The sequence below is a fragment of the Mangifera indica genome, chromosome 12, assembly GCF_011075055.1.
Source record: "Mangifera indica cultivar Alphonso chromosome 12, CATAS_Mindica_2.1, whole genome shotgun sequence".
NCBI lineage: Eukaryota > Viridiplantae > Streptophyta > Magnoliopsida > Sapindales > Anacardiaceae > Mangifera > Mangifera indica.
The window spans coordinates 1869377-1941465 of NC_058148.1; the positions used below are offsets into that span (position 1 = coordinate 1869377).

Sequence of the window (72089 nt, forward strand, 5' to 3'; positions counted from 1 at the left end):
AGTTATATATACATACACACACACACACACATATATATATTGATTCTGTATTAATTGGTCCATAATATAGATTGTGTGATTATTGGATGACGTTGTGATGAGTGAGTGTTGTATAATGATTAAGAAGTAGTCGGATAGTATCATAATAGAATTTGAATATGTGAACATACAAAATTATGTGGTAAATTACTATTGGTAAGCTAAGTGCTATGATCTTTGTATGTTGATATTATGATATGAGGATTTTAAAAGTACTTTTAAGAATAGTTTATTAGTAATGCATTGTTAGTCTGATAAGTGATTGAAAAATACTATTTCAAGGACTTAGGGGTGGATATGGTAGCCAAAAAATGTATATGGAGATTAATTAGAATTCTAGAAAAATATGCCATAAGTATGTGTTTCACTTGAAATACAAACATGTGCAATTAGGGAAAAAACTCCCCGTGTGTGCTTAGTGCATAGGAGTGTGTCAGGGGTAACCACATCCCTGTGAATGAAAGACATACCTTCGTATATAATTGGGGAAAATGGAATTTAATGGGTAGGAATAAGGGAGTAGTTCTATAAGATTATTGTAATGATTATTTTATGCTTAAGAGGGATGAATGCATAGAAAACAAATGAGAAAGTTGTAATGAAGGTTGTTTGTGATGAGAACTATTATGGGCGTGCCTGACTATGTGAACGATAACATGAACCTAGATCGAAGAGATTTCGAGTCAAAAATACCAATAATGTATCATGAGAATCTTACCACCAAGTTGTGTGTGGTATGTATTCCACCAAATTTAGTGTAACATGGATTCACTACTAAGCTACATATAGTGTGATTTGTCACCTAGCTGTGTGTAGTATGACGTATCACCAAGTTGTGTATAATGTGATTGTGCCATTGAGTTGTATATGGTATGATGGTTAAAACAATAGAGTTAGTTTGTGTGACCATCTATATGGCCTTAACCCTAAGCCCAATCAGCACGTGTACAAGGTACATCGTATAGATGATAGTAGAGATGTTATGTGTTTTCACTAGACATTTGGGATGTCATAATATATCATTGGATATGTGTCATCGGGGATAATATTGATTAGGAAACTAGGCACAAGTGCTAAATTACATGGATGAGCATATGAGATTATATAATATTGTGTTATATCTTACCTACTTACTAAGTGTATTTCACTCACCATGTTTCCTTGTGATTTTATGGGTAGATTCATTAAGCAACAGGGTGATGACAAAATCAGCGGGTTAATTTGGGATATTGTATGAGGTAAGGGACAGTTTTGTTATTTGTAATTATGAGACTCCATTTATGTTTGTTTATGAACTTATTATTGTAACTTTGGGATTTGGACCATTATGCACTTATTACTGTAAACTTGGTTTCAAATACCTTAATTAAGTTTGGATCGTTCAATAATATTTATTTAAATGCACTTTTGGGGATTGTGGATTTTACTTATTTAATACACCTTGCAATTATTTACAAATGTTTTCTAATAACACATTTTTTAGGTATGTATTTTGAGTAGAGGTATATATCTAAAAAGAGGTGTTACATTTTTTGTGTTAAGGCATTGTTTTGAGAACCCAAAAGTGTTCAGTTTCTGTGTGTGCATAAGTGTTTAAGTAGCCTCTTATGCAATGTTGACCATTCCCGCTCACCAATCACTGTAAGTATTATATAATTTGCACTCAAGTTATGTTATGTATATAGCTGACCTTGTGTGTGATTTTAGGATAAGGGGATCCATGAGACTTATATGCAATAAACACGAGGTCCTTACCCCATAGGGTAGTTAAGGGGAGACATAAAGGCTAGCCCTTAACGCAACTGTGGCACCACATATGGATACTTTTATGATTAACAAGTTGTTTAGCAAATTCTTTGAGAGAATTGAGAGACATCAAAGAGTATGGCACATTCAGTGGAAGTCCTTTATTTTGTAAGGATACACAACCTCAATAAGATTAAGTGGGTGAAGGAGTTTGAAGGACCATAGTTTTTTATGGTAATAGGGGATAACTACATCCCATATATAATCTAGTAGGTAGGCATTAAGGCTATGAGTTTCTCAATGGTATAAGGACAAGGTCAATTCCAATTGAAGATTAGTTCAACGCCATAAAGGATACCATGAAGCTTTTTAAGATGACGGATCATGAAAAGATCCAATATGTTGCTTATTTGATTAAAGTTGATGCCAAGATCTAGTGTCAGGGCACTCAAGGATGTATGATGAACTGATGTGATGACTTAGGTTAAGTTTAGAGAAGCCTTTGAGAGAGAATTCATGCCACTTGACATTTTGTACATGCGGGCATAAGAGTACCTCAATTTGAGGCAAAAACACATGACTCTGAGAGAATTTTCCACTAAACTTAATGAACTGGCCCTATATACTTCAAGAGTGGCTAACATAGATAAAAGGAAGATGAAGATTTTCATTAATGGACTGAGATTAGATATTACAAAAGACGTGCTAACTAAAGACAACCATTCTAGATCTTATACAGAGGTATTAGCTAGAGTCTAAAGGTTAGAGGCCATGAGATTGAGGATGGTTTAACAGAGAGGCATGTTGGAGCAACCTAGATTTGTAGCCCTAATCCCAAGATATAAACAGACATTTATGAGGTATTAACAGGCAGTACTACGTGGTAGTCATGAGGTATGTTGGAGCAACCCAAATTTGTAGCTTTAATCCAAAGATATGAGTATACATCTATGAGGTTTTAATAGGCAATACTAGGTGGTAGCCATAAGGGTGGTAGTCGAGATCCTAGATGTAAGAGGAGTTTCTAGTCTAGAGGGTCTAGAAAGAATTGGTGGAACAAGAGGCTTAGGCATGTTAAAAGTCCATGGCGAGATAACCAACTAAGGTGTGATGATCCTCCTCCTTGCCATAAGTGTGGTCATAAACACACAGGTGATTGCACAAGGCAAAGATTATGATACAGATTCAAATAATTAGGTCATTTCGTCCATGAGTACATTATAGTTGTACCAGCCCCCGTTGAGTAAACCATTAAGGGAGGTCAGGTTAAAGTTTTTGTAACCACCCAAGCATAGGTCAAGGCTAGCCCATTTGTTATAATAAGTCAATTGACTTTTCATTCTTGTTATTTATATACGCTAATTGATTTTAGTGCTAGTCACAATTTTATTGCATGTGGTATCATTAAAAGGCTAGGATTATAGCCTACATCTATTGAAATATATGCATTAAAATGTCTGATGGAGACAAAATTTTTAGTAATCAGATTTTGTTGGGTGAGATAGTGATCTTGAGAGGCAGAGAGATGATAGTTGATTTAATTATATTTAACATACCAAATTTTGATGTGATTTTAGGTATGAATTGTCTGAGTTAATATAAAGCCAAAATTGACTACAAAAATAAAAGGTTTGTTTCCATCTAGATGATGGTAAGAAGTTTACCTTTGGTGAGAACTAAGTGTTAACTATAATGATCAATAGTATTAATGCTAGAAAAATATTGAGTAAGGATTATTCAGGTTACTTGGTATATGTTATGAGTAAAGTTGATGATTCAATCTTGTGTTTACAATCCAATCTTATTTTATGTGAATTTCAGGATGTGTTCCTTGATGAGTTACCTTAGGGTTAGCACCAAAAAGAAAGGTAGAATATAGTATTAAGTTAGCTCCTAAGATAACGTCTATCTCCAAAGTATTATACAAAATGGCCTCATCCAAACTTACAGGAATTGAAGAAGAAATTGCAAGAGCTTCTAGATTATGGTTTTATCAACTCAAGCTATTCATCATAAGGTGCACTAATCCTCTTTATGAAAAAAAAGACGAGTTGATATGCATGTGCATTGATTACAAAGAGTTAAACAAAGTGATGATCAAGAATAAATACCCATTGCTAAAGATTGATGACTTGTTTGATAATATGAAAGATGCTTTAGTCTTCTCCAAAATTGGCTTAAGATCAAGGTATCATTAGGTTTGGGTGGTTGAGAGAGACATTTTGAAAACTACATTCAAAACTAGATAAGAGCATTATGAATTTGTGGTGATGGCTTTTGGATTGACAAATGCACTGGTAGTCTTCATGGATTTAATGAATAAAATATTCTAGAATTGTCTGAACAGATTCATTATGGTATTCATTAATGGTATCTTGGTGTATTCCAACACTCGTGAAAAGTAATTGTATGCTAACCTCTTCAAGTGTGAGTTCTAGTTAGATCAAATAACATTTCTAGGACACGTAGTATCAGTTGATGGTATCTTGGTAAACCTGAGTAAGGTTAAAGTTGTGTTAGATTGGTAAAGACCTAAGACAGCTAAGGAGGTCAAGAGCTTCCTAAGCTTGGTAGGGTACTATAGGTAGTTTACGAAGGGCTTTGCCAAGTTGGCCCGACTATTGACAAAGTTTCCTAAGAACAATATTTCCTTTAGATGGCTAGATGCTTATGAGAAGAGTTCTCAAGAGTTAAAACAAAGGTTGATTTTTGCATTAGTTGTAGCATTGTTGAATAATAATGGTGAATATGATTTGTATACAGACACTTTTCACCATGGTTTGGTAGTTGTGATAATGTAAAGATGTAAGGTGATTGCGTATACCTTTCAGTAGTTTAAAGATTATGAGATCCTATACCTTACCTATGACTTGGAGTTGGTCATTGTGGTGTTTACTTTGAAAATCTGGTGGCATTATCTATATATGGTAAAATATAATGTGTGTATAGATTATAAAAGCTTAAAATATTTCTTTATTTAGAAAAAGTTGAATATGAGGCAAAAAAGGTGGTTAAAGTTAGTAAATGACTATGATTATGCTATTTGATAGCACCTTGGTAAAACCAATGTTGTGGAAAATGCACTACGTAGAAAGGTGGTTTTGTTTCAACTTACTTTTTATAGAGAGTTGTAGTAGGAATTGGCTAGTAAGTAGATCGAGTTAGTCAGTAGATTAATTTCTAGATTGAGGATTCAATTGATGCTCTTGGATGAGAATTGTACGACACAGTTGGTAGATATGTGGGGTACACAAATAAGGTAGAGAATAGTCAAGGGTATAGAAATTGAATTTGTTTTAATCGATGATGTGTTGAGGTTTTATAACCGGGTTTGTGCTCTTAGTGATGTTGATTTGAGGCATTGAATCCTCACAGAGACATATAGTTCCCTTTACTATTTACCTTAGGAGTATAAAGATTTATCAAGACTTGAGAAGGTCATTTTGGTGGATTTGGAATCTATAACTGGGTGTGTGTGCATATATATATGGATTCTATATTAATTGGTTCATACATAATTAATTAATACAGAATTGATTTTGTATTGTATAGGGTTATATAAGGTTATAATTGAATTATTGACAAATATCGTATTGAGTGATTATTGGATGATGTTGTGATGAGTGAGTATTGTCTAATGATTAAAAAGTAGTCGGATAGTAACATAATGGAATTTTAATATGTGAACATGCAAAATTATATGATGAATTACTATTGGTAAGCTAAGTGTTATGAGTTTTGTATGTTGATATTTTAATATGAGGATTTTAAAAATATTTTTGAGAATAGTTTATAAGTAATGCGTTATTGGTTGGATGAGTGATTGAAAATACTGTTTCAAGTACTTAGAGATGGATATGGTAGCTAGAAAATGATAACGGAAACGAATAAGAATTTTAGAAAAACTACGTTGAATCAGAATTCTAGAAAAACTACACCATATGTCTATGTATCATTTGACACATGACCATTTGGAATTGGGGAAGAAACTCCCCGTGTGTGCTTAGTCCATGGGCTTGTGTCAAGTGTAAGCATACCCTCATGCATAGAGGGCACCTCTCCATGTATGAGTACACAAAATGGAATTTAAAGAGTAAGAATAAGAGAGTAATTGTATATGATTATTGTAATAACTATTTTACCCTTAATAAGGATGAATATGTAGAAAATAAATGAGAAAGCCCTAATGAAAGTTGTTTATGATAAAAACTATTATAGGTGTGCCCAATTACATGGACCTCGACTAAAGTGATTTTGAGTCAAAAATACCAACTATGTACTATGAGAATCATGCTACCAAGTTATGTATGATGTGTATTCCACTAAGCTTAGTGCAAAATTGATTCATCACCGAGCTATATGCAATGTGACATATTATTAAGCTATGTGTAGTGATTATACCACCGAGCTGTGTGTGGTGTAGTGGTGAAAATAATAGTATTAGTTTATGTGACCTCAATCTAAAGCTTGCTCAACATGTCTACAAGGTACACCGTATAAATGATATCAGGGATGTCACATGTTTTCACCAAATGTTTGATATGTCATCATACATCATTGGATATGAGTCATCGAGGATGATGCTAATTGGAAAATTAGGCATAATATGTTGAATTACTCGAATGGGCATTTGGAATGTTGGGAAAACATTCGAAACACCACATGGATAAATATAGACACTTAGGAAACATTATATGATACTAAGTTATGTGTTTACCTACTTACTGAGTATGTTTCAATCATTATGTTCGCTTGTGATTTTACAGATAAATTCGTTGAGTAGAGGAGCGGTGGTGGAGGTAACAGGTTAGCTCAAGATGTTGCATATGGTGAAGGGTAGTTCTATCTTTTGTAATTATGAGACTTCATTTTTGTTTGTTTATGCATTAACTTTGGGATTTAAACCATTATGCACTTATTGTTGTAGATTTGATTTCAAATACATTAATTAGGTTTGGACTGTTTAATGATAATAATTTAAATGCACCTTTTGGGGATTGTGGGTTTTATTTATTTAATACATTATGCAATTATTTACAAATGTTTCATGATAACACGTCTTTTTGGCTATATATTCTAGATAACGATATGTATTTGGAGAGGGATGTTACATTTCCTAAGTTTCCTCCCATTATCTTTTAAAAACCCAAATACCTATACTTTTGTTAAAATTCACTATTAGGATTAATGGTAAAAATGTTATTTAGCTAAAAATATTAAAAAACTAAAAATTTATCACATTTTCCCCTTTTAGTTTAAAAATTTAAGAATTTCCTCCATCCAAAGTTTAAAAAGTAACCATTTTGGAATTTTTTTCAAACTTCTTCCTTGGCGATTGGAGTCGACCTTCCCTACCATATTCTATTGACAGTCACAGAAGAAGAAAAGGTGACCATTTTTATCTTCATCTGATGCTTGTATGACACTCAAAGGGCGATATCACGTGATTTGTCAATCTCGACCACAATGTTTGATTCAGTTATGATGATAATGGGATGATGCTTAAACAATGATAAAAGTTGCTTGGACGACAATAAGATGATAACGAGAGACGTTTAAATGACGTAGGAAGATGAATCATGCTTTGATCTGTTGCCTTTCGAGTGTCGGATGAATCAAAAAGTGGTTGCCCTTCTTTCTTTTTTAACTGCTAATGAAAAATGGAAAGGGAAAACCAACTTCGGTCACCAAAGATAAAATTAGAAAAACTCCAAACCCTAAAGGGGAAATGGTCACTTCTCTAGCTTTAAGTGGAAGGAAAGTGTTAAAATTTTAGATTAAGGGGGGAAATATGATAAATTTTTAGTTTTTTAATATTTTAACTGAATAACATTTTTACCTTTAACCCTAACAGTAAATTTCAATGAAATAGCGCATATTTGGGTTTTGAAAAATAATGGGTGGGAACTTAGAAAAAAAAGTAATCTTCATATGAGAATACATTCTTTGGCCTTAATAATTAATCAATTACAAAGTGTTTATCACATTTTTGTTAAATATTGTTCTAATATAATTTCATCCTTAGATGTCTCTCGTATACCACCTTAAAATGCATGGACTAATAGTAATTAACACTTGATCCACCTAACTATCTGGTTTATTAAACATCTCGTAAATTCAAAATTGTAATATCAACATTAATGTGTTAATTCCATCAATTACCATTGTAATGATTGTACTTTATTTCAATCATAAATATTCTTTACAATTGTAAATAATACCTTTACCTAGAAAGCAAGCATGCACCCTATGAAACCATATTGTTTAACAAGATTAACATTCTTATTTTCACTAAAACTAAGGTCCATGCATAACCTTTCAATGCAATGTGACATGGATTGGTATATCATCTGTTGTATTTGTACTCCCTATGAGTATGCATTGAATCCATTCATATGATCAACCAAATGGAGAACTTTTTGGTATATCAAATTTCAAATGTCATTCCCCAGTAGCCCATAATGAAGACAATAAAGCAGGGCTAACTTAACTACGTTGTCGTCATTATCCCCTCATGCCCTTATCTTGAATACGATTTCTAGATCACTATATATGACCATTTACGTATCATAAAAATAATTATCCTAAATCCTATGTCTAACATCTTGAGAAAGATAAAGGTCAATGTCTATCATTCCACTGAAGTGAAGGCTGATAATAAAAGCAAACTCAAACGGCTAAACCTCACATCAACACCAATAACCCTAAACTATAATTACCTGTAACACCCATAAGTACGTCTCAAGGGTAAAATAGTCTTTTGCATGAGTTAGTATGATTTTGAAAGTCAAAATATAGGTTCTAGATGACACACGACCATGTATAGTAAGGTCATACCTGCGTATTATGGCACATCAATCGAATAAGATGAATTCGCATGAAATTCAAATTTAAATGACACATGCCTCATGTGTATGTAATGCGTTTTTAGTTTATATAGAGCATTGCTATGTTTTGGGATTACGATGTCATAATCACTAAACTCATGAACCCTAAAAAAGAGAGAAAGACTTAAGACTTGATCATTCAGCTTCCATGCAGTACCTTTAGTGGCTTATTTCTAGTGACGTGGTGATGAGAAAAGAAGAGGAAAGAGGGCTTACTTACATGCTCGATTTCTATAGAGTTAAGGTAAGTAAGACTTGCCTTTTTCCTTATAATATGTTTTTTAGGTTGTTTAATGGTTAATCATGATTTTTGATGGTGTGGAAAGTTAGTATAATTATGTGATTGACTATGATAAGAAGGAATAGCTAGATTACATGCTTTTCATCAAGAACTAATTATTGAGTAAGATTTTGTTATCATGAAATATGTTATGCTTAGAAATAGAGTTATACATGTTATCATATGTTGTGAGACACTTAGATGATTCGACGATTTCAATCTTAGTATGATTACAGTGTTTTGATAGTCTCTCATATGAATAAGATTATGCAAAATCGATGAAATTAGCATGAGGTAATTAGAAACCAAAGATTAGGGTTCTTGGTGTGTTTTCTGGGTTCACCACATAGTTGTGTGGTATAGGACACACGATCGATTCCTAAAATTTAGGTCACGTTATTTCGATGCTTCGATAATCTTCGGATGTCATTAACTGATTGGCGATCAACTAGAACACGTAAATTTCTCATGTATAACTTGTGCACAGATGTGTGTGAGGTGAAATTATCAAAATACCCTTAAAAAGTACTATGGTTGGAAGAGAATAAAAAAGAAAAGTAGAATAAATATCTGAGGAGCACACCCTTGTGTTAGTCCAAATACATGCTCGTATATCGATGAATAATAGCACACGAAATGGAGCCATAAGGAGGTGGTCATGTGCGAGTAAATTAAAGAGACATACCCTATATGTAGGGCTAGATTCGAGTCGAGTTGAGTTAAGCTCAAGCTCAAGCTTGGCTTGGTTTACATATAGTTAAGCTCGAGTTCAAGCTCTAGCTCATCGAGCTCGTGAAAGCCAAGCTCGAACTCGACTTGAATTCGGCTCAACTCATTTTTTGTTATTAAAACAACGTCATTTTAATACATATTGGTCAAAACGACGTCGTTTTATATCAAAATTTTTAATTAGAAAATTTGGCGAGTAGCTCGAGCTTGATAGAGCTCGTATAGGGATAGCTCGTTTCAGGCTCTTTCAAGCCAAGCTCAAGCTCAAGCTCAAGCTCGAACAATTCGGTTCGAGTCCAGCCCTACCTATGTGTCTAAAAGTACACACCCGTGTATTTAAGGTAGGTGAAAAAAAAGAATAAGGGAACTAGACTATAGAGTTAAAGTTATCTTGAGTAACAATACGTAGACCTCAAGTAGGTAGCAGTACCCCACATACCTAAACGTTATGCTATAAAATGGTACATGATACAATTATTAGGTGGAAACAAGAGTGAGTTAGAGTAAGTTAAGGCTCGAGATGCATGCATACTAGGTATCATAAGATCCTTACGAGAGGGCACCATGAGTAGATAGTCACTACACTTTTCTTAGTAGGATATCAGACTCGTAGTAGTGTACATGCTCACAGTAGAGCTTAGATAAGATGCAATTGGTATAGTGAAACAGAAAGATAGCTCCATGGCCAAAACGTCAAATTCTTATATTTGATCTAGACCAATCGACTTAGTATATAACTTTAGTTATAGTTTTCAGATTCATATGTTTCCACCGAGTTTAGTAGGTCACGCTAGATAAAAATTTAGATGAGTGGTTCCTCAGTGATCGAGAGGGTCATATTTTGACTCAAGAGTTATGACATACAACCTAGGAAATCCCAAAAGTATAGAAACAATACATATGACTTGTTATCATCCATAGAAAAGTTTAATGTCAACTCCAAATTATAGAGTTAGTATAGTTGAATTTAAGGGCATTTTGGGGATTTCAGTAAAAGTTATCAGTTTAGTTTCCTACTTACTGAGTGTTTCACCACTTATTTCCTTATTTTCATGTGTGCAAGTATAAGTGATCATAATGGTTGCGGGATGAGTGATGGTTTGCGGACGTCGAGGGCAATTCAACCTCTTCAACTTTTATTTTATTTAGATTTTCATAGATGTATCAGACTACATATACTATCTTTTTAGCTTATGATTTCATGTCACGACATCTTTTGAATGCTTCCAGTTTAATTTGACAAGGGTATTTTAATAATTTTGTAAGCTTTAATAAGTAAGGTTTTATTTAGCGATTTAATGAATTTATTACTTGTTTTAAATTAAATGCATGCTCAAAATAGGCAGTTTAACGATGTTTTCCTTTGGAAGGTAGTATTTCTAGAGGGAGTGCTACATTGCTTTCTCTTATCGAGTCTGATCACCTCTCTTAAGATGAAGGAGTGTACCAACACTCTATTGAATCTAATGTCCCAGCACTTTATTGAATCTAGTGTTGCGGACTTGTAAAAATTGACCGAAACTCATTGTTTGGAATACCTTTAACTACTTCTTTGTCAATGTATCTTTTATAGTGGATATCATGTCTTGATGCCCACGTGAGGTCATTAGAGCCCTGAAGTGTTACTGAACCATGGAGTATTTTAATTCTCCTCTTCGCTCCTTACATTTTCTCTTTTGTGATCCAATATGTAATACAAAAAAAATTGTAATCATAACAATTTTCATCTTAATTGCTTTATTTGGAAACACAGACACAAAATTTAAATTATACACATAAAAAAACCTTAATATAAGATTTTTTTTCTATTTCTCCCCTGTAAATAAAATTTTTATTAGAAAAATTTGAATTTTCATCATAAACGACTAGATTGAATGCTTTATTCGAGAAAATAGATTTAAAATTTGAAATTTATAGATCCAAGAACCACTTATAGCATCTATAATTAAGTTTAAGGGTATTTTAGTCTTTTCTTTATATTTGAATTTATTTTAGAGTGTTATTTAAATGGAATTATAGTGGGAATAGTCGTGCATTGCAAGGGTGACGTTCATTCGTGCCTTAGAAGGGCAAGAAAGTCATTTCATGCAAGCATATTAAAGTTTGTTAAATTAAAGGGGCATATGCCTGTGTGTCGTGTCTGGCAAGGGTTTGTATTTAAATGCAAGGTTTGATCGTTTTGTGATTATTCTACCCTAGTAATCACCCAAACCAAAAAGAAAAGAGAGGAAAGAGTGAAAGAAGAAGTCCAACCATCAGAGAGGAGCCTAAGGTCATTATAATCTCGGTAGCATCACTAAGAACTTGCAAAATTTGGAAGACAAGTATAATGGTTTCTTGGTTATGAAATTTTAGGGTTTTCATCTATAAAACTTTATATCTTTGTTCTGAATTTTTAATAGATTATTTGTGAGTGATGCTTGATGATTTTAAGATTGATTATATGTTGAGATTATGTTAAAAATAGGTAGAAGAATTTTGTACATTTGATTATATGCATTAAAAGGAGAGAATTGGTGAAACCTCGATGAGCATGATAAAAATTTGATTATTAGGTCCTTAAGTTTGTGAATGCACGATTTTCTTCATGTATTTATGGTGTTGATCTTGATTCCAATGCGATTGTGATGAAAGATTTAGTAAACAAAAGATGATTCATGAATATATTTCCTATGAACAAAATCTAATGTTATATTAATGAAACTAGAGAATAAAATGATAGTTTAAAGTTATAAGGATATATTCGTGCAATTGAAATAAAGAAAAAGTACTTGGGCATTTAAACTCATAGCGTAGATAGGCTTGCTTGATTGGTTGTTGAAGTTTCATAAAAAAAATCAAGGAAAACAAAAAGGAACGAAATTAAATTTTGCAATACACGACCGTGTATCATCCTTCTTTAGAGATTGAAGGATAACAAAATAGAAGCATGTTTGGCTTGAGAAGGATGTCCATACGGTTGTATGGTATGAGACGCACACCCAAATGTGGCTTCTCCAATAGTAGGTGAACGTGTAGAACGAAGAACGACCAAGTGGAATCAAGTCAAAAAAGACGTTTGTACCTTATAAAGTATACCCTCGTGTTTAGTTCAAGGAGAGGCACAAGAAGATAAATTAAAAGCACACCTATGTTAGTCTAAGTGAAGGTCATAGGAAAGAAATGGTAAGGGATGCATATGTAAAATACTTTAGTAAGAAACAAAAAAGATTATATTACCCCTAAGCTTAGTGCAAGGGTGATGAAGAAGAAAGAAAGAGAATAAAAGACTTCAGTAAGATAAGATAAGATAAGATAGTTGAAGATGAAAATGGTGCTCGATTATACAAAAGATGACACAAACCTTGACCAAATCGAATCTAAGTAAAAAATCAGGAAAGTTAAGGGAAGTGGTACATATCAAGATAAACACTAGTTACATGTGTAAGTGACAAGACACATGAATGCGATAGGACTTAATACCTAAGAGATGCATCATGCACTCATTGCCAAAACACATTGGCCACTTATTTCAGTTTAAGTGTGCATGGTAAGAGATTGTGGTTTTTCAAATAGTTTCTCATGTGGTCAATAGAATGCATCATATATGTACTCATGGTAAAGGTCATCCCAAGACGGTTTTAGATAGAAGTCCTATAGTTAGAGTATATGGCATAAGAGGGACTACAACCAAATTTTCCCCTGTGACCAAGGTATTACAATTAGCTAGCCAATAAGACATATGACATATACGCAAGACATGATAGTTAACAGACACGAAATGTGTCATATGCTTTCACCAGGGCATTAGATTTACCGAGATCAACTTAAGTCTTACTAGTTTGTGTGAGATGACCTAAGTATTCAGGGTATAAGGGTGTCAAGAATAAACGGATGGGCAAGAGAGAGAGTAAAAAAACATCTGCTTCAGCCACATAGATATTTAGGGATGGAATGTCACGATTTCAGTTTTATGTTTTGTGTAGTGTATCGAGATATCGCCAGCTTATTGAGTGTTTTCATTCACGTGTTTATTTTTGTGGTTTTGTAGATAGAGGTGAGTAGACGCAGGATAAGTGCTAATGAGGTTGTGATATCATTCACAAGGACGTTTAGGGTTGATATCGTTCAACATACACAAAGGGATACCAAAAATTCTTACAAGTTTTGCAAAAAAATTCTTAAGAAAACTCAAATAAGAAATTTTATTAATAACTTGAATTGAATGCTTTGAATGACAAAACTCATATCTTTACATAGACTTATTTCACCTAACTAGACTAGAAAAATATAAAACATAAAGAAAACTATTTGAATTAAAATTTTTTAAATAATAACTTCCTAAAACTTTGTATTTCCTAAATTAAAATAGGACACTCAACGAAAATAAAAATAAAATTCTTAACTTATGTAGGAAAATTAATATTAACAAAACTTGATTAATTAAATAAGACTTAAGATTCTTTATTTCACATGCATAAGGCTTCCTTCATGGCTCTATGTCATCATGCATGCCCATGTCATCACGCCACATTGCTAAATAAGTTGCCACATTATGTGCTATGTCATCCTTGGGTGCCACATTATCAACCTTTCTTCGGATAATTTCTTTTGCGTTTTGAATATTTTCCACCGTACCACTCTCTTTCCTTAGTCTTCTATTACGAGGCATGTGGGGGAGCCAAAGGTCCAGTTAAGCTGTTTCATGAGGGCAAGGGGCAAAATTATCATTTTTAGAATTTATGTCATTTATTTGTTTGTGTTTTCAATTATGCACTTTATGGATTTTTATTGATTTCAGACACCTGATTTGTAATAATGGAAATTTTAATGCATGTTAAAGAATCCATTCAGTTTACACCTTTTTGCATGTTTTTAAATATAAGTAAATTAATTACATACTCTTAAATTCCATTGTTTTTAATTAAGAGATCAAGTAGTGTATGTCTCTTTGATGCATATTCCGTGTAGGAGTATGTTGCTAGAGAGAGGTGTTACACTACTACATTGTTAAAAAGATTTCAATTGTAATGTAAATTATTTTTTTGGATCTACATGTTCAAAAACCCTAAATTGCAACAATCCAAAATAATTAAAAAATATGTCAATTTTCATAATAACTATTTAATTTAGAAAAATAGACTTGAAATTGAAAAACTACACATCGAAAAACCTTAGAATGGAAAATACACCAATTTGCATTTTTAAATGGCAAATATCATAAAACCCTAATTCTAAACTGGCAATTTTCAAAGGTGGGAGTGGTTTTAAAACTCACACTTTCCCCTCTTCTCGCGATCCCATGAGTCTCTCAAGTTTTAACAAGTGACTATTTGTCCCTTGCTTATGATCCCAAGAATCTAACAAGTTTCAAAACTGACTCTTTGTCTTTTATCTCGTGATCCCACAAGTTTATCACTATTTGAAAACTTGCAAAAACCTTCCCATCCCAAATTGATTTCACCTCGCGATTCATCTCGCTATCCGCAAGTTGAGATGAGAGCTCGTGAGGTCCAATTTCCTTACCCAAAATCATTTTTGACTCTCATTTCAACAACAATCAAACTTAACCTTCCCATCGCAAACTGATTTCACCTCACGATTCATCTCACAATCCACAAGTTGAGATGACAACTCGTGAGGTCAAATTTCCCTACCCAAAATCCTTTTTTGACTCTTATTTCAACAAAAATAAAATCTACACATATGCTAACAAAAAACCCCTAATAAAATTCATCCAAAACATGAAAGATTCAACCCATATAATCAATTGTTCAAAACTGAAAACCCTAACCTTAAAAAGGCCCAAAATCATCACTCAATTACTTAAATCTCAACATCAAAATAAATAAAATATAATAAGAAACAATGAAGTAACCTTTTTTTTCATTTTTGTCACTGGAAAACTCGATTTCAACATCATGATTTCGTGAATTGGTACAGTGAAATCGTAGGAAATTTGAGTTAGGTTTACTTGTTAAGGTTTGTTTATATATGGGGGTATTTTTGTCAATTCACAAAAATTGGGTATATTGGTTTTGTGTGAATAGAGTTGGATAATTTTTTTTGACGTAGTAAATTTAGGTATTTAATTTAATTTTCCCCCAAATAATATATAAATTCACTAATTTGGTGCATGAATTCAAGTTGAATCAAACCACAAATTCGAACCACCTATTTAAACTATGAATTCTAATTTAAACCACAAATTTGAACTACTTATTCAAGCTATAAATTCAAAATCAAATTTGAGTTAAGCTGAACTAAACGTCTTTCAACTTAAGTTTAGTTCGGTTTAAAAAATAAGTATTAGCTCAAATTTGAATTAGTCAAATTCGAATTGAGTTGAGTTGAGCTAACTTTCGAGACTGTGTTAGCTTAATATAGATCCAACCCTATATCCATTAAAGCATATCTAACTTTACATGTGGAGGATGAAGTTGATAACATAACTAAAATCTACTCCATTAATTGAAATGTGGGGTCAATCTCTTTTAAGACACAATATTATATTTTTTTACAATTAAACCCAAAAATGTTCTTCCTCACCTAAATTTCATCACAAATAATTCATTTTCAATCCCAAAGATAATATTTAAACTACAATTTGTTATCTTTTGATCATTACTTTCTATATGTTAATGATACTAACATGCAGATCTGTATTATTTGATTGAATAATTTTAATTTAAAATAAATTAAAATAATCAAATCACTTAATTATATAATAACATATTATTATTACTCATTAAGAAAATTAAAAAATTATTGATTCTCACTTTATATTTGACTAAACTACAGGCACATTTAATTGATTATAAAATCTAAAAGTATGACTCTTAATATATATGTAAAATAAGTTTTCAATTTAGGATATTAATTAAAATAGGTATAAAAGTTTTTGTCTAAATTTTTTTTAGACAAATTTTGAATGAATTTACTTTTTTTATGTAAATTTAATTTTTATTTAAATCATATCTCTCTCAACTAATTATCTCAAATTTAGTATAGTTTTTCATCAACAACTTTTTTTTCCAAAGTTGTATCATCATATTAATGACATGTTTAGTAACTTATAAACTAAAAATTTAAAAACTTAATCAGAAAAAAAAAAATTTAGTGTAATTGTTGATATGTATATATTAAAACGAAAAGATGAACATAAATATAAAGAGTGTGTATGGGTGCGAAGGGTGTATATGGGTGCGTAAAGAGTGTGAGTGTGGGTGTGAAGGATAAGAGTGCATGTGGATGCAAAGAACACATAAAAGTGCATGCAGATACACGAAAAATGTGAGTATATATTAAATTCACGTGCGATGTGAGAATATATATTATATTATATTATATTATATATATATAAAATAGGGTCTGAGAAAGTGCACCACTTTCTCGCACTCATTTTATATATATTATGTTATATTATAATATTTTCACATTATACACGTAAAGGTGTTAATGGGTCGGGTCAGGCGGGTCTAAAGCCCAAACAGTAAGGGGCTTTGGGTCGGGTCGACCCATTAATATATAAAAGCCCAAAGCCCCGACCCATACAATCATGGACCTTAATCGGGTCGGGCCAGACTTTAAATGGGTTAGCCCGACCCATTTAATCAATGTTTAAAAAAAATTTATTTAAAATTTTTAAACACAAATTATTTTTCAATTATTAAAATCGAAGACAGTACTTTGAATATTTTATTTATAATCTTTCACTTATAACGGAGGAATACCGTAGTTACATGATGAAAAATATTATGAATTGATAATATAGTATAAATAAATTAATTTACACACGGTATAAATTATAAAACATAAATAAATATATACTATGATAATATTCAAATAGATTGAATTTATTTGATACTTGATCCATTTGTAATATTTTGTAATGGTAAAATTAAAATAAAAATAAAATTATAAATACAAAAAATTATTATTTGTGAATTCAAATATTTTCTGAAAGAGAATTGATAAGAGAAAATGAGATTGAAAATATAATGAAATAATTGAGATTGAGAGATTTGTAAATAAAAGTTAAAATGAAGAAAAATTGAATGGGCTTATATAGAGAAAAAAATAAATAAATTAAAAAAATTAAAAAAAAATAATTAAGGAGCCCAAGGCTTCTGTCACAAGACAGAAGAAAGAAAAATAATTATTTTTATTTTTAAACAGTATCGGATCGGGTCGGGCTAGCGCATGGGCTTAATATTAAAGCTCAAGGCCTAACCTAATAGGCTCATAGACCTAGCCCAACACGCTACAGTATCAGTCTGAGTCTTCTCGTGCCGTGCTTTTTTTTCGTTCTTCTTGTTGGGCCTCTATTCAACTTGACCCAATTGACGTGTCTACATATAAGTATTTTTTGTGCACTCATACTCTTTACGTACTTGCACTCTTCATGTATTTGTATGCATTCTGTGTACCTGCACACACTCTTTACACATCCGTACACACTCTTTGCACCCGCACGCACTCTTCACACTCATACGCATCCTTCGCATATGCACACACTCTTTGCATCCGCATATACTCTTCGCACTCACACACATTTTTTACACTTATGTTCATCTTTTCGTTTCGATCTATATATATTCACAATTACATCAAAATTTGATTTGTTTTCGAATAAATTTTTGAATATTCAGTTTATAAGTTACCAAACATATTATCAATATGATGATGTAGAAGTATGCTCTCAAAGAAAAGATTACTTGCGTAAAACTATTCTGAATCTAAAGTAATTAGTAGAAAGGAGTATTATTAAAATAAAAATTAAATTTATTTAAAAATATAAATTAATTCATAATTTGCCTAAAAATATTTAGACAGAAATTTTTATACATATTTTAATTAATACCCCCTTAAAAATTTATTATTTTTAAAAATTTTATGATTAATTTTGATATAGGTTTTAAAATAAAAAACTATTAATAATAAAAAGTAATTATATCAATATATTATAAAATAAAATGATTTTTAAAAATTCGGATGCTATCTTATGTCAAACTCCAGCGTACTCCATTTAATCCTCACAAAGATTGGTACGAAAGAAAGATAAACGCGCCTCCCGTCTCCTCAGCTTCGCAGCTGTTCTTCTTCTTCTTCTTTCCCGACCAGACTCTCTCTCCTTACCGACACGACATCGTTTTCAATTCAACCGCAACACAACACGTCTTCTTTCCACTAGTCTCTTTCTTTCCAAGTCTCCCGAGATCCACTCGCCTCGAGTCACCGCCCAGTCAACTCATCCGACACAACTCAAGTTTTGTCTCTCTCTAGGATCTCCCGCAGTTCAAACTACAGTCTTCGATTATTCAAACGACGCTGAATTGATCAAGCTCATAGCGTATTCTTCCACATTTTTTTTTTAATTTCATTTCTTCAAGATCTCCTTCGAGTTGAAGGGAGATGCGGATAAGATAATCGTAATCTTTATTTAGTGAAACGACGTCGTATTCAAGTGAAGACGAGACCTAACTCTCTTGCCTCTGAGATCTTTGTTGGAACCTGGAAACACTAAACTTCATTGATGTGCTGAAAACGACGACGATTTGACTACAGATTAAGTGATCGGGATTCTATTTCTATTACATCGGAAATAAACGAGATTTTTCTGTAGTAGGAAGACGAATTATCAAGAGTGACATAAGGTGGATTTGGTGGCTCAGTCGGAGTTGTTGCGGCTGACTCGATAATCCGGCGGCCACTGAATGGCGGCGACGAGTCAGAGCTGGGGAGATGGCATGTCATCGGATAACATAAAAGGTCTGGTTTTGGCTCTCTCGTCCAGTCTGTTTATTGGTGCTAGTTTTATTGTTAAGAAGAAGGGACTGAAGAAAGCTGGCGCTTCTGGTATTAGAGCAGGTCTGGGTAATTTATCTCTTTAAAATTTTTTTTTTCTGTTGTATTTGCCCATGTAACGTTACTGGACCGGTAGTAGTTGACTTGCCATGGCGTTCTTTTTACTTGTTAGGGGGAAAAGGTTGGCTTTTGTTTTGTTTGTAATATTTTATGAACTTTCAGGTTTTATTTAGAAAAAAGAAAAATTGTGAGTTAATTTTAGGGAAGTTCTGTTGGTACTTAATTGTCTCTGTGAAAAAATGATTGGCAAAAAATGGGAACGATCTCTTGATGTGGTGAACCTGAACCTGAAACAGAATCATTGCGTAGTGATTCAGTTATGATTTCTTTGATTTTAATAGTAAGACAACTTAAAGAGATACTGTTATTGATTTAATTTTGTGGGGTTTATCTTATTTTATGGCTTTTTTTAATTCTCTTTTGATACTTAATATATGTGCTAAAGGAATGATATTTCCGTGAGAGAAGTTCATTTGCTTTTTAAGACGGAAAATGTACAAATACCCGGGTATTGACATGCTACCTATTTAAAAAAAAGTTTTTGATGATTTTTCATTTGTTAGTTTTATTAATCATTGTGTAATTTTGTGATAAATACTTGATTTTACTGTGCAACAATCTTTTGGGATGTGCTAAAGTATTTATATTATTTGCTTGAGCAGGTACAGTATTTTTGCTTTGATCTCTAACAGAGTCCTTCTAAATTTGAATCCATGATTGTTTGGCAGGAGTTGGAGGCTATTCTTACTTGTATGAGCCACTATGGTGGGTGGGCATGATAACAAGTGAGTTTAATCTGACTATCTTTTCTTCACTTATAACCATCCAGTAATGTTGTTTGATTTTCTCTTTCACTGAGAAGAATAATTTAGTACAATAGAAAATTTATCATAATTTTTATTCTTTATGGGCAATTGAATAAAAACTGAATGTAGTTTTGAGAACTTCAGACATTAATGAAAGGGTAAATTGAATTTTTAGTCAACATAACTATTTCCTTATTGGCATGCTATATTAATTTATTAAAGTTAATCACAGTTGCTAATTCTGATTTTCTAGATCTATTTAACTATATGGGTTGATTGCAATTTATGATAGTTGTGAAGAAAGCTTGTTCTGATGAGCAAATGGCAATTTTACAGTGATTGTTGGGGAAATTGCTAATTTTGCTGCTTATGCATTTGCACCTGCCATATTGGTTACACCACTGGGTGCTCTCAGCATTATTATCAGGTACAGATAAAAATCCCTCCAATTTAGGTTTGATTTTCTGGTGATGGGTGCTGACTATGTTATTGTCTTGCAGTGCTGTTCTTGCTCATATCATTTTACATGAAAGACTACATATTTTTGGTATTCTTGGTTGTGCACTTTGTGTTGTGGGCTCTACAACAATTGTGCTACATGCTCCTCAAGAGCGCGATATTGAATCTGTAATAGAAGTTTGGAATCTTGCTACAGATCCGGGTACTTAATTTCCTTAAAATATTTGTCAGCTTAAACATTCTGACCTTAAATTTTGTTTAAAGGCAGATTAATGAGTTTGGTGACTTTCTTTTCCTCTTTCCAGCTTTTCTCTTGTATGCAGCACTGGTCATAACAGCTGTATTTGTCCTTATATTCCAATTCATTCCAGAGTATGGTCAGACACACATAATGGTTTATATTGGAGTCTGTTCTCTTGTAGGTTCATTGTCGGTATGTTTTGCCACCTGGTTGTTGGTAATTTGTGTTTGTGTTTAACATAGAATTTCCTGTCTAGTATTTATAATCACAGTGTTTTTTTGACAGGTTATGAGTGTTAAAGCTCTAGGAATTGCTCTGAAGTTAACATTGTCTGGAATGAATCAGTTAATATATCCACAAACTTGGTTCTTCACGCTAATTGTATTTACTTGTGTGATTACGCAAATGAATTATTTAAACAAGGTATGGCTGTTTCTTCTCTGTTCTTATTAATGTCTGATAAAATTGAAAGGTATTCTCCTGATGTGCAAGCTTGTGGTCCTTGTCTGTATTGATATATCACTCTAAGTGGATTAACAGTGCTTCTTTTATTATGTTACTGAAGCTGGAAACTGAATGGCCCTTTTATCAAATAAAGAAGGCTTCTAGAAAGCAAATAAGCAAAGTAATAAAAGCCATGATATATTGAAAGTGAGACAAAGAGCCTTTATTGGTGATTTATGGAAACAAAGTAGGGATGAACAGATGATGATGGGAAGTCTTGATTCATGAAAAGTCCTACTTGTGGTTATTTTTGTGAGAAACTTTGCTTATGCATTGCCTGAAAATTTCTACTTTTACATTGGATAATGATGGGTTCCATAAGATAAAGCAATCTAGTAATTATCGGGGTAATAGATCTTGCTGTTTATGTAGAGGTCTTCCTGCAAATGACCTGAAAAGGCATTTGTGTTGCAAGATTATCAAATTGGCTTAGCATAGCCATGTACCCTGTGAATGAGGGAATTTGTTGATTTGGGAAGAAGAGTTATAAGTTTCAATTACATAACTTTTGTTTTCTATCGCATCTAATTTTCAATTTTGGTTCAGTCTTGAGTAGAGTGATATTTAAACTTATCTAGCTTTCCTATACTTTTTGGGTTTTCATGAGATTTTCCAAAAGAACTTGAGGAATTGTGACATGGTTTATTGATGGATCTTTGATACATATTCATCCCCTTAGGCCTTGTTATTCTGGGGGTTGCTTTCTTTAGGTTGAGGTAGAGCATAAAGTTTTAGGCTGCTCAAAGAATCTCTTGATTGTGTGTAATAGGCCCTTTATTTCTTTCTTCAACAATGTTAATGATTTTTTTGGTTTGTGATGCACGTGTCTGTTATGTGTGTTAGATTTGTTACTATATGCCATGTGGAATAATTCTAAGATTTTGTGATCTCACTTATTTTGTTTCCTTTTCTCTACATGATTTATTTTGGTTAGCATATATTCTAAATATGTTAGAATATATTTAAATATATTTCAAATATATTTCAAATATATTATTTCCTATGATAGAATATATTCTAAATATATGTTTTCTTGTTGTGTAATATTGTATATTAATTATTTTGATTTTTGTTACTTTATTTAGGATTTAGAACATGTATAAATTATATACCATTGAGATAATTGAAAATAAGAGATAAATACAATTCTATTCATATTTTTTTATGGTATTAGAGCTAAATCTCTAAAAAACTGATCCTATGGCTACCATTACCTAATGTTCTTCCTTCGATATAACTCTTGTTCCCGAAACTGTCACTCTCTCAAATCTTGGCAGTTCTGATTTCTTTGTTCCCCCTCATCACTGTTCACAAACTCTTGGGTCCAAATTATGTTCAATGGTCTCAATTAGTTTTGATGTACATGCGAGGTAAAATGAGAGACGACTATATCATTGGAGTTATAGTTGCACCACCTAAGGAAGACCCCAAATTCAAAGTCTGGATTGCTGAGAACAACATGGTGATGTCATGGTTAATCAATTCCATGATGTGGAAATTGGCAAAAATTATGTTCTACGACACGGCTAAAGAGATTTGGGATGCAACCAAGGAAACTTTTACAAACAAAGGAAATACATTGGAATTATTTGGGGAAGAAAACAACCTCAATGATCTTTGTTAAAGAGACCTTAATGTCACCTGATACTTCAATTTGTTTTATTGTCAATGGCAACAACTAGATCGGTTTGAGGTTTATGACTAGGAAAGTCCTAATGATAGCCTAAAATACAAGAGTATCATAGAGAAGAAATGCGTATTCAAGTTTTTGATGGGGTTAAATCCAAGCCTCGATGAAGTTTGCAGTCATATATTGGGGAAAAAGCCTTTGCCATCACTTCAAGAAGCCTTTTTTGATGTTCGCGTGAAAAGAGTAGGAGGAAGCTAATGCTTGTAGGGCAAACAAGTGACTCAAACCATCCAATCTCAATTTCAAAACTATCAAACACTATTATTGGAATAGGTTCGATTGCTCAGAAATGTAGCTTTGCAATTGCCTTGAAAGTTTATAAAATTGGATCAGAATCTTGGATTATTGACTCAGGTGCATCAAACCATACGACTGGGAATGCAAGATTGTTGAAAGATTTTATTCCATACACTCATAATTATTTCATAAAGATTGTTGATGGTTTTCTTTTAAAAGTAACATGAGCTAGTTCAGTCTCTCTCTCAAAGAACATGACATTGAAATTAGTGTTATTGGTCCCAAATCTAGATTGTAATCTGTCGTCTATCAACAAACTTACCAATGACTTGAATTGCATCACTAAATTTATTTCTCAAAATTGTGTTTCAGGACTTAGATTCGGGGAAGACGATTGGCAATGTGTTAGAGCTCGAGTTTACGTGAAGAAGAAGAGAGGAGGCAAGAAGGCAGAGCTGAAAAAACAAGCTGAGGAGTTAGCTGACAGTAACGGTGAAGACATCACTGGAAAGGCCATTATACTAACAGAGTGCTACAATTCCAAAACAGGGGGGAACAATATCGTTGATGATTTTGGTGAGCAGTCTGGAGGGACTCCAGATGGCAGCAACTCAGGAGCAGCAAAAGCAACAGACAGGCAGCAAAAGTATGGGGATCTGCTGGAAAAGAATGGCACCTTAAAAATATTAGAAGCTGAGCTGGCGCATGAGGATTGGTGTAGTCACAGTGAGGAGACAAATGATAAAGGCTGGGCAAGAAAAGGAATGGGGGATACGGAAGAAAAGAAGAAGGAATAGGAGGAGAGGACCAGCCCCTGAGTAGCTGGAAAATTTGTGGCGTATTAGTGTTTATGTTCATGTTTTGATTGTGCGGCTTTTATGTAGGATTTCTGGATATTATGCAGTTGTGTTATTTTGTTAGAGCAGATGTGCTCTTGAACCTTTATTGATTTATGATTGCCAAGTTTATGGGAATGTGATCATTTTATTAATCTTATTTGCGGAATAAATACACTACAGTGAAAAATACATTCATTCATGCATTTCAGTTTTTCTTTTACTGTTACATTGAGAAAGAACACAACAGCAACCCAGGTGCACGGTCGATAGGCAGAAATCTCTCTTCATTCAGCCTCAAAGTAGGAAGGAAGATACTCGGCCGCCCTACTTATTACTCAGGTACCTATCACGTGGTATCAGAGCATGACCAGGATGGAGAGTCGGGTAGAAGGGCTCGAGAAAGAAATGACGGAAGATCATGAAAGGCTAACCAAGATGGGGAACCGTCTGGAAGAATTGGACAAGGAAGTAAGGGAAAGGTTGGGAGAGTCGCAAGGAAGACTGGAAGGAATAGAGAGCGACTTGGAAGTTATGAAGGGGTATCTTCGAGACCTCAAAGAGGTCATGATTGGGAAGGAGAGCGGTGACAAGGGCAAAACGCCGGCGGACCCTGGACCCTTCATCCATCCCATGGCAAGTCACAGTAACGCCATACCGAAAGGAAGAGAACCGACTCCTAACCGCAACCCACCAAACGGTGCTACCACCGTCCAACCCCCACCTAGAATAGATGAAGTCATCGGAGGGGAAGAAACGTCAGAAATTGGACAAAGAGGAGGAGATTACCATGGTGGAGCTTGGCGCGACGTCCAGTTCCGCCGTCTTGACCTCCCATTATTTGCGGGAGAACAGACTTTAGAGTGGTTGGAGAAGGTGGAGCGCTACTTCGACGTCAATCGGATAACAGAAGGAGAAAGGTTAACAGCGGTGGGGGTATGTATGGAGGGTGCGGCTTTTCATTGGTTCCGGTGGAGGAGTCGACGACAGCCATTCTCAGGTTGGGAGGACTTCCGAAGCGCGACCCTTAAAAGGTTTCGAACGGACTATGAACGGACGGCTCAAGAGGAACTCTTCGCGATTCGGATGACAGATTCTGTTCATGAATACAGATGTCGATTCGAGTTGCTGTTAGCAGAGATTGAGGAGCTGTCCGAAAGTACTCTGACAGTCATATTCATGAACGGGCTTCCGGAAGAGCTCAGGGAAGAAATAAGATTATTTCGACCATCAACTCTGGAAGAGACGATGGAGCGTGCGCAAGAAATTGAGAAGAAAAACGCATTGATTGAAAGCAGAGGAGGGAACCGACCCAACAGAAGCTACCCAAGGATCCAGCCAACCCAAATCAGGCACCCAATTTCCCTTAGTACAGGCCCATCCGCACAACCAAGCATCCCACCTCAACCCATACACTATCGGCCCAACACCCAACTTTATCCAACTCCAAACGCGCAGCCCAATCGCCCAACCTTCAATCCAGCTCCAACCCAAGCCACTGGACCCACCCGACCCACCCTGAATCTGCGTCCATTTGGTCAAAATAAAACAGAGAGTGCGTTTCCATATACAAACGTAGCTTCTGCGACAAGGGCTCCAAACATCTTTGTTGCGTCTTCGGCCAGCCAACGGAGAGACCCCCTTTTTCGGAGGTTGACCGACGACAAATACCGCTCAAAAATAGAGAAGAAATTATGCTTCCGGTGCGACGAGAAATATACGCCAGGGCACAGATGTCAATTCCGGCAGCTGCGAATCATGATCTCTTGCTAACAAGACGCCGTGGAGGACGATGAAGCGGAAGAAAAGGAAGATGAAGAAGAGGCTGGAGAGATGGAGGCGAATCTCAATTCCAGTTCAGTGGTGGGGATCGATTCACCGAGGACAATGAAGTTCGTTGGACTCCTGGGAAGGAAACAGGTACTAATCTTGCTGGATAGTGGGGTGACGCACAACTTCATCGCTGATCGGCTAGTCAACGAGCTACGGATTCCGGTCCAATCAGCCACCTTTGCTGTGTTATTGGGAGATAGTAGGAAGGTTAGAGGAGACGGAAAATGCAGGGGGGTCGAGATATGGGTACAAGGGGTAAAATTTATTCAGGACTTCCTTCCTTTCAAGTTGGGCGGAGTAGACATAATATTGGGTATGGAATGGTTACGCCAGCTAGGGATGGTGAAGACGAACTGGGGAAAGCAAACCATGCGTTTCAAGTGGAAAGGGGAGAAAGTGGAGCTGAAGGGGGACACCTCATTAACTAGACTTAAAACAACGGTGGAGTCCTTGCTGAAGTCAATGACACAGGGAGGTGTGGGTTTTACTCTGAGGGCAAGTGATGATGGAATGACTTCTGGAGGGGGTGACGAGTTTATACCAGCAGAAATCACACCGTTACTAGAAGAATTTGAAGATTTATTCGTAGAACCTTACGGGTTGCCACTGAAACCGGAGAAAGACCATGCCATCAGATTAGTGGAAGGGGTCCAACCCCCAATTTAAGGTCGTACCGACATCCTCATTTCCAGAAAGCTGAAGTGGAGAGAATTGTTCAAGAAATGCTCGCGACAGGGATTATTCGATCCAGCGTGAGTCCGTACTCGAGTCCCGTGTTGCTGGTTAGAAAGAAAGATGGAAGCTGGAGGTTCTGTGTCGACTATAGGGCCCTGAACCGTGCAACTATACCTGACAAATTCCCCATTCCAACGATCGACGAACTCCTTGACGAATTAGAAGGGGCTGAGATTTTCAGCAAACTGGATTTACCTTCGGGTTATCATCAAATTAGAGTTTGAGAAGCCGACGTGGAGAAGACAGCCTTCCGAACGCACGACGGACACTACGAGTTCCTTGTAATGCCGTTTGGTTTGTTGAACGCGCCAGCCACTTTTCAGAGCCTAATGAACGACATTTTTCGCCCCTTTCTGCGGAAGTTCGTGTTAGTCTTCTTCGATGACATTCTGATCTACAGTAGGGGAGCCGAGGACCATCTACAACACCTACAAACGGTACTGCAGCTGCTGAGACACAACCAACTGGTGATCAACAAAAAGAAGTGCCAATTCGGAAGGATGAAAATAGGCTATTTAGGCCATTTTGTTTCGAGGAGAGGTGCGGAAGCTGACCCTCAGAAATTGGAAGCTATGCAAAATTGGCCTGTACCACGTGATATCAGGGACTTGAGAGGCTTCTTGGGACTCACAGGCTATTATCGAAGGTTTGTTTGGGGATACGGAAAAATTGCGGAACCGTTAACCAATTTACTGAAGAAAAATGCATTCAGATGGACTGATGAAGCACAGGCGGCATTCGAAAGACTTAAGTGGGCAATGGTGACGGTACCTGTTCTCGCTCTTCCTGATTTTACGAAAATGTTCATAGTGGAGACTGATGCATCCGGCTCGGGTCTAGGGGTTGTTCTTATGCAAGCTGGGAGGCCAATTGCCTATCTAAGCAAGGTTTTGTTGCCTCAAAATAAGGAGAAATCAGTGTATGAAAGGGAACTTATGGCCATTGTTCTAGCTCTACAGAAGTGGCGTCATTACCTGTTGGGGCGCCGATTCCAGGTGAGAACTGACCAACGCAGTCTAAAATTTCTGATTGAACAGAAGATCGTAAGCCCGGAACAGCAAAAATGGGTGGTTAAGATGTTAGGATACGATTTCGACATTGTGTACAGGCCCGGTTGCGAGAACAAAGCCGCCGATGCACTGTCAAGGAGGCCAATGGGAACTGAGGAATTGAGAGCTATTTCATTCGCTGCCCCAGTTAGTATAGACGCCATTCAGGAAGAAGCGCTGAAGGATGAGAAGCTTAAAGGAGTGATATAGGATTTGCTCACTGGTTCTACCAGTCACGCAGGATATGAGCTAAAGAAGGGGAGCTTGATGTACAAAGGACGCAGGGTAGTGCCAAAGAGTTCTAGGTTAGTTCAATTATTACTATCTGAATTCCATTCTTCTCCCATCGGTGGGCACTCCGGGTTTTTTCGCACCTACAAAAGAATTTCCTCAATTTTCTACTGGGAAGGAATGAAATAGGACATAAAAAAATTTGTGGCGGAGTGCGATGTATGCCAACGAACTAAGTATGAGGCGACAACTCCGACGGGACTCCTGTAGCCTCTTCCTATCCCCTCGAAAATCTGGAATGATCTATCAATGGACTTTATTGTGGGGCTGTCGAGAGTTAAGGGATTCGACACTATATTGGTGGTGGTGGATCGCTTATCCAAATACGGGCACTTTATCGCAGTTCGCCATCCGTATATAGCCAAAGATGTTGCTGAAATTTTCATCAGGGAGATTGTGAGGCTCCATGGGTTTCCGCAGTCCATCGTCTCAGACAGAGACCGCGTTTTCATGAGCGTATTCTGGTCAGAGCTCTTCAAGGCTTCTGGAACAGCGCTGCAGTTCAGCTTGGCCTACCACCCTCAAACAGACGGGCAGACCAAAGTTGTGAACCGGAGCTTAGAAACGTATCTGAGGTGCTTTTGTTTTGAACAGCAGAGAACCTGGCCAAAATGGTTGCCATGGGCAGAATTTTGGTTCAATACTACCTACAATTCGTCGGCGGGTATGACACCCTTCATGGCAGTGTATGGTCGTGAGCCGCCGCCGCCGCCGCCGCCACTGCTGAGGTTCGTCGAAGAGACTTCTAAAATTGAGGAGGTAGATGTAATGATTCGGCAGCGGAATGAGATATTAGATAAATTAAAATCCAATCTCCTCAACGCTCAACAGAGGATGAAATGAATAGCCGATCGAGGCAGACGTGAAATCGAATTGGCAGTGGGGGATCAGGTGTTTCTTAAGTTGCAACCCTACAGGCTCCGTTCGTTAGCATCGAGACCCAATGAGAAGCTGAGCCCGCGTTTTTACGGACCTTTTGAGGTAGCGGGAAGAGTTGGGCAGGTCGCCTACAAACTCAAGCTTCCGGAGTCAGCAAAAATTCATCCGGTCTTTCATATTTCTCAGCTTAAGAAAAGGATAAGCCCCTCGGTAGCCAGCATGCCACTTCCGACCTGCTTGAATGAAGAGGCAGAATTGGAGGCACAGCCTGAGGAAGTCCTGGATTTTCGCTACTCATCAAATGGCGACTTGGAGTTACTCATCAAATGGCACGGCTTGCACGAACATGATAACTCGTGGGAACTATACAGAAATTTAATTCATGTTTTCCCGCATCTGTACCTTGAGGACAAGGTGCCGCTGGATGGGAGGGGTAATGTTAGAGCTCGAGTTTATGTGAAGAAGAAGAGAGGAGGCAGGAAGGCAGAGCTGAAAAAACAAGCTGAGGAGTTAGCTGACAGTAACGGTGAAGACATCACTGGAAAGGCCACTATACTAACAGAGTGCTGCAATTCCAAAACAGGGGGGAACAATATCGTTGATGATTTTGGTGAGCAGTCTGGAGGGACTCCAGATGGCAGCAACTCAGGAGCAGCAAAAGCAACAGACAGGCAGCAAAAGTATGGGGATTTGCTGGAAAAGAATGGCACCTTAAAAATATTAGAAGCTGAGTTGGCGCCTGAGGATTGGTGTAGTCACAGTGAGGAGACAAATGATAAAGGCTGGGCAAGAAAAGGAATGGGGGATACGGAAGAAAAGAAGAAGGAATAGGAGGAGAGGACCAGCCCTTGAGTAGCTGGAAAATTTGTGGCGTATTAGTGTTTATGTTCATGTTTTGATTGTGTGGCTTTTATGTAGGATTTCTGGATATTATGCAGTTGTGTTATTTTGTTAGAGTAGATGTGCTCTTGAACCTTTATTGATTTATGATTGCCAAGTTTATGGGAATGTGATCATTTTATTAATCTTATTTGCGGAACAAATATACTACAGTGAAAAATACATTCATTCATGCATTTCAGTTTTTCTTTTACTGTTACATTGAGAAAGAACACAACAGCAACCCAGGTGCACGGTCGATAGGCAGAAATCTCTCTTCATTTAGCCTCAAAGTAGGAAGGAAGATACTCGGCCGCCCTGCTCATTACTCAGGTACCTATCACAATGCTAAGGTGTTTGCAGGTCTTTACCTCTTGAAAGGTGAACGACATTTAAAGGGGTAACATCAATCTACCGAGTGTGTACCTCAAAGTGTTGTGTCATCTTCAATGTCTTCTCAAAATAAAGATAGTGTAATTATGTTATGACACTATCGATTAGATCATCCAAGTTTTCAATATCTTGCAAAATTATTCCTATCTTTTTTTTTGATTTAAAATCTTAATTTCTTCTATTGTGAGATTTGTCAATTGTCAAAGCATGTTTGAAATTCATATCAAAATGTTCCATACAAATCATATCATCCTTTTGCTCTTATTCGTAGCGATGTGTGAGGTCCATCTAAAATAAAAAATATCACAGATCTTAGGTGGTTTGTTCTGTTTATTGATGATCATACTCAAGTGACTTGACTATTTTTTATGAGGGAGAAATCTGAAGTGAGAAAATTTTTTCAAAATTTCAACAACATGGTCAATATCCTATTTGATAGCAAAATTCAAATCCTTCGAACTGATAATGCCAAAAATATTTTTCTTGTCGCCTAAGAAAATATCTTCTTGATTAGAGAATTGTTCATCAAAGTTCTTGTGTTGAAACCCCATATCAAAATGGAATCTCAAAAAGGAAAAATAAACACCTATTAGAAGTAGCTAGATCTCTAATGTTTACCTCCAATGTTCCAAAATATTTTTGGGGGGAAGCTGTCCCTACATCTACATATCTCATAAATAGAATGTCATCATGAGTTTTAAATTTCAAATCATCGTGTCAAGTCCTTCTTGAATTCTTTCCAAATTCTCACCTCATCTTCACCATTCCCTTGAAGGTATTTGGTTGTTTAGCCACTGTTCACATAAATCAACCACACAGAAGCAAATTGGACCCAAAATCTGAAAAATGTATCTTCCTTGGCTATTCTCCTATACAAAAAAGGTATAAGTGTTATTCTTTTCAAAAATGTCGATTTTTAGTTTCAATGGATGTTACCTTCATAGAAAATCAATCTTTTTACCTAAAATCTAATATTTAGGGGGGGAGTGAGTCAATTGAAGGGTATCATATTTTGGATAAAAATGACTTCACCACATTTGAATTCGATCCCTACACAAGTTCTTTAGTGCTTCGGCACCTTCTTCTTTTCCTCCTCTTGTTGCTCCATCAGAAAATGTCCGTCCAGTTTCAAATCCACTAAGTCATGAAGTAATTCAGCCTATAGAATCTGACATATAAACCAAAATTGAGTCTTGTTCCTTCAAATTCTTCAACCTCTCAGGACGAGTTAGAGATAAGTACACATTCTTTGGAAGATCAAGACTTAGAACTGAGCCCTGAGGCTCATGAAATATCAGGTAACAATGATGTTATTTCTGAACAAAGTATTGTTGTGTTACCAGATGATCTTGGCGGTCTATTGCTCTTCGAAAGGGTGTTCGCTCATGCACTTGTCACCCTATTTCACGCTTTGTCTCTTATGAAGGCTTGCCTCCAGCTTTTAAGGCATTCACACTCAAACTTGTCTCTCTTGAGATACTTAATAATATCCATGGAGTATTGAAGATAAAGCAGGTTTTGAATAAGTGAGATCACACCAAATCTGAATGAGATCTCAAAATCTTAGAATTATTTTACATGCCGTGAATTGACAGTCATATGGAGGCATGCAAAGAAAGGTTATAGGGAATTCAATTATTTAAATATGTCAGTGATGAATAGGGCTTTTTTTCGTATTTTTAAATGGTAGACTAGGGGAGGTGCAGGGTGTAGATAATGGAGGTCAATGCAGATTATTGTGGTATGAACTGGAATTTGTTAGATTATGGGCAGTTGTCAATGATCAGATATAATGTTTTACAGTTTGGTAGGCTTGGGTAATTTCTAATATCTTTTGCTAAGCAAATCTTATGTAGTTTATAATAAGACTATGTTGTGCAATGGAATTTCTCTCTGAGGCATATGCCCTGTTTGCTTTTGCTCAATTTGAGTTTTCATCAGCTTTAATGATATGGCACTGCTTTTATTATGGTATTCAGAATTGCTTACACTCACAATCTAGGACTAGTTCAAGAAAATCTTTCGTAGCAACTTTCATGGAAAACTGGTGGTCCTGAAGGAGTAGCCAGTTTTGTGGCTAATGCTGGATCACTACTATAGATTGATCCCCTTGTTGAATGAAAATTAAATTTTTCTTGGAGGAGGCCTGAATCCATCAATTCTGTTTTGCCAGGACTATTAACTCATTAGTGCTATGCCGACCTAGCAATTTTTTCTTTTTGGCTATATATTGTATCCAGGAATGTGAGACATCAATGTTGTGACTGAATGGTTGATAGTTCGAGTCGCTAGATGTAGCACCTGTCTTTCCAATTCCTATCTTAAGCAAGGTCTTCAATCTGTATTTGCATGTACTTCATAAGATCGTCCTTTAATTTGCCTCATCACTTCAACTTGTCTTGAACCCAACCTTGTCTAGATCTGTATGCGTTTTTTGGTGTTTATTATTTCCTTGAACAATAATTTTTCCTTTTTCCTAATGCAGGCGCTGGACACTTTTAACACAGCAGTTGTATCTCCCATTTACTATGTCATGTTCACTTCACTTACCATCTTGGCTAGTGTGATCATGTTTAAGGTAAATTCTTCATTCTCGCTAATAGTTGTATAAAAACTCTTGTTGATTTATGAATGTGATCTAAATATGTCATATTATAAAAGTAGAGATACCAGCTACTGGCTTTTCATCTAAACCTTGAAAGTTAAGCTAGTCCTACACTTCTTTCACTCAACCCCTTCACTCTTTACCTTGTCTCTCATTTTGGTTTCACAATTTTTTTACTGTTGTCTATGGTCTTACTAATTTTTACGTACCTGTTCACTCTTTGTTCTAAAGTTCAACTCCACTCTGGTTAACTTTCTTCTTCCACAGACCTGCAAATTTTAGTCACACAACCAACTACAAGTATATAACAACACAGGTATGTGTCTACATGAATATAAAAATGGAACTCAATATTCTGCTGTATTGAGTAATAACAAAGCAGTACAAAATCACCACGAAATGTATCACACACTGACTCTCTTCTTCAACGCAAACTCCAGCGAATTCGAGAGTGCCAAAAACCTCTCCCAATGATAGATTGGAGAGCCAGCTCTCTCCAAAAGGGTTTCCCTGACACTGAAAATTTTCTTTCTTGCCTCATTCTTTTCCTTTTCCCTTTTTATATACTGCTTGTTTTTCTTCACATGTTTTGTGCCTTTATCTCACAGTTGGCCACATGTCTTTGTTTCTCTAGGATTGCTCCATCTCATCACAGAATGCTAAGGTCCTAACACTAATCATTTCTCTATATCTGTATAAATTCATTGGGGTTGTTAAATGAAATCAAATTTTGATAAATATTGATAAACACCTCAACCTGTGATTAAAACAAATTCCAAAGCACAATCAATTCTCTTTCACACTCAACCAACGGTACAACTCAGACACACACATACACACACACACACACACAAGTACAATCCACAGCGAAAAACAGTGAGAAATCAACCCCAAATAGAGAAATTTGTATTTCCAGAATATGAACAACCATACTTGAGTCTGGTTATTCACATACAATATCTGTTACCGAAATTCAGCAGTTTTAGGAGCTGGAATCTCCCTTCAGCTAACAGCTGCCGAGTCCTTCTATTCTTTTCTCTACCTTTTTCCTTTCCTCATTTCCCCTCTTTATCTCCTTTGCCTAACTGAATCTTTCCCCTCTTTGAGCCACATGTCCCTCCCCATTATTGAAGAATTCTCTAATTCCAGTTGTGGTCCACTGGTGTGATGATCCCCTGCTGTTTCTCTCAATCCACTTGTGGTAAACCTTCAATACTGATACTTCCTAAACGAGCCATAATGAAAGGTTTGTCTTCCTTATGGCTTGTCTTTAATGTACGTTAACCTTGTGGTTGAAGATCCACGTGAGTTTGTACAAGTATGCAAATATATGTAAAGGCAGTTGAATGTGGGTTGCATAATCATCCTCTTTCCACTGACTGGGGACTTTTGAGATTGAATTTGAATTCACATGGCTGACTGATTTTTATTCTTTCTTCAGGATTGGGATAGGCAAAATCCCACACAAATTGTCACTGAAATGTGTGGATTTGTGACAATCCTTTCAGGAACCTTTCTTCTTCACAAAACTAAGGACATGGGTGATGGTATGCTCTTGTTATTGTTCTCACAAACTTTTTTCCCCTTGTGATTTTAAAATTAGTGGACCTTAAAATTGACCTTAAAAGAGCATGTACAGGTTTGACAACATCTATGTCTTTGCGGTTACCTAAGCACACAGATGAGGATGGTTTTAGATCTGAAGGCATCCCTCTAAAGCGACAAGATTCGATGAGAACACCGTGATATCATGGTGTATATCGTCTGTCTATCATCTGAGAGAAATGTTCATACACTTTCGAGAGAAATGTTAGGGGGGTGAATAATATTAGTAAGGATAACAATGTTAATGAAAAGACAGAAACAGTTTTAGCTTGAGTTTGCCTTGTTCGAGGATGGATTAGAGTTGAGTCAGTGTAATTCGGTTTGAATGCTGCCTGGACTCAATGAGGGGGAACAAGAATTTGTTCTTGGAACAATTAAACCCTAAACTTTGGATAAAGAGCAAAGAGCACAATGGAGCTCCTCTGGCGAGATAGTCTGTTTGTCTTGTTTAAATCATCAACCATTTAGCGGTTAGCATTAAAATATATTTTACTGGTTACACTTGAATAGTAATGGTTTGTGGGGAATCGGGATTCCGTAGTGACATTATTGAGAAATTGTTCTTTGGAAGGATCTATCCATTCGCATGAAGTTTTGGCACAAAAATGTTTCTCCAGTTTCCAGAAACATGAAACTCTCAAATATTGACTTTTACCAATTAAACGAAATGGTGCATGTTAAGGGTTGTGAATCCAACAAGTTCATTGTAGTCATGTTGCATATAAATGTTTTAAAAATAGTATGGTATAAATTTTCAATTTTTGTACCATTACTTCTCTAACAAGGTGTATTAATCCATATTAATAAAATTATCAATATAATTACTTATATAAACTGATATAAATTATATCATATGATATGTTTATTGTATTGTATTGATTTTTAATATATCCCTAAAAATGTTTTATTTTCCACTAATATCATATCGTAGAATATATATTTCATATCATACTATGCTCATACTCTGAAATTCGTTTACTATATCAAAAGGAAAAGGAAAAAATAGGTCATAGTAGTTTTCCTTTGCTTATCTTTATGCCACATAGAGTCATCAAATTACATGTTCTTCAGGTAAAATTACTTCTACTACCTCTACAAACACACTGAGAAGAATTTTTTTTTGGTTGTTTTTTTATTACAAGAGAAGCCCTAGAAAAAGGGTTTCTGGATGTGTGTTCTTCATTCAAAAGATTCATGGTCTCCAATCCGAAGAAACGTCCTGGTTATATCTTCCCTATTTGCTTCAGAAGGCCAGACACCGAAGCATAATGTGTTGAGTTGTAATTGCATGTCTCACAACAATACCGAAGCAACTCGATGACTTTTCAACACCTACACCATTTAAAAACATCAATCAGTGAAAGCATAAAGGAAACTAACTATAATAAATTTGTGGTTTAACATTCATAAAAGAATGATAATACTTTCAAATACACAAGATAAGTCAATGTTTAAAATAAGTTGGTTTGCGAATTGCATGAACCTACCGATGTTACAAGCAAATAAAAGTTTTAGCTGAACCTTGCAATTTTCCAACACACGCAGACAAAATCAATTTTCCAGAAATTAAAATAGAACAAAACAAGCAGAAAATTGCTATAAGGAAAAGAAAACAAAGCTGGCAACAAGAGGTACTAGCTCCTTCCAACGTCATAGCCAATGTTTTCGGAACATGACCTGATGTGAATCTGGCCCAACACTTGCAATCAAGCTCCAACACTTCCATCTCCAACAAGCAAGTCCAAACCTAAGTTCATTCCTTGCACCATTCGGCCATCCAACCTTCAATGGGTTCAAGTCTTGCATTTGTGTGCAACTTGATCACTTGGGTCCAATACTAGCTCATAGGCCCAATGGAGTTACTTATATGTTTAAATAAATTATGTTTAGCTTAATTATGTGTTTACGTGTAATTAAACTCTAATACTGGCATATTAGTTCATCATGGGATTTGCAAGCAAGTCAAAGGAGGCTTTAATAAAGGAGACAAGATGATAATTGGCAGGCCCAAGATTTACCCAATTCGGCAAAGGCAAAGGATGACACTTTGGGCCGCCACTTGTCCCCTTCCCTCTTTAAGCATATCACTTAAACTAATGCTTATCTTGATTGGGATCTTAAGACTCATTAGTTTATTGTATTTTGAATTCAAATTAGCTTATTATATTGTTTTGAAGCCTATATAAAGGCTTAATTATCTCATATAAAGGGGTTAGACATTACGGAATGAAAATTACCTTGAGCTTGCATTTGCAAATTGTTTCCTTTATCATTTCTCTTGATGATTGGAGTTAGGTGGTGGAAAAGCCTCGGCCGCTGGTTGATCCTTTAAGCCAAGGGTGTTCCTTGGCCATCTAAACTCAAAAACTCTTGAATTTTTCCTTGTATAATTAAAACTAATACACAAAATAACGGTCAACACATATTCATCATCATGTTGAATAACTCTATCAATATAGTTCAACCAAATAAAAGTCAACACAAATTCAACAAATAACAAAAATTCAAGAAATATATTGTAAACACCCTATTAAAAAAGCAATCCAACCGGCAATTAATGATTGTTTTAATTGTTATAAATGGTGGATTTTCCACCACATGAAATAAATTTTGGCCAAAAGATAATGTGAAGGCATTAAATGCCTTGGAAAATTGGCTTTGAAGATACCCATTTTTATTGATTGGAAGGGTGGCAATAATTCCTATAAATACTCCTCTCCTCTCTTCATGTAATACACCTACACTTCTTCACTCTCAAGCTTTCTTGCTTCTTCCTTTTACTTCTTGTTGTCATTTCCAAAGCCTGCCTTTTATTCTTTTAACAAAAATTCAGTTATAGTTTCCATTTTTCAATTCATTCAATTATATTTATAATACATTATCAGTATAATCAACTCAAATATATCATAATCGTTCTATTATGTCGTTATGTTGCTTATATATTGTAATTATAAATACGGATATCTCAGTTGTCTTTTAATTTTTGTCATACTTCTATTTAATTTTTCAGTTATAATTGCACCCTATTTGCAACTCGAAGTTTTTAAAATCATTAATCTGGACCTAAAGTTTGGAATATCATAAATTTGAATTTGAAGTCTTGAATATCATTTGTAATCTGAAGTTTACAAAATTATAAATCTGGACCTAGACTGAAACTCTTATCCATACTTGAAGTCTGGAATCTCATAAATCTGGACCCGAAGTCCTCAATATCATTTGTAACTTGAAGTTTACAGAAACCATGAAGGTGGGCCAGAAGTCCTTAATATTATTTGAATATTTATTTTTATTATAGTAATTGTATTCCATTTATTTGAATATTTATTTATTTAAATATTTATTTTTATTATAATAATTATATTCGATTTGTAACATAAAGTTTATAAAATCATGAGAATATATGTATATGACTCGAAGTCCCAAGTTTCAGCAAAGTCTATACTATATACTAACAATATCATATTTGCAACCTAAAATTTGCATAAATTGTGAAAAATATGGACTTGAATTCCAAAATATAATCATAATGCATATTACAAAACTAGAATTTTTGTACATATGGGATAATATATGAACATGAAGCTTCCAAAATTAATCTCAATATTTCTCCTAAAAAATCAACTATTTTGTAAATATGAGATAATATTTGAACCTGAAGTTTCAAAGATTAACTCATATATATTATCTACAAAACCAAAAGTTTTGTAAATATGACAATGTTTGAGCTTGAAGTTCCTAAAATTAGATGGATAATATTAAATGGGTTTTTTACAACTCTCCACCTTAAATGTATGAGCCTTGAAAAATTAATTAAATAAAATGTCCTAGAAAGACAAATACAAGACTATTATTTTTCAACGTCATATCCCTGAAGGATTGTAAGCTGAAATATGGATATAATGATAAATCCATTAAATTTGTAGAGAAAATTGAAAGATAGATTTGAATCCCAATGGCTCTGTAATTTAGTATAACTCTGCGATGTTCAGAATCTTTTCTTGAATGTTGAAGATAAAATATTCTCTACCTTTTATTTTATGCTCCTGTAGTAGCAATATCAGAAAAGGAAATTCTGAATTAATATTTTCTCGTTAATGAAAAACTACCAAACTCACCCCATAAATATTACATCATTCCTTGAAGTAAACGCAACTACTAGAAGTAGTTATCATAGATATGAGTAAGATGATCCCTATAAGTATTGCATCGTTCCCTGAAGTGAACACAACTACCAAAAGTAGTTATCATGAGTGTGAGTAATATCATGGATGAAATAATTTTTTATTCGAAGATGGTTATAATAGAAAATATCATTCATACCATCAGAAGTGGACTAAGACTAAAACGAAATAAATTGTAATACAGAGTAAACCACAAAATGATAGATGTGGTCATAAATGTCATTGGTTATGTACTTGTAGTATATACAAACATTGGATGGATCTATATTAAGCACTTATAAGAATTTACTTTTTGATAAGTTAAATCCTGTTGATCTAATGAATCTTGATGTTTCAAATCCTCTTTCAAAGAATAAAAATATGGTTCACTTGAATAGTAACAGGGATGCCTAAGATTTTTATAATTAAATCCACCATATATATTTATTTTGGAGACATAAATATTATTTTGTATTTTCTTATCGTGTTCTTCTTTCTTTCAATATTTTGTGTACGTTATGACTAATGTAATTTTTAAATGAAAGGAAATGGACTCCAAAATTAAAACGTTGACTTCAAAAGCTAATGAGAGAAACATGTGTTTGGTGGATAGTGCAATAATGCACACAATTCTCAAAGGAAAAGAATTTTTTCTTAATTTTAGCATTGATTGAAGCTAAAGTAAATGCTATATCAGAATCAATCAATTTGATTAAAGGCTTCGGAAGAGCTACAATTGTGTTGAAAAATGGGACCAAATTTAGCATCAATGATGCATTATATTCAAGTAGATCCAAAAGAAATTTACTTAGTTTTAAAAATATAAGAAAAAATGGCTATCATCTTGAAACCATGAGTGAAAATGCTACAGAATTCATCTGTATAATTGATAATGTCTTCAGAAGAAGGCTTATACTAGAAAAATTGTCTGTTTTATCATTTGGATTGTATTATATAATCATAAAGGCAATTGAAACATACATAGTATTGAACCAGAAGTTCTTTGATCCAAAGGTATTTATGCTTTGACATGATCGTTTAGGTCACCCTAGATTTACAATGATGCATAGGATTATTGAAAACTCACATAGACATATATTAAAGAATCATAAAATTTTATTGTCCAATGAAAAATTCTGCACCACCTATTCTCAAGGCAAATTAATAATATGAGTTGAATCTCTATCATTCCTACAAAGGATTCAAAGGGACATATGTGGACTCATTCATCCACCAAGTAGGCCATTTTGATATTTTATGGTCTTAATTGATACATCTGCACAATGGTCTCATATTTGTTTATTGCCTACTCAAAATGTTGCATTTACTAAACTGTTAGCATAAATTATCAAATTAAAGACACATTTCGTAGATTATTCGATCAAGTCAATACGACTAGATAATGCTGATGAATTTACATCCAAAACATTTAATGATTATTACATGTCTATGGGGATTGAGGTTAAACATCTAGTCTCGCATGTTCATACACAAAATGAATTAGCTAAGTCTCTTATAAAACAACTTCAGGTCATTACATGTACCTTAATACTGAAAAGTCAATTACCTACTTTTATGTGGGGATATGCTATATCACATGTTGTAGCATTAATTCGCTTGCGATCTTCTTCTTATCATCAATATTCTCCCCTGTAATTGGTCCTTGGTCACCAACCTGATATATCTCATTTGAGAATATTTAGTTATGTTGTATATATGATAGAGGCATCGTAGGAGCATCGAGCCATCAAAGAGATCTGTTGCATATTTCGATTGGGCCAATTACAAGAAGCAAAGCTAAGAAGATGCAACAGGCCTTAGTTAGGCTCGTGGAGGGCTTAGAGACTAAAACCCACTCACTCAAGGATGATTGGATGCTTGAATCTTATCATCAATATTCTCCCCTGTAATTGGTCCTTGGTCACCAACCTGATATATCTCATTTGAGAATATTTAGTTATGTTGTATATATGATAGAGGCATCGTAGGAGCATAGAGCCATCAAAGAGATCTGCTACACATTCCAATTGGGCCAATTACAAGAAGCAAAGCTAAGAAGATGCAATAAGCCTTAGTTGGGCTCGTGGAGGGCTTAGAGACTAAAACCCACTCACTCAAGGATGATTGGATGCTTGAAGGAGCCAACATAGAGGTTAACTTGATTTAGGCTTAAGCTTATGCTTAGACAGACTTTGAATGACCATAACTTTTGATTCGAGAAGAGTTACGGGGCCTATAATATATCAACACGAAGCTCGTTTCAACCTCTATAACAACAACTAGCTTTACTAGTTACACCTAATTTGGAGGCCCAAATAAAACCATTTCAGTGTGTATTACATAATTTTTGTTTTACCAAATTTAGAAATTTTGGTTTTTATAATTTTGATCTTGTTTGTGATCGAGCTAGACTTTATTGAGCCTAATTGACATATTTTCTTTTAATTAGTGTTTTGGGTAGTTAATTAGGTAATGGGCTTAGGAAGTTTGGAAGTCCATTGGGTCATGGGTAGTTTAAGGTTAAGTTGGCATTATACTATAAAAACTAAAATTTTCATGATGAATGGATCTTTTTGGTTGACTTTTAGCACAATTTCGCTTACTGTTGGAACTATCAACTCTTTGAACTTATCAAGCTTTGTTTTGTGGCATTCACCATTACGATTTCGAGGTTTGTTCAATTCTATATCGATTCGGATCAACGGTTATTCAGTGACAAAAGCGATTCAATTGTGAGAAGAATATCTTCTTAAACGTTAGGTCTTGTATCAAATCGTCAAGGTTCGAGTCAATATGTCCCTATTGTGTCTCCTCAATACATAAAAATAGGACCCTAACGTCGTTTGAAAATTTATGTTAGATATAATTCACTATCCATTATCAGATATTTGGAACCATTAACAGATGATCTTTTTACTGTATGATTTACAGATTGTTACTTTGATGAGACAATATTTCCGTTGTTAGGAGAAAAAATGTCTCTTAAAGTTAGACATGAACTTACTTGGTATGTATCTATCATGTCTCATTTAGATCCTTGAACATCCTAAAATGAAACTGAAGTACAAAGAATAGTGCGTTTACAAATTACCAAATGCCTGATGCATTTGTAGATACGATAAAAGTAACATAATCACATGTTCTAACTGTTAATGCACCAGTAAGACTATATGTGACTATTGAAAAATCCATTCAAGCCGTGACTGATTAATCTACTATATGCCAGAAGCATGGTAGACCTATTGGATCAAAGGACATTGTTTCTCAAAAAAAGAAAGGTAAATAATCAAACTGATGTCAATCAGATGATTTTAAAATGAATAAAAAATCCACACTTTCTAATATTCTTCTAGAAGAGGTTAGGGTCCCTGAAGAGACTCAAGCCCCTAAAGTGGCATAAACCTCTAAAATGGTACAAAATCCTAAAGAACAGGAAAATGAGAATATTAAAATATTTTTAAATTATGCTCATACATGAGAGATGTGGAATTGTGAAATAGTTATAATTGATGATATATTCTCATTTGCAGTAGTTACTAAAATTATGAATGATGATGATTTTGAACCATGTATTATGACTGACTGTAAACAAAGACATGATTGCCTTAAATAGGAAGAAGTAATTCGAGCAGAATTAGCTTCTCTAGCAAAACGTCAAGTGTTTGGGCCTATAGTTCCAACATCTTAAGACGTATAACCCATTGGATATAAATGGGTATTTGTAAGAAAATGAAATGAGAAAAATGAAATTGCTAGATATAAAGTTAGACTTATAGTCCACGGCTTTTCCTAAAAGCCCGGTATAGACTTTGATGAAACATATGCACCTATGATGGATATAATCACATTCAGATATTTAATCAGTTTAACAGTCTCTGAAAGATTGAATATGTATCTAATGAACGTAGTTACTGCTTATTTGTATGAAAATTTAGACACTGAAATTTATATGAAACTCCCCAAAGGATATAAATTGCCTAAAGTAAAAATGGTCAATTCAAGAGGCGTGTACTCAATTAAATTACAAAGATCATTGTATGGATTAAAACAATCCAAACATATGTGGTATGATTGCCTTAGTGAATATTTAAAAAAAGAGGGTTATGTGAATGACCCTATATGCCTATGTGTCTTTATAAAAAGGTCAGAATCAGGATTTGCCATTATAGCAGTTTATGTTGATGATATGAATTTAATTAGGACTCCTAAAGAGCTCTCAAAAATTGCTGAATATCTAAAAAAAGAATTTGAAATGAATGATTTGGAGAAAACAAAATATTATCTCGGCCCACAAATCGAGCACAATTCAAAAGGAATACTTATCCATCAATTAGCATATATTGAAAAATTATTAAAATGTTTTAATATGGATAAGACCTATCCTTTGAGCGCCCCAATGGTTATTCGGTCTGTTGATCTAAAAAAGGATTTATTTCATCCTAAAGAAGAAGATGAAAAGATACTTGATCTTAAAGTACTATATCTTAATGCCATTAGAGTCATATTATATTTGGCCCAATGTACTAGATCGGATATATCCTTCGCAGTTAATTTAGCTCTACACTGACCCATCGCTATTGGAACGGAATCAAACATATACTCCGTTACCTATGTGGAACTAAAGATTTGAGATTATTTTATTCTGTCAAATCCTCTAAAAATTCTAGTTTGGTTAGATATGCAGATGCTAGTTATCTTTTTGACCCCCATAAGGCTCGTTCACAAACAGGATATCATGGCGCTTCACCAAACGGACCTTGGTTGCAACGTCTTCAAATCATTTAGAAATTCTAGCTCTATATGAAGCTAGCCGAGAATGTATATGGTTACGATCTGTTATCCATTATATCCAGAATGCATGTAGTCTTCCTCTTACAATAAACACTCTTTCCATATTATATGAAGACAATGCAACGTGTATTGCCCAAATTAAAGGTAGATGCATCAAAGGAGACAAAATCAAATATATCTCACTGAAGTTCTTTTACACTCATGAACTCCAACAGATTAGAAAAATTGATATCAAGCAAATTAGATCCAGTGAAAATCTTGTAGATTTGTTCACCAAGACACTATCGATATTAACATTTGAGAAGTTAGTGTATAACATTGGTATGTGGTGGCTCAACAAGTAACCAAATTAATCTCATTACAAAGAAAGGAAACATTCATCAATTTTGAAGTTTATTACATATTGGACAAAAGGTGCATTGTACTCTTTTTTCCTTTACTAGGTTTTATCCTACTGGGTTTACCTAGTAAGGTTTTTAATAAGGCAATTTAAGTACATCCAACACCAACTTACAAGACATTAAATAATTATGTTTCTTTGCTTTGATTTTTATCCCATTAGGTTTTTCCTTAGCAAAGTTAATGTAATTATCTGTAAGTAGTGAAAATTCAAGGGGAGGTGTTATAAATGGTGGATTTTCCACCACGTGAAAGAAATTTTGACCAAAAGATAATGTGAAGGCATTAAATGCCTTGGAAAATTGGCTTTGATGATAGCCATTTTTATTGACTAGAGGGGCGACAATAATTCCTATAAATACCCCACTTCTTTCTTCATGTAATACACCTACACTTCTTCACTCTGAAGCTTTCTTGTTTCTTCCTTTTTGCATCTTGTTATTATTTCCGAAGCCTGCCTCTATTCCTTTTATAAAAATTCAGTTATAGTTTCCATTTTTCAATTCATTCAATTATATTTATAACATTAACAACATAAAAAGTTATCTAAAATTGACATTAATTAGTGTTTCAAACAACTTTTAAAAAAAAAAAAAAGAAAGAAAACTTCTGAATTCTCTCAAAAACTTGGATTTTTGGTTTGAAATAAAACACAAACAAACTATTGGCCAAAAGGAAACACAAAAAACAACAAATAAAATCCTTGTATATTGAAATGTTAGTAATACACATACCTTAAGTTATGTTTAAAAAATGTGTGAGAGATGCGCTAAAACAATTTACATTTGAAGATTAAAAGATAAAGTTATGTTATTAGATTAAAAGGCCTTTGTAGTAATAAAAATAGTAAACAACAAGTAGTCAAATGTCTTATGTGTAGGGATTTTGCGGTTTTTGACAATGGTATAACAAATTAAAAATTTAATTTAATCAAGCAAACATTCTGCAAAATCTCTTTATGGATCATCCCCATAATATGATTAATTCACAAACATGTAAAACACACATAGGACATTTATTTGATATACTTGTGTTAGGTGACTCTTTTGTCTTTATTTGATAAAGAGAGGTTGTGAAGCCATGCTTTCAGAACCAAGCGTAAACCTACTTCTTGGTATCCACACGGAGCAATAATGGTGGAGGCTCAACTATGCTCGAGGCTTGCCAAAGCCTGAGAATAGCTCTTGAAGGATTGAATGGCCTAAGAGGGGGGGAAGTGGGGTGAATTGAGCAATTCAAAATAATCTTTACCGAATTAGAGAATTAAACTAATTTATTCAAGTCAATGAATGTTGACTATTTTTAATGCAATTTATGAGAATAACAAGAATATCTCAAATAATCAATACAATAAAAAAAAAACATAACACAAAGTATAAGTTTAAGGGAAGAGAAAATTAAACATGTAATAAATAGTGGTTCGGCACAATCTGACCTACGTCCACTCCTCCAAGCTATCTTCCTTGGAGTATTCCACTAATCCTTGGTTTACAAAAACTCAACCAAGCTTTTCTTCACAACAAAATAGCTTCCAAAGTGCTATTAACCTTTACAAATACTAGAGCTCAATTTCTCTCACTAAAAAATTTTCTAATATTTCTAAGAGTAAACCTCACTCTTTTATAGTACGAATTTTAGGATGAATTCGAAATATGATCTCTCTCAAAGAGTGTATATGAAAGATTAAACTTAGTACAACCCAATGCAAATGAAATTATAAAATATATGAGCAAGAGTTTTGAATAGAGAAGAGAATTTGCAAGTGAATAGCTCAAAATTAATTTGCTCTCAAATATATTAAAGTTTTTGGTGGCAAAAGTTCTTTACAAATGAATTTGATTAAGTTTATATAGGGAAAAATGAGGAAAGTTACCATCGTGCATAAAAATTGGTAGTTTTAATTTTCCAAAAAATGTAAAATTTGGTCAATCAGATGTAATTCGGTCAACCAGATGTGACGTGACACTAGCCATTAGAAAATTCAAACCAAAATTCGATCGACTGTATTTAATTCAATCAATCGAATTTCTAAAAGCCAAAATACATGGCTTTTGGATAATTTGGAAGCTGCCATCGAAGAATTTGGCTGGTCAAATTTCATTACATTTTACCCTCTGAATTTTTGAAAACTTAAATTTAACCCTTAAACCTTTGAAAAGTGATAATTTAACCCATTTTTGAAAATTCTTTCAAAACCAACTTTGAGATATGAAAATGTAGTTCACAAAACTTGATCATTTTAAATGAGTTAATAAACTTTGGTAAAAATTCAGCTTAACCCAATAAGTTTGAAAAATAACATTTTAACTCAAAATGTAAAAGATACGAGAATAAGTTTTCAAGTGAGCTATCACATGCAAATAAATATTTTAATAAAAACAAATACATAAACTTGAGTTTTTCTTCAAATTTTCAAGAATTCTTCACTTGAGTCTTGTCTTTCATTTCCATCTTGAAACTCTTTTAAGTGTATTAGATAAATTCTTGCAATCTAAATTTACACTTAAGTAAAGTCATTAGTCACTATACTTAGGGACATATTAGTTTGTTATCATCAAAATAAACACATAATGACTCATTGAGTCAACAACTTTGTGGTGAAAAAGAAAAGAATAATACTCTCTTCGTTGTTGCTTGGTTTTTAAATTAATAGATGTTATGCGATGTGTGTTTTTAAAACAATAAAACACACATATATTTATACATATCATGGTCTGCCTCTTGGGACTTCCATATATCCCAAGCGGTACAAGCATGCATGTCAAACACAAGTGAATGTCTCGAGGTGGCCCTAACTTGCATAAGAAGATTCTCACTTGGCTTTTGCATATACAACTTATGCAAGCTGTATTTTTGTCAACATAATAAATGCGTATATTTCATCATTAATATCCAATTATTTATTCACCATATTTGGCATTCAACCCACATTTAGAAGATTATGATATTAATGAAGATAAAATAAAATCTTATCGTAATCATAATTTGAATTTCAACTTAGGTGACGAGGATTTGGATCAATCCAACGCAATCTTACCAAATCTTGCATACACCCTAATAACTCAAGATTATTACAATAAGGTCTCAAAATATATTAAAATATATTTTGGGTTCATAGACGTTTCTAAGTCTCTAGATTCTCAATCCATAATTTGAACTAAACCTAACTTGGATAATCCTCATACTTCAAAAGTTCATCAATTCCTTTTATGCGTGACCACAGGCTCTCCACAAAGTTAGTAGTGGTCAGATTTGTGATAGGCTCTCAACACAACATCTATTTGGACACAGACTAAGATTAATCTCTAGCAAAGCATCATGACCACTCGATTAGTAAAGGCCAACATATGACTTCTTTTAACCTGTCAATGATATGGTTACTTGTATAATTCAATCATTTTATCATACGTTATCTTTTTGAGGCTGAGGTACATATTAAGTGTCTCCCTCAAGATTCCTCGAATAATATAGATTTACTTCTATCAATGACTAATTAATATTAAATCGAGCATTAACTCAATTCCACTGTGGCCATAAATTTAATTGGTCATTAACATTTATTAGTAGGCCATAACTGAGATATCAGTTCCTATGTTCAGTAGTAACGAATCTTTTATTAATCCACTATAACCTTTATACAGATCATGATATGGCCAATCGTCACCTTTTTGACAATCCTCTAACTAGATTACGTTGGGTTGGTGTCAAATTATATTTATCCTTGTATAAGACAATTCGGTAACCTCAAGTCTAAAGATCATATATACCTCAATTCATTAAGAGGATATTTTCCAAAAACATTCTGTTCATTAAGAGGATATTTTCCATAAACATTAAAGCAACCATCTATATGAAATCCTTTTAGTAGGTCGTTCTAGTGAACATATCTACAACGTGTACCTATATGTTATACCAAGTTGTTGCCAAACAACTTTGACACATGAGAATTGTTATAATTTTTTGATGAGGTCATTCAATATTATGATAACTTTATCACTATATCAAAGTTACGAATGTTTTAAGAGCAACCACCTAATGTGCACATAGGGTTCTCACGATCAGGTGTCAAACAATGATCCTTTCATCACAGTTTAACTGGTATTTGCCTAAGCATATATTAATATGCTTTATAAACAGAAATGCTATCAAAAATTACAAATTTGACCTTCATCAATGATCTTATATCATTATGGGGATTAGTGTTGGGGCACCAGTCCTAACAATCTCCCATTGCACTATGGCCTATCATTCATGCAAACAATATCGGATGACTGTACGCACCCATCACTACTTTTGCTACAATAGAACATTCATTGATACAATCCATTCATTTAGTTTTCTAAAGGCAACTAACCTTTTTTCTTGTTAATTATCATTGACAGGTTAAAATCGCCAAAGTACCACTTAGAGCGTTTAGTGAGACCATGACTTTTATAAAGCATCTGTTTGATACTAAAAGTGCCAATTCAATGATGCCAAAATTCAAAGTTTATGATCTAATATATCATTTAAAGTCTTGCATTTTAAATGCCTTATACTCGACTTTCAACGTAGAATATAGTCAACATATGTATATATGACTTATCTTTTAAATAAATATTCATTATTTTCAACCTGATTTGTCTAATGTCATTGTTCCTCATTCATTGACTTTATTCTTCAAGATCTCATAAATTCTTCATATTCCTTATTAGGAATTCAAGGATATCTTCTGGTGTATCGTCTACTGACACTTATTTGAATGCAGTTGATATTTCTAAAGATTGAGATATCAACTTTAAGTGTATATCATGATATTCATGATCATTCTAAAAGCTAGTGCTAATAAAAATCTAATCATTTTTGTCTATGAATTTATATATTCAATGACATATTATCCAAGAGAGGCATGTATCATCATTATGAAGGAGAATCCTTTTAATGGTATTCAACAATTATGAGCGCATCTTGATTTTGACATCACTTGTAGGTCTTACATTTTAATGTCATAAACAACAAGTGCATTTATTAAGAGTTATGAGAATTTTAATTCTTATAAACTCATAACACACCTCGTCATTCCTACATTATTTTGTATACTTAAGTGATTACCTGTTTCCTTTTAAGAATGAGTAATCTCTATTGTTATGCTCAACCATCTTTCGATGATACATCATATATTTTATATCTATCTTTCTTGTGAGCTAGAATTTGGTTGAGTTCCGTTATCCTCCCACTAAATCTTTTAGAGAATAAAGTCTAAAAGAATCTCCCAAAATAGATTTAAAAACCTGTTTGGTACTAGAAAGGCAATATTCTTAAATTTCCTTTTGAACTTTACATAAGAAAATCTATTTATAATATGGTTCAGCTAAATCAAATTAATTGCTTAACATCGGTGTCACTACCATTGTTAAATAAATCATTGAACATTAATCCAATGCATACAACTTATACAAAATGTGTTATACACATAAACATAAATGTGGGTTACAATCTCTAAGATATTACCTTAGAATATTTTGTGGGTATTAAAACTTCCACTGCACCTTAAGGAATAAATTAGACCATTTGTTTTATGTATTCACCTTCTTGGTTTAACCAAAGTAATTGAATACATATGTTAACAAATTCCTTATTTCATTCTTAAATTCCCAAAATTTTTTCAAGGTATTAAATTTGTATTTCTGAAGATCTACAAATCATATTCATTGGAATTTTAAATAAATCAAATGAAATTCAAAATTTTTGGGTTAAACACTAACTGTTAATTCTTATTGTTTAGACGAAATTCAATAGTTGAACAATGCTTTTATTGAGAATAGTGAGGGGTTAAAGTAGTCATTTTTGTCTAGAAGACAAAATTAGTATGCATTATTCGACAAAAATTGAATGAATCAAAATTCTAATCATAACTTAGTCTTTCATGCCTTTTGACACAACATTGACTAATAATCATCATTGAGACAATGTTCAATAGTTGAATAATATCTTTACTAAAGTTAGTAAAAGATCGACATAGTCATCTTTGTCTAGACAGATATAGTTGATATTCATTATTCGACAAATCAAGTAACTCAAAATACTAGTCATGACTAAATTCTTTATGCGTCAAATTAATAGTCTAATTTATTTATATGATTGAGAATTGTTGAAATTATCACAGTTATAATTCTTACAGAAGTTTTATTTATAAAAAATATTACAACTAGTTTTATTTCTTTTCATCTTGCTTGTAGACAAGAGTGAATACATTGATCCTATAGTTATAGCTAATGTGGCTTGCACGTGCCACATTTCCAACTTGTAGGTCTACCATTTCTCTTGGCAAGCATCCACTATGCCTTGGTTCTTTCACAACAATCAAATGTAAGAATCTTAAATCCCATGTTAAATAATGTGAGATTCCAAGAAAAAGGTTCAATTTTCAATCATTCCTAAAGTTAAAGACTCAGTCTTCCTCATTTTTTTAGCCAATAAGATTTTGTAGCATTTGCTCTAGTGGCCAAGCTCACCATATCGAAAGTAAATTACCTTACTCTTGCCAACTGCACAATTATAAGGGTTTTAGGTGTCTTAAGGTACTAGTTAAGATTCATAATTCAACTTGACATTAGCCTTATTTATTTCTTTTTTGATTTTCAAACTAGTTTCAACCTATTTGGCCATTCTTATGTGTACCCTAGCATACAATACCATCTTAACAGTACTTCCATGAATTCTCCTTTGTTATCCTTTAAAAAGTCTATAATGAACTTATTATAGGGTTCAGGGTTAAGGTATTAGGCTAAGTGCCCTAGAGCCAATGTAATTTAATATTTGTGGATGTAATTTTATATTAATAATTAATAAAGAATTGTTTGCTATTCAATTTATATGTTGTCTGTTTATATGATGTACAAATAATATGTCTTTAGGATGGTAGAACTATGACAAGGGAATCAAATGACTGATCATAAAAACCCTATATACATATTTAGTGGCCATTGTAAAAAATTTGTAATCCTGACATTACAATGAGTAAAGGCATATTTAACGATGATGGAATTATCATAATGTTGAGTGATCCCACCAAAAGTGGCGATAATTCTCACGTATCGAAGTTATTATAGATAACTTGGTGTAACACAGGGGTGCATGTTATAGATGTGTTTATTAGACTGACTCAACTAGATGATATCTACATAGATGATTGTTCTAGTGTCTATGTAATAAATCTTTTAAACACTATGGGTGTAAAACCCTGGGTGAGTGTAAAGGGCATTTCAATCACTTCCCTATTATTCGGTACTATATTTTTATTTTTCAAAATTTGTTGATTACGTGTATACCCTCGTATTCAAAATTGTGTATGCCCAAGCATTTATATATACAGGTATATAAGATATATAATAGATTTTTTTTTTGGAATGTATACATATGATATATATATATTTTTAGAAATAAAATTAAATGGAAATCCCATAAACCTTGCTCCTTGGGATTATAGTCTCTAAGATTGTGCAAGATTTAGGGAATAAAGGAAAGGTGCCTTAGCAAGCACTATTCCCCATTTTATATCCAAGGAAATGGTGTTGGAAGAGGAATTTTTTTATAAATCAATTACCCAACCTCTATTCACAAAGAGGGGGGAGACGACACAGACTCACGTGCGTAGTTCAGGGAAGGAAATCGTCAAGGAAAAACTTTGCCACAAGAAGACCAGCATAATCATAAGAAAATAGGTAGGCCTTCAGTTCACTATTTTCCTTTACGCTTGAGTTCTTTTTTTTGTAATTAGGATTCTTTACGTTGTGTTTTTATAATTTTAGAGGCATAGTGCGTTGGTATGTTATGGTAATTGTGTATGCATGTTTCTATTATGTGAAGATGAAATATGGTGTGGCGACTATGCATGTATGTTTTGAAAAAAAAAAAAAGAAACCAGATGATGAAATGCCATGGTATTCACAGATTAATGGCTTTAATGAGTTTTTGAATGTATATGAGGATTAAAGGATTAGAACTTTGTGTGGTGTGATGCGTAAAAAATTCAAAAAAGCAAAATAGAATTATACCTTGCAATCCTAATTGTTCCTAAGCCGAAGATTGATGGGTACGCACGATCACAATAACTAAGCATTCTTGTGCATAAGAAGAGTGTGATGGTGTTTTGGTTGGGTTCATTGTCTAACATTATTAAGGTTTTGACTTGTAATATAGGTGCTAGGTGTGTACTAGCACGTCAAGCCCATTGTTCTTCTAATGACAGCGAGCACGCTGGAGGTGTATTGTACAAGACTTGTGTCGCTCATATCAGGCAGATGTGAAACCTTTAGAATTGCTTACCAAGTAAGGATGAGTTCTCCTTTGTTAAGGGTTGATTACTTAGCTTGATGGTTAGTAGTGTCAAAACTCACAAAATGTTGATTAAAGGATGCATCAAATATTTGATACAAGTGATAAATAAATCTAATTTTGAGTTACCCTTGAGTGTGGGAAACACTCCAATGGTCTGTGAGTTTTTTGATGTATTTATGGATAAATTGCTCGAGGCTGGCACCTCAGAGAGAAGTAGAGTTCAACATTGAATTGGCTCCAAGAATTAAAGTAGCTACATAAGCTACTTGATAGAGGGTTTATTCAGTCAAGTTATTTGCTATTAAGGTACACCGATCTTTTTTATGAGGAAGAAGGATGAATCTATGCGTATGTGTATTGACTATAGAGAATTCAATTAGATGATAGTTAAGAATAAGTACCCATTAGAGGAGTGACAATGTTCTCAAAATTAAACTTAAGGTCTGAGTATCTTTAGGTTTAGGTTACCGAGAGAGATATTGTAAAGACTGCATTTAGAACCAAACACAAATATTATAAGGTCGTGGTGATGCCTTTTATGTTGACTAATGAACAGGGTGTTCTAGGATTGGTTGGATTATTAAAGGTCAGAGATGGATTCAACGCTTTGTGGGTCATTGTAAACTGATTAACCAAGTTGACATAGTTATTTTGGTTTGATATAATATGTATATGGATTAGTTGTGACAAATCTAAATACAAGAGATAGTCAAGCTTCACGGGTACCAAGAAGGATCATGTCAAATAGAGATACATGACGTGTTTTGGCCTTTTGTTAATGTCTATAAAAGGCATTAAGTACTCGATTGTCTTTAAATACATTATACCAACCTCAGTCGAATGGTTAGACAAAGCAAGTCAATCTAGTGATTGAGGATATGCTAAAAATGTGTTGCTTGGATCATGAGGTAAGTTGGATTGATGTATTGGCCTCAATGGAGTTTGCCTACCATAATAATTACCAAGCAACTATACATACGACCTTGTATAAGGTGCTTTATGGGAGGAAATACCAATCACCATTGTATTGGGGCCTGAGGTGGCCCAACAGATGATTGACCAAGGCTGATTAAGGAAATTATGAAACAGGCTTAAGATCGACAAAATAGCTACGTTGATTGACGAAGGTGTGATTTAAAGTTTAAAGTCGATGATCATGTGTTTATAAAGGTTTCTCCATATCGGCATGTAATAAGAATCGATAGAGAAAGATAGTTAACACCATGATATATGAGGTTATTCAAGAACATTAAGAGGATTAATAGGGTAGTTTATCAGTTGGCATTGCCAACGAGCATGAGATGTATTCATGATGTATTACATACGTCATTGTTACACAAGTATCTTGGCGATCCATCTCAAGTAATTAAACTAGAAGATGTTCAGTTAAAGGACAATCTAACATATAAAGAGTGCCTTGCATGGATAGTGGATTGACATATTAAGATACTTAGTCATTAGCAAATCCTTTTGGTCAAGGTCCAATAGCAAATTCATTGAGTAGAGGAGGTTACTTGAGAGATAGAGGAAGATATAAAGCAGAAATTTCTCCAATTATTAGAGTGAATTTCGAGATTGAAATTCTTTTAAGGGAGAGAAACGTAATACCCTAAGTATGAAAGGCATTTTAGTCACTTTTCTATTATTTGGTATTACATTTTAGAGGCATTGTGTGTGGGTATGTTATGACAATTATGTATGTGTGTTTTTATTATATGAAGATGAAATATAGTGTGGTGACTATGCATGTATACTTTGAAAAATAAAAAAAGAAACCAGATGATGAAATGCCATGGTATTCACATATTAAAGGTTTTAATGAGTTTTTATATGTATATAAAGACTGAAGGACTAGAGCTTTGTGTGGTATGATGTGTAGAAACTTCAAAAAAGTAAAAGAGAATTATACCTTGCAACCATGATTGTTCATAATTCGGAGATTGATAAGTACACGTAATAGTAACAACGGTGCACTAGGTATGCACTGGCACATCAAACCCTTTTTTTTGTTACTGGTGCATAGCGTGTATGCTTAACGTGCATTACACATGCTGGATATGCACTACACACGTTAGACATGTATCGCTCATACCAAGTAATTATAAAACTTTTGAAAGAGAAAAAGAGAAATGGGTGAACGAAGCACAATTACATACTAGATAAGCAAAAAAATTTGGGCGAGGATTTACTGTACACATCCATATGTAAAGTGCACATGCACCATTTAGGATGCATTCTATAGGGTGGCATAATGTGTGTGTATCCCCATGCATTAGGTTGCACCCATACTATTTAAATTGCATTTCTACAAGCTAGAATTATGTATGCACACCCACCTATGTTAGGGTGTGCCTGCACCATTTATAACACATTCCTATAACTTATAATACACTCATGTTAAGCGTGTTGGATCCCAAGAAAGTAATTATCACTCCGTTTATAAATATGATGATACATATTTGGTGTTTGTAAAAGTTCGTAAAGGATTAGGCTCGAAAACATAGTCCAAATTACAGTCGTAGGTTATTATGAGTCATATTGGAGGCTAGTTAATAAGATGTCCTAGTCTTAAGAATGATTGAACCGATTGATGAGATGTCTCAATTTTGAAAAAGGCGAAAGTGGAATTAATTTAATATATGACGATGATGTGAGCAACACTTGAGACTGGTTTTCAAATTTGATGAATAGGGACTTAAAAGGTATCTAAGATGGATGCTCTATTTAATATGAAGACATAGAAGGCAATTGAGATAGGTGTTTAGTTAAGAATGTCAGGGACATGTGAGATGGTGAAACTTCATCAAGGATATTAGTAAAAGGATTGCAAAGGGTCAGGTCCAAAAATTTTGTAATAATTGTATATAAGTATAGGTAAGTCGTATCAAAGTTTAGTTGATAAGACGTCCTGGTATTAAGAATGCATGAGCCGATTGATGAGACGTCTCAATCCTTAGAAGTGGAATGAAAATAATTTAAGGAGAGGTAAACGATGCCTGAGATGGGTGTTTATCCTAGTTATTGTTATAAAAGGTACATGAGATGGGTGTTTAATTTAGTATGCATAAGAGACATTTGAGACAAGTGTCCAACCATTACGCTTGGGACGTGTTTGACAATAAGACTTTGTCAGGGAAAAATTCAAAGGGGAATACTATTAAAATCATGAGGACCTATGAAGTATTTATACTAATCATATTTTTTGCCTTGTATTTACAGGCAAGAAAGATGATGGGATAGACGAGAAGGTAAGTGGATCAGCACACTAAGTGACAATTTTTGCTACTATTATTTCATTGTCTTAATTAATTTTTTTTTAATGAAATTATCCACATTGGGAGTAAGAAATTATTTGAAATTGTTAAACTCATTTTTGGGATACCTTTTAACACACTGATTTAATTCCAATGAATATATTGTATTACTCATTCATCTACAATTAATAAGTGTTTTAATTTAAATATTTATTTATGTGTGACACGTCTTTTTGGGATAATTATCGTTAGAGGTATTCTTCTGAAGAAGGGTGTTATAGCAGGTGTGTTTGATCCTTTGTCTTAAGGTCGCTAGACAATCTTTTATACTGATCAATATGGTTTGATGTTATCTAATATGTCACTATGATAGGGGTAATTATAAAGGTAGTAATTGGCCATATTACGAGATACACAGAGGCTATAATTGATCGATAAAAGATTCATCACTCTTAAGCATAAGGAATATATCTTACATAGAAATACTAAATAACATATATGATTGCTTGAATCTGTCGCCATAGTGGGATGAGGTTGTAGCCTAATCCACGTTAGTCATTGATGTGTATCAGTTCATACCAAAAAATCATTGAGATAGGCACATTTATATGTCTCAGCCTTGAGAGATATTTGTTGATGAAATGATTGAATAGCATATAACTGTGATGTTGTGAAGACTTAAGAGATGTCTGCTAACATTCTGTCGTTCAAGTGGTCATGATGCTTTGCTAGAGGTGAATCTTGGTTTGTGTCTAAATTCGATCTGAATCTAGACACTACCAATTTAACATAGAGCTTATAGGTCACACGTATATAAAGGTTGATTCGAACCCAGAGATGAGGATTATTTGGTGATAATCTAGGTATTTAGGCAAAAAGAGAGATCATTGAAAAAATAGGTTTACCCATTTGGGTTAAAGAACTTAGTTGACCACACTTTGACCAAGGTATAATTGGTGAAAATAAAAGGCATAGCATGACTAGACAAAAGATTGTCCAATCGTGCAAGATTTAAATACAGCTTAGGTAACACATTTATGATGCTACCTGTGCATATGTGTGTTGATGGTGTTAGGTTTGGTTGAAATTCTTGCCATACTTGGACACCTGCACATACATAAAACTTGTGTTAAAATAAACAAAAAACTACTAATAGAATTTAAAAAATGGGCAGAAATCCCTAGCCACAAGATTTTCTGTTTTTTCTCCTTCTCCTATGAACACATTAGTCCAGCCAAAATACCCTGACGGCTTTTTCACCTAGATTGCCTCTTTCATGTTCATGCTCTATATCGATACCAAGGCGCAAACTTTCGAGGGTTGGATAGTATTTTGTCTCGAGCCCCGTGAAGATTCGAAAGAGCCATCAATATAGGTATAAATCTAAAACACCTTATGTGTGTTTTGTATATTCATGAATATATGTTTAAAACGGGTATTCTGGTTAGGGTTTTTAGGACTGTTTGATTTTTAAATTTTCAAATTCTGTTACACTATCAGTTATTAGTGCCTTGAAAGCCCTACATTAGGTAGAGATGAGATAACAAGGTTGAAGGCCATGTTATTTGTCACACGTTAGCCCAAAGTTTTGGTCATCTCGATCAATTTAATCATATTAAACACGTAAGTTCCATTCTCTACCCCATCATCCATTTTCTTATTAAGGATTTGATTCATTATTTGATATTGCTCTAAATGAGCATGGCCTTGAAAGATCATACGCAAATGATCAATTATATCTTTATCAAATAGACCATTAGTCTGCATATCAAGGGTCAACAAAGGTAATACGATGTTCAGTGAAAGTCTTGCATCAGTTTCATGTTTTTCAAAAGCATCATATTCTTTCATTTTAGTGTCCTATTTGGGCATAGCAGGTAATTCTTGCACTATTGCATACAAGATTTTTTTCTTTTCTAGTATAATCTGTAGACGTCAATACTAGTCGAGATGTCCAATGTTCAACTTAAACTCTTTTTTTAATATCTTTTTAAAGGTTGGGTCGATTGTCAAGTCCATTCTACAAAAACAAAAATAAAGTCATATTTTGATTTTATATTTATTTAATGTGGACTTTCATCAAATAAATGCTTTCACTATTTTATTCAAGTCAACAACCTTCTCTATTAAACTTAGGAACTTTCGATGGACTTCCTACTAGGCGGATTTCCTATTGCATTAACTCTCCCCTTCGCTTTGACAAATAAGTTTGAACTAATCAACAAGTAGGTTAATCAAACCAATCACAAAAATCCATGATCTCTAATTCAATAGTTAGTATGAACCAATCGTGTGATGTCAATTGTGATTCTCAATTTACAGTAAGGTAGATACTACATATCCCTATGCAATGATAATTGCATGTCTCTAACTCTGCTTCTAATACACTTGCACCTTCACTTTAACAAATCATTCAGTCTTCTGCCTAGTAGAAGTATACCTTTCATTTTGGTGAACAAAGTTCCAACAAACAAGAGTTTGTCCTAATGCATCATATTGAAAGACATTGTTTATTTTCGATTTACTATGTTTAAGGGATTTACTATGGTCTCACCAATTTAATTATTTAGCATGTGAGGTGATTATTTGGAAAAATAAAACCTAACAACCATTTTACAATGTAAATTAAAGTTGTTGGTATATAGTTTTAACTAATGTCAATGCCTCGAGTCATGAGGAATTGACTGCTTAACTTAGGTCCTACTATTCAAATCTTCAATAGTGTGTTGTCTGCAATTTTCAAAGTACAATGCTTTATTTTCTAGTTATAATTTTTTCTAATAAAGAAAAATAAATTCCTATTTTAATTTTACATTCATAAAATAAAAACTTCGAGTCATATTCAAGGAGAGCTAGGTGAGAAAAGAAGTGCATCAAAAATTGAGAGAAAGCAAGATACACAGGTCCTATTTTTAAAAATTATGAACCTAACAAAAACATTCATAACATAGGTCATTCAACTTTATACAGAGTCTCATACATATCGACAAACATGTATACTTATAATAAAAATTAAAAACTATTAATTTTAATTATTTTTAACCCAAGTGTTAATTTCTTTTAGTCCCTTTAATTTTAAAAAATTGTAATTCAACCCTAAATACTAGAAAAAATTATAATTCAGTTTTAATTCATCAAAACATGACTAAATTAAATTTTTCCCTTTCTTAGCTGGCCGTGCAGGTAGGTTGCTAGCCGTGCATGCCATGTTTTGAAATTTACCAAAATTCCAAACACATGCATGGCTTGGTGTTGGCCACAAAATTGGCACGAGAAGTGTCCATCCATGATTTCCTTGGCATCTCCATGGCTGGCACAAGGAGTGTCAAGTCATGTCATCCTTAGCACAACATAGGCAAGGCTAGCACAAGGAGTGTCCAACCATGCCATCCTTGGTACGACTAGCATAAGGAGTGTCCAACCATGCCATCCTTGGCATAACATGGGCATGGCTGACACAATGAAGGTCCAAGGAAAACTCAATGTTAGGAGAAAGTGTTGCTTGTTCTAGCATGTGCCACCTGTGCATGGTCGTGTGCACGAGTGCTCCTGGCCTTAACACTGGGGTGAGATAAATTGACAAGTAAACCATCCTCACACTAGTAACAACCTTTGAAACACATAACAACATAATTTGAAGGTGATTTCATGCAACTACATGGAATTAATGACCAATCAACTGGGACTAAATTAACCGGTAAATTTAAATTGACAATATCTAACAAAATTAAGAAACAACAATTTAATGAAATTAACATCAAAATTATGTATCTGTTAGTTTCAAGGATAAAATTATCATTTCATCTATAATGTTAAAAATAAATTAAAATTTAATCTCCTCTCCCCTCTAAAACCTTAAAAACTAAACGTTTGCCCCTTGTGTCAAGTTTTAAAAAGTGACATTCCCCCTCTAAGGGTTTAGTTTTTAATCCTTGGTGCTAAATCTAGTGTTATCGTTAGCGACGAAAATTCTCCGTTGCATCATCATACTTCGGCGGTCTCTCTCCCTCCTTTGAAACGTCAATCAATGTAAATCTAGTCTAAAAAGATGAAGAGCTTCATCAAGAGATAAAACTCTTCGTCTTCCTATACAAAGATAAAGATTTTGTTTTCGTCTGAGAAGACAATCCCAGAAGAAGACATCTAGAAAGACGATCATTTTTGTCTTTTTAGACCAAATTTGCATCCGTTGATGTTCTAGAGGAGGGGAGAGAGATTGTCAGAGCATAGTGATGCATTAGGGAATCTTTGTCACTAGCAATGACATCAGGGATTAAAAACTAAACCCTATGGGGGAATGTCATTTTTTAAAACTTGGCTTATAAGGGAAATTGTTAGTTTTTATGGTTTAGGAAGGGAAAGAGATAAAATTTTAAGGTGTCAGGTTCCATTAATTTTAACCATTCAGGAGTGAGTAAATGAAATTTTTAAAGGGTGGGAACTTGATATCAGAGGATACTTTGGGTGGGAAATAGTCCTTTGGCCAATTCAAAAACTACATGTTAAAAAACCCTAAAATGACAAAAACTAAAAAATCGACCTAAAATTCCAAAACTACACATGAGAAAATCTTAGAATAAAAAAATAAAAAATAAACCTGAAATTAAAAAACCGATCTAAAATTTAAAACCTCTACATTGAAAAACCCTAAAATAACAAACATAAAAAAAAATATTTGAAATTTAAAAACTACATGTCAAAAAACCCAAGAATGACAAAAAACAACTGACCAGAAATTCAAAAATTACACGTTAAAAAATCCTAAAATAACAAACATAAAAAATAGACCTAAAATTCAAAAATTTCATGTTGAAATACTTTAGAATGACAAAAACTAAAAAACCGATTTAAAATTTGAAAACTACATGTAAAAAAACTCAAGAATGAAAAATACCAAAAAAAGGATCTGGAAATAAAAATTTACATGTCAAAAAACCTAGGAATGATAGAAATCAAAAAACGGACATTAAATTCAAAAAATACACACCACTACATATTAAAAAACTTTATAATGAAAAAAATAAAGAAACAAATATGAAATTTGAAAACTATACGTCGCCAAACCCTAGGAGTGAAAAAATATTAATTTGCCCCTTATCAATTTTCTGCTCTCTCACAAGTCTTATAGTTTCAATTTGCCCCCTATTCAATTTCATGGTCTACTACAGGGCCTACAATTTCAAAAAATTAATTTTTTGCTTCCCCCGAGGTTACTGTTCAAAATACCCCTCCCCGGGGTTTCCTTTGAGTCCCCTAAGGTACTCGTTGTTTGAAACTTCATGATTTTCCCCTCCCACTTGGTGTCGATCCAACCTGGGGGAACTTTCATCCACCTTAGGGAATCCCAGGGTCCCCCGAGGTGGATCATCGACCATATTCATGCATTTTTCAACCAAAAATTATTATTTCAGCCTCTTATTTCAACAATAATCGAGTCTAAACCTATTATAACATAATATCCCTCAATAAATTTAATCAAAACAAGCAAGAATTAGCACATTTTATGCATTATTCAAAACCAAAAACCTAAACAAAATAACACTCAAAATCTTCATCAAATGGGTAAAATCTAAATACTAAAATAATTCAAACAAGACAAGATATGATGTACTAACCTTTGTTGACATTTGTGTCACCGAAAAATATGAAAAATGTAAAAAAAATTCAAAGAAGTTGAGTGGTTACTAAACCGGTGGAAGCCTTAGGTTTTCCTCTAAATTTCAACAGTGAATCCAAGGGTTGGGGGGAATGGGTGGGGGTATGAATTTTTTTTAAATTTATATACAAGGGCATTTTAGTCATTTAAAATAAATAGGGCATTTTTAGTTATTTAAAATAAATAAGACATTTTTGCTTAATGTTTAATTTTTGGGGCAATTTCCTTTAGAATCCTAATGTTCAGGGTAATTAATTTAATATCCCTAAAATTAATTTACGTTAAAACTTGACCACTTTGGTTACTAATAAATCATTCATAATAAAAATTTTAAATTATAATAAATTGCAACTCATTATAAATATTTATAATTTGAAATTTATTTTTATAAGATTTTGTCACTTTAGTTACTAACAAACCATCCATAATATAAAATTCAAATTATAATAACTTTCAAATCATTATAAATATTTATAATTTGAAATTTATTTATATTAAAATTTAGTTAGTTTAGTGACTAAGAAATTATACATAATATAACTTTTAAATTACAATAAAATTCAAATTATTAGAAACATTCATAATTTTGAAATTTATTTATATTAGATTTGATTACTTTGGTGGCTAAAAAATCATCTACTATGTAAGTTTCAAATTATAATAAATTTTTAGTAGTTCTTTAATATTTGTCACTGTGAATATTTTGTATGTCACTTTTAGATTAAAAATCATTCATACATATAAAATTCATAATGAAAAATAAACTTTAAGAACCAGTAACAATAACAATTAGGAAATTAAACAACATGCAATATGTCTCATCCCTTTTTTTCAATACAACAATTTGACAATGTGAATTTTTTCTTAGTATTATGCATATGAATGAGAAAATAATCTTATGGCCTTTGTGGACACATGACTTAAAAATTGTTTTTGTCATGCATATGTTGTTTACATCTATCTTTAAATCTAAGTGTATTAATTTATTTGTTGTGTTTAATAAATATATACACTAATACATAATTCTCACAAATCTATTCTAATTCATTATTTGTGAAATATAACATACATTATATGTATTCTCCAGAAAAAAGAAAAAAGAAAGGAGAAGAAGATTAATGTGTTATATTTGTCTATACAATACCCAGGCTCATTCTTTACATTTATACACAAATCAACATTGTCATTAAATCAACCATCTTTAATGGAAAAAATATAAGTTTCTAAATCATTCTTTGCTACCACATGTAAATTATAATAATTACATTCAAGCAGAAATAATTAAACATTAAACTATTATTCATGTAAATCATAATTATATTAAAAAAATAATTAAATATTAAACTATCATGCCTATAGATTTTAAACTTCATGTTTTTCACATGAACTAATGTAAAAAAATACATACCTTGATCTATCGTTTCTTGGAACATAAAAATAATTTATGAAGAATTTAAAAAATGTTAATTTATTTCACTTGACCCATTTACTTAATAATAAATAAAAACAACTTAAGGTTTTTATATCTATAAGTTAGTGTTATTAGTTGTGTGTTGATTGTGTAATAATATATTATAACTCAGTAAGTTGTCAAAGTAATGTCTGTTGTAAGGGGTAGAGAGATTATTAACTTTTATTTATAGAGTTAATATTGACTTTCTATCAAAAGTCACATCTATATAGAGTGACATGTTTTTTAATTATAAAGAGTCACATCTTACCATTAGTAAAGAGTCACATCTTTATATTAGCCAATCAAATTTAGGTATCGAAAATTTTTATTAACGATTAATTGTTTTATCAAATAAATGTAATTATACTTGATAAAGTAAATTTTTAATGTCATGTGAGTTATAATTCTATATTTAGTAGCTGACACGAACCTTGACGATTTGACGCAAGACCCAACGCTCAAAAAAATATTTCTCTAAAATTGAATCGATTTCATCACGTAATTGAATCTTGATCCAAATTGATGTGGAATCAAACGAACCTTAGTATTGTAAATGGTGAACACCACAAGACGAATCTTGATAAGTTCAAAGATTGTAAACTCAACAGTAAGCAATTTATTTGTGAAAGTCGGCCAAAAGATCTATTCATCATGAAAATTTGAGTTTATATAGTACATTGCCAACTTAACCCTAAACTACCTATGACCCAATGGACTTCTAAACTTTCCAAGCCCATTACCTAATTAATTATTCAAAACACTAATTAAATTAAAAGAAAATATGTCAATTGGGCTTAATAAAGTCTAGCCTGGTCACAAATAAGATCACAATCATAAAAATCAAAAATCCTAAATTTGGTAAAACAAAACCAGCATAATACACACTAAAATAGTTTTATTTTGGCCTCCAAATTGGGCATAACTAGTAAAGCTAGTTATGATTATAGAGCTCAAAACAAGCTTCACGTTGATATATTACAGGCTCCATAACTCCTCCCAGATAAAAAGTTATGGTTATGCAAAGTCTGTCTACGCATAGGCTCGGACCTGAATCAAGTTGACTTCTCGGTTGGCTCATTCAAGCATCCAATCTTCCTTAAGTGAGCTGGTTTTAGTCTCTAAGCCTTCCACGAGCCCAACTAAGACATGTTGCATCTTCTTAGCTCTACTCCTCGTAATTGGCCCAATCGGAATATGTAGCGGATCTCTTTGATGGCTCAATGCTCCTACAATGCCTTCATCATTCCCTCCCTCTTGAGAAGGATTTGTCCTCAAATCTATCTCATCAAAAAGAGATAGGTCAGAAACATTAAAAGTGGCACTTATATTATACTCACCTGGAAGATCCAATCTGTAGGCATTATCGTTGATCCGCTCGAGTATTTGAAATGGACCATCACTCATCGGATATAACTTAGATTTGCTTTGGGATGGAAACCGTTCCTTTTGCATGTGCACCCAAACCTAATCACCAAGTTGGAAGACCACCTTGTGTCTTCCTTTGTTGGCTTGTTTGACAAATTATTCAGTTCTCCTCTCAATATTTTGCCTAACTTTCTCATGAAGTTGTCGAACGAACTATGCCTTCTTTTTACCGTCTAAACTGGTACATTCATCAATAGGTAAAGGTAACAAGTCCAAAGGTGTGAGTGGATTAAAACCACAAACAACTTCAAAAGGTGAATAACCAATAGATGTATGCATAACCCTATTATATGCAAATTTTACATGTGGCAAGCTATCCTCCCAAATTCTCAAGTTCTTTTCTAATATAACACGTAATAACTGAGATAAAGTTTTGTTGACTACCTCTGTTTGTCCATCTATCTACAGGTAACACGTTGTAGAAAATAGTAGTTTAGTACCTAACTTACCCTACAATACCTTCCAAAAATAGCTTAAGAACTTCACATCACGATTAGATACAATACTCCTTAGAACTTCATACAAATGCACGTTCTTGTTTCTCACCCCACCTAAACCCTACATTCTTTTTAATAACTTCAGTTAGTGGTGCCACTAATGTACTAAAGTCTCGTACAAATCTCTTATAAAAACTAGCTAAATCATAGAAACTCCTAACCTCGATTACAGAAGTAGGCGTCAGCCATTCTCGGATAGCCTTAACCTTTTCCTCATCTACCTTAATCCCCTTAGATGACACCACAAATCCTAGGAACACAACTTGGTTAGTGCAAAAGGAACATTTCTTAAGATTACCAAATAACCTCTCTTTCTTAAGCACAAGCAAAACATCACACACATGTCCTATATGCTCATCTAGACTATGACTATAAATAAAAATATCATCAAAATAAATAACTATAAACTTGCCAATAAATATACGTAAGACATGGTTCATTAATCTTATAAATGTACTAGGCGTGTTAGTAAACCCAAATGGCATTAGCAATCATTCATATAATTCATGCTTGGTTTTAAAAGCAGTTTTCCATTAATTACCCTTTTTCATCCTAATCTGATGATACCCACTTTTCAAATCAATTTTTGAAAAGATACATGATCCATGCAACTCATCAAGCATATCATTTAACCTAGGTATAGGATAACGATACTTTACAATGATTTTGTTGACGGTTGGATAAACAATGCACATTATCCACGTCTCATCCTTCTTTGGTACTAGAATCACTGGTATGACATACAGAGTCATGCTCTCTCTCACGTATCCCTTCTTCATTAACTTTTGTACTTGTCTACAAAGCTCCTTTGTCTCCTCGGGATTACTTCTATAGGCTGGTCAGTTAGGTATCACCAATTTAGGTATGAAGTCAATCTGGTACTCGATCTCATGAATTGGAGGTAGTCCATCGAGAATCTCCTCAGGGAATACATTTTCAAACTCCTGCAAAAGAGAAGCAAACACACTAGGAAGAGAATTGTTAGCGTTAGTGAAAGAAAAAAAAACTTTCCTTGTAAACTAACAATAATGGATATTGTTTAGTCACAAGGGCAGTCCTCACATCACTCATTTTCCCATAAAACTCTTTTTTTTTTTGTCCTTATTTTCTCTCTTGTTTTTTCTCTCATGGTCGAATTACTCAATTTCTTTTTCCTCTCCCCTCTTTTCGGCCTTACTTTTTCTTCGCTCATCCTCATTCACATTTTCTCTCTTTTTGTTTTCACTCTCATTTTCTTTTCTCTCTTCATTCATTTTTCTTCTTCTCACTTGATCCTCATAAATCTATTTTGGTGACAATGGTACAAGTGTGATAAGTTTATTACTTATCATGAAAGAGTATATATTCTTAAATCCGTCATGTGTTACCTTTCTATCATACTGCCATGGTCTCCCTAACAAGATATGTCCAGCATGCATGGGTACTACATCACACAACACCTCATCTTAATACCTACCCATAGACAAAGCCACCACTACTTGTTTATTCACCCTAATTTCTCTATAGTCATTCAACCACTGAAGCTTACAAGGTCTAGGGTGTTTGATTGTGGTTAAACTAAGTTTTTCTACAAGTTTGGTACTAGCTACATTTGTGCAACTACCCCTATCTATAACTAAAGTATATACCTTACCCTTCACATGACATCTAATATGGAAAATATTCTCTCTCTACTCGTTATTTTCTTCCTTATAGTGTAAAATCAAAGCTCTCCTAGACATTAATGCCTCACCCTCTACTGCATACTCCAACTTTACATCACTAGCATCCTCTAATGGTGGCATAGACTTATCATTAGACTTTTCCTCTATCTCATATTCGCCATCCTCTCTTAACACCATGGTTCTTTTGTTAGGATATTGGAAATCTATGTGACCCAAACACTTAAAATATTTTCTCACTGTTTCTTTTCGATGGTTTGGGTTTAATACTAGGCTTTTCTTGGTTAGACTCCTCTCCCTTAGGTTTAGAGTACTCAATTTTTGGCTTAAAAGGTGGCTTATCATCTCTTTTTGACACACTCGACTTTCTAAGACTAGAATAGAAATATATATCCTTTTTACCCTTACGTTGTAATTGTCTTTCTACCTTCATCGTCATATGTACTAAATCCTCTAGCTCTACATAGTATTAGAGCTCTACAACATTTGCTATTTCTCTATTCAACCCATTTAAAAGCCTAGCCATAGTAGTTTCCCTATCTTCCTCTATATTAGCCCTAATCATGACTATCTTCATCTCCTTGTGATAGTCTTCCACACTCTTGGTCCCTTAACTAAGCCTCTGTAACTTCTGAAGTAAATCCCTATGGTAATGGCTAGGAACAAAGTGTTGCCTCATTACACTTTTTATATCATCCTATGTATCTATGGGTTTACCCAAGTTCCTACGGCTACTTTTTAGCAACTGGTTCTACCAAATATTAGCATAATTAGTGAATTCTACAGTAGCCAACTTTACCTTTTTCTCGTCAGAATACCTATGTATGTCAAAAACCTGATCTATTTTTCGCTTTTAATCTAGGTATGCTTCCGAATCATTTCTACCCTAAAAAGGTGGAATTTTTATCTTAATGCTACTGAGGTTACTATCACTCTGTCTATTTTCTCTATATATACTGTTTCTATGACTGTGATGTCCTCCCTTACTCTTTATATTATTCAACCTATCACTTATTTCATCATCCTCATGTCGGTAAAAGCTCATCCTATCCTCATCCCTCACCGCTGGAGCTTTTCTCCTACCCTTGGTTGTACTACTACCCCCTCTATCACTCTGTTACTGCTCTAATCTGTCCAACTTATCATTAACACTCCTTATCAGACTAAAAAGTTGCTCAAACTGTTGTTGGATCGCTTGCATTGTAAAAGCCTCGATTTTACCTGAATCTTCTATAACACTAGGGTTTTTTTATTCTACCATGTTATAATTTCAGAAAACAAATGTGTCTGTAAACAATAATCCTCGCACGCTCCCTCATATGTTTACACTTGCATTCGTGTTTGCATTCTAATGTTCTCACACACTCTATAATCTGGAACTCTTTTTTTTTTAAACAAATCAAAACTGTACTTATGACAAATAACCACCGGTCAACCTAGGTTATGCTACGATTACCTACCACTAAAAAAAGAAAGGCTAAGAATCAAGAATAAAGAAAATTTTCAGAATCGGAAAGATAACACAACTACAAGAATGAATAATCAAGAGGAAGGAATTCAAAAGAGATAACAAGAATAGAGGAAATCAAATTCAAATGAGGTAAGTGTGCTAACTTTCTCCTTGATCTCTCTTTTTTTTTAACTTTTTTTCTGTTTTTTTTGCCTTTTTTTTTGCTTTTTTTTTTTTTACTACTTGGCCGAAAATAGAAAAAGAAATAAATCCCTTAGATCACACAAAATTCTCTCCTAAGAAATTCAAGCAATTAAGGAAATAACCGAAAGACTAATCTCCCAATTTAGGAATACCAAAATTTTCAAGGAAAATTTAAAGATTTTGGGAACAAATCAAGAACTCAATCTCCCAACTTAAGCAATTACAAGACTTTTTCCCTAAAGGTTAAAAGAAACAATCCAAGATTACTCTCCCAAATTTCGGAATTCCCAAATCCCACTTTTTTTTTTTGCTTATGTTTTTTTTCACTTCTTTTTTCTTTGCTTCTTTTTTTTTTTTTTTTTGCTTCTATTTTTTTTTTGTCAATCAAGGCAATCAAGGTTTTGACAAGTTTCAACAATAATTTCCACCAAGAACTACCCTTTCAAATTCAGTAACAACAAAATCTTTCCCAAGAGATCAAGAATTCTCACACAAAGCTAACCCTAATTCACTCCCCAAAGGTTTGTTTGAATCTAGATCAAAAAATTCATGCCACCCCCAATTTAAATTACTTTCCGGCCTTCACAATTTTTTTGGTTTTTTTTTTTGGATCAATCAAGAAGACAAATTAGACACCCACCCAACCTAGAATTTAACTATACTAGGGTTAATCACGAATTCAAGAATTTGATGGAAACAAGGACACTAAAACACAGTCAAGAATTCAAGAATTTTGACAAAAACAAGGACACAAAAACACAATCAAGAAAATGAAAACGAAATCACCAGGAGAATGAAATCAAAAGACACTCAAAAATTCCTACAATGCCTGACTATTAAAGAAGAGAATTCCTAATTGAAAACACAAGAAAAGATAGATACGAAATCTAATTCGACTCGGCTCTAATACCAACTAACATGAACCTTGACTATTTGACGCAAGACCCAACATTCAAGAAGATATTTCCCCAAGATTGAATCAGTTTCGTCATGTAATTAAACCTTGACCCGAGTTGATGTGGAATTGAACGAACCTTGGTATCATGAATAGTGAACGCCACAAGACGAATCTTGATAAGTTCAAATATTGTAAACTCAATAGTAAGCAATCTATTTGTGAAAGTCGGCCAAAAGAACTATTCATCATAAAAATTTGAGTTTATATAGTACATTGCCAACTTAACTATAAACTACCCATGACCCAATGGACTTCCAAACTTCCAAAGCCCATTACCTAATTAACTATTTAAAACACTAATTAAATTAAAATAAAATGTGTTAATTGGGCTCAATAAAGTCTAGCCCGGTCACAAATAAGATCACAATCAAAAAAATCGAAAATCCTAAGTTTGGTAAAATAAAAACTGCGTAATACAAACTTAAATAGTTTTATTTTGGCCTCCATATTAGGCACAATCGACAAAGTGGATTATGGTTATAGAACTCAAAACGAGTTTCGCATTGATATATTATAGGCCCTGTAACTACTCATGGATTAAAAGTTATGGTTGTTCAAAGTCTGTCTACGCATAGGCTCGGACCTAAATTAAATTGACCTCTCGGTTGGCTCTTTCAAACATCCAATCGTCCTTGAGTGAGTTGGTTTTAGTCTCTAAGCCCTCCACGAGCCCAACTAAGGTCTGTTGCATCTTTTTAGCTTTGCTCCTCATAATTGGCCCAGCTGGAATGTGTAGCAGATCTCCCTGATAGCTCAATGTTTCTACAACGCCTCCATCAGTAACAGTATATTTGCATTAAATTGACTCTAAAAAAAAGTCAACTTAAATTCAATTTGAATTTAAAACAATAAACTTGAAATTGAGATTGGTTCATTTGAATTGTCTAACCAAAAAAAAAAAGATCGTCAATAAGAGCATTTGAATCAAGCCAAAGAACTTATATCAAATCCAACCCTAAGAAAATTGGTTTCCTTATTAGTTGATTATATGCGCATTTATTACTGTAATGAACAAATTGTGAGAAACCCGATTCATATTTTTTTAATTTTATTTCCTTCCATAGAAATCTGCATATGAAGATTTATTAATCCATTAATATTATTCATGGATATTCTACACTCCACAGTTTAGATTTTCCCCATTATTTATAGGCCAAAACACTTATTCCCACCAAAGGTTTAGTGCATTTGCCGTGACTTTTATCCACTAAATTTTAAAAATTCAAATATCCACCCATTAAAGATTACAGTTAATAAAATCTATTAGTTTAATCGATATAATTGTCATTTAACATTTAATATTAAAAAATATATAATTTCATTTCCTTTTTTCCCCTAAATTTTAACAACTGATAATTTCCTTCATACCTAAGTTTTGAAAACTTCACTTCCCCCCTTAGGGTTTATTTTTTTCTTCCTCCTTTAGCGACCTGCTCCATCACTGGCCTACTTCGACTTCCTACCCATCTTCTTCTCCAACGCTCTCTCCTCCTCCTGATTATCTCCTTAAAGATGAATCAATAAATAATCATTGAATTGATAGTTTTTGGCCTAAATGCAAGACCATCAAATCTTCTTTGGAGAGAGGACCATTGAGTTGGCCTAAATGTGTCGAATTGTCTTCTAGACTTATTCTCGAAAAGACCATCAAATCATCAACCCATGAAAGACTGGGAATCAATCGAATCATTGAATCCTTACATCTTTGTCTCCATACTTCAATTCAATAATTATTTATCAAATCATCTTTATGGAGAGGACTGGGAGGAGGATAGAGCGTTAGAGAAGAAGATGGGTGAGAAGCTAAAATCAATCAATGACAAAGAAAGTCGAAGAAGGAAGGAAAAAAATAAACCTTATAGGGAAAAGTAAAGTTTTCAAAACTTAGGCTCAAAAAAATTGTCAGTTTTTAAAATTTTATGGGGGGTGGGGGGGGGGGGGGGGGGGGGAAGGGAGGGAAGGAGATAAAATTATATATATTTATTACTATTAAATGTTAAATGATAATTATATCCTTCAAACTAATATATTTCGTTATCTTTAAAAACTAACGAGTAAGTATTTAGATTTTTGAAACTTAGCAAGTGAGAGTTATTGCCTACGACTCGCAAGTGTATGAGTCAATCAAGTAATATTAAAAGATATCGGTCCGACAAGGATTGGTTGTTAGTATTACTTCATTTTGTAATTTTAATTAGCTAGAGAATTAAAATGCTAAATAAGAGAAATTGAATTGAAATGTAAACTAACATGCGAAAATAAATAAAAGGAATAAACACACAACAAATTAAAAGTAAAATATCAATATAAAGAAGTCTATGGTTTATGATTTCACTATCAATTACTCTAAAATTAGTAGCAAATCCAATTAAACTCAATGGTAAAATGAATTTTTTACAGTTGATTATCTTATTTTATCTAATTCCTCTTTCAAGCTTAATTAGACATGCTAAGAGTAAAAGTTTACCTACTTTCGTAGTATAATATTAATCAAAACCCATTAAATTTTATGACAATCAATTTACTTACAAAGGATTTATATTTATCTCTAAATAAAACCCTAGGTTTAGCAAAGATATAAAGTAATTGAGTATGGATTTCTCAATATCACACTTCAATCTACAAATAAGCATGATATTGGGCTCTAACACCAAGTAAGAAGCTAAAAATATAATTACTAAATCAAACATTTATCACTATTGATCAATAATCAAAAACCATTATATAATTTTTGAGAATTTATATATTCATTATAAACCCTAGCAAAGGAAATTAACTATTTATGACTATAAAGTTCAAACTACAAGATAAAGTTGAAAAAAGAGGCATTTTAAATCAGTAAAAGAAGAAATTAAGATAGATAAAAAAAACTTTAAGGTCTTCAAATTTTGATTCTCTTGAGCCTTTTTTTTTAATCTTGAACCTTCACTCTTCTCCTTATTTCTTGAAGCTTTCTCTCTCTAAAAATTCTTAGGCTATTGTATTTTGGTGATTCCCTGTAGAAAAGACGTAACTTTCTTTTTATGTGTTGTCACTTAACTCTATTTTCTGTTTTTTAAATGTTATTACGCCCAATAATTATAAACACTCTTATGGCCATAAGACTACTCATAATTGACCTTTGTCTCTTTATATAAACTCTTTTCATTCACTTATTTAAGCTTCTATTTCCGTTTTGAAAGGACTTAAATATCTCCAAAACATCTAAAAATATAATTCAAGATGCAAAACAAATTCAAACCATTAAAATTAAATAAAACTTAAAAAATTTGATAAAATAAATTAAAATT

General features: G+C 33.6%; 2 protein-coding genes and 1 long non-coding RNA gene across 5 annotated transcripts; 2 read left to right on the forward strand and 1 right to left on the reverse strand.

The window, feature by feature from the left end:
• The first annotated feature begins 18662 nt into the window (after positions 1 to 18662).
• LOC123192321 (probable magnesium transporter NIPA4) lies at positions 18663 to 35175 on the forward strand. Of its 3 annotated transcripts, none has more exons than XM_044604824.1 (9): positions 18663 to 19536; positions 20256 to 20312; positions 20670 to 20760; positions 20834 to 20994; positions 21098 to 21225; positions 21319 to 21456; positions 32845 to 32937; positions 34406 to 34511; positions 34604 to 35175. In XM_044604824.1, the coding sequence occupies exons 1-9, from the start codon at positions 19377 to 19379 to the stop codon at positions 34708 to 34710; spliced, it is 1041 nt and encodes a 346-aa protein (XP_044460759.1). In that variant the 5' UTR covers positions 18663 to 19376; the 3' UTR covers positions 34711 to 35175. The 3 variants fall into 3 exon arrangements, with proteins under 3 accessions (XP_044460759.1, XP_044460761.1, XP_044460760.1); XM_044604826.1 differs by having other exon boundaries at positions 18663 to 19431; XM_044604825.1 differs by having other exon boundaries at positions 18664 to 19530.
• On the forward strand, positions 22639 to 24455 carry LOC123192322. The gene is made up of 2 exons (XM_044604827.1): positions 22639 to 23500; positions 23837 to 24455. The coding sequence occupies exons 1-2, from the start codon at positions 23425 to 23427 to the stop codon at positions 24259 to 24261; spliced, it is 501 nt and encodes a 166-aa protein (XP_044460762.1). The 5' UTR covers positions 22639 to 23424; the 3' UTR covers positions 24262 to 24455.
• Positions 35176 to 35572: 397 nt separating the features above from the next.
• On the reverse strand, positions 35573 to 36215 carry LOC123230308. Its single transcript, XR_006505068.1, has 2 exons — positions 36057 to 36215; positions 35573 to 35901 (listed from the first exon to the last, which is right to left on the reverse strand). It is a non-coding gene; the product is annotated as an uncharacterized LOC123230308 (long non-coding RNA).
• Between the last annotated feature and the right edge of the window lie 35874 nt (positions 36216 to 72089).

What these genes read in the sequence shown, in the direction of transcription:
- LOC123192321 (XM_044604824.1), top strand. Translation starts at nt 19,377, where the DNA reads ATGGCGGCGACGAGTCAGAGCTGGGGAGATGGCATGTCATCGGATAAC. An exon ending in GAATCTTGCTACAGATCCGG is followed by an intron (nt 20,995 to 21,097) that starts GTACTTAATTTC and finishes TCCTCTTTCCAG; the next exon opens with CTTTTCTCTTGTATGCAGCA. An exon ending in CTCTTGTAGGTTCATTGTCG is followed by an intron (nt 21,226 to 21,318) that starts GTATGTTTTGCC and finishes TTTTTTTGACAG; the next exon opens with GTTATGAGTGTTAAAGCTCT.
- LOC123192322 (XM_044604827.1), top strand. Translation starts at nt 23,425, where the DNA reads ATGCTTGTAGGGCAAACAAGTGACTCAAACCATCCAATCTCAATTTCA. An exon ending in AAACACTATTATTGGAATAG is followed by an intron (nt 23,501 to 23,836) that starts GTTCGATTGCTC and finishes ATTGTGTTTCAG; the next exon opens with GACTTAGATTCGGGGAAGAC.